The sequence below is a fragment of the Tinamus guttatus genome, unplaced genomic scaffold, assembly GCF_059628265.1.
Source record: "Tinamus guttatus ecotype Peru unplaced genomic scaffold, ASM5962826v1 Tinamus_guttatus_pri_ptg000175l, whole genome shotgun sequence".
Lineage (NCBI taxonomy): Eukaryota > Metazoa > Chordata > Aves > Tinamiformes > Tinamidae > Tinamus > Tinamus guttatus.
In genome coordinates, this window is record NW_028288709.1 from 1,034,500 (window position 1) to 1,104,852 (window position 70,353).

Here is a 70,353-nt window from a genome sequence, read left to right on the forward strand (position 1 = left end):
CCACGCAGAACAGATCCGACAGCTATGGGTGGAGAAGTTTGCTCTAAATCAAGAGCTTCTCCTTTGAGCTGCTCTTCAGCTCAGCTACAACAAGGTGTGGAAACATAATCAGGAATGATATTCTTTTCTCGAGAAGATGGAGCACAAAAGCACTGTTGGGGTTCCTTCCATTGCAGCTGGTACCTTCTCACTGGCCTTGATGAGAGAGCAGTAAGGCCATCCCCATGGGCTGCCCAGAGCTCCCCTCTGCAGGGATGGGCTCAGCCGATTCCCTGTGGAACAAAGCTGTTTTTCTCCATTCTAGGTCTTTCTAGAAATACTCCAGAAATATTCCCCCTGCTCTCATCACTCCGTCAGTTACTCAGCAGGGTTACGGCTGTGGTTAGCAGTCTGGCAGGATTCAATGGAGTGAAGGTTTGCAGGGCCCCTATCTTCCCTTTGCTCTTTTTCAGCACTCATTGAACACAGAGGAGCAAAAGGAGGAAGGCTGAGCAGGGTCTTGGCATATGCAAGTCTTTCAGCTCAGAGGCTAATAAAATCCATTCCCCAGTTTGGTGTAATGGCATGTGTCCAAGGGAAGCAGGTAGAGAGTGCACTGTCGTTGTGCTGCCCATGGGAGTGAGAGCTTTAGGTGGGGAAGGGCAGAATGGTGCCTCTCTTGGTGCCGTCTCCGTGCTGTGCTGGAGGCAGCTTTCCTGCTCTCAGCAGAGAAGCGGGTGGTGGCAGGGGGCCGAGGAAGAGGCGACCCGACCTGCGCAACTTGGCTTCCTGCAATAAAGCTCCGAGGCTGCCCAATAGACAGGCCTCTCATTTACGTCGTTTCAGCGCTTTAGAGCTCTCGTTTGGATGGTATTCCCCGTGCCCTGACTCATGAGCCCTTTTTGGGCTCTATGAGCCCTTTTTGGGACTGGAATTGACAGCCCCTCTTCTCACATCAGCTTGAGTAATCCTGCCTATACACAAGCATCATTGCACAGTGTTCTTTTCGTCCAGCAAAGCTGTCATTTCAAAATTCTAACTTCCATTTTTAAAATCAATGTAATTCTGATTAATTTAATCCTTACATTTAGAAATCAATTCTAATATTACAATTCAACCTCTTCTCCTAAGACTACATTTTTGTACTCGTCAGAGTTGGAGAGGGACTAGCGCTGAATGAAGATCCATTAAATCTAGCTGCTTCACTAGTAACTAGTATTTTGTGTAATGCCTTTCACGTCATTATCTTCTCTTTCATGCTCTCATATCCTTCACTGTAACCCTCAAAGTCCTTTGGGCATAGTGTAAAGAGCGCCATAATTATTCAATTGGAATATCATTCTTGTAGGTGTGTTAAGACATCCCTGTATCCTCCTGCTCCTTGCCCCAGGGGCTTGCTTAGGAGCAGTTTTTACGTAGCCGATAGCCAAGAAGGAACACACACGAGAGTGTAACTTAAGAACAACACCAGTCATTTTATTTAGAAAACATAACGGACTACTTAGAAACGGAGGGGAAAAAAAAAAAAAAAAAAAAAAAAAAAAAAAGAAACAAGTGTTTTCTGGAGGTGGCTGAGGCAGCAGTTCTGGGGAAGGGCAGGCTGGGTGCAGGTGTTCACAGGCTGGCACGTTGCAAGAGGGTGTGAGGTCGCCGTAGCAGAGGGAAAGCCTTGCTCCCTACTGGCAGCAGGAGCGATAGCGCTTCTTCGGCGGGAGCTGTTCAAGACACCTTTCCTCTTGAGACTGCGCCGTAGGTGTGGGAGGGGAGGATGGGGAAGCGAGGCTCCTCTTGCGATTGCCTTTTGGCTTCTGCTTCTGGCTGCTGCCTGATGCTGCTCCCAGCTCAGGAGGAGGGTGCTCGGTGTCTCTGTTGGCCACGCTCGATAGCACATTGTCTGGCAGAGCAGGACTATTGGGTGTGCTGCAGCCGCTGTCTTGAGTGTGTGGTGAGGGAGAAAATGTCCCGTGAAAGGCCTGTGCCTTAGACGTGTCAGCAGCTCCCATTGCATCCGTGGCCTCAAGCAGACGGCAGTGCTTTGGTGGGAGTGGAGTGCTATTTTTCACCTGTGCGGCCCTTTCTTTGTCAAGACGCACCTCGATATACATCTTCCTGTTGGGGGGTAACAGCCTTGGTCTGTTCTTGGTGGAGATTGCAAGCAGCAAGTCAGTAATGCAGATTGGACAAACTCGTCATTTTCCAAGAGCTCTTTGAATTCTTCAGAATTTTCCTGGAAATCCTCATTGCAGTAGCAAGGGAAGTTCAGTGGCTTGTTTTCTGTGGGAAAAGGGTCGGTCTCGTGAGCCGATGTGCCATGTGCGTGCTTGGGAGAGGCCTGTGCTTCTGAAAGAGCTGGGGGTGTCAGATCCCCAGACTCTTCTAATTCTTCTTGGGAGATTGCCTCCAAATCCTCAATGCAGTAGAAGGCGATGTTGGTGGGGACATTGCCTGTGGGATGGGGATGCGTTTTGGGAGGCAATGTGCCATGTGTGTCCTTGGGAGAGCCCGGAGCTTCTGGCAAAGATGTGGGTGTCAGATGGCAGGGCTCTTGTGGAGCTGGCGCCTGGAGGCAGTGGTCAGCCCCTGTGGTGGAGCTGCAGCTGGGCTGCTGCCCCTCATGGGCAGCACAGAGAGGTGCAGACGCGGGTGCTGGCTGCAGCTCTTGCATGGAGGTGCCGCTGGCGGGCGGGCTGTCCGTCAGCGGAGGAGCAGAGGAGCTCTCGCTTGGCTCCTGCTCCTGCTCTGCAGGGCAGGCACACATGCTGTCGCCTGCTGCACCTCGGCCGCTGCGCTGCGTTTGCTCAGCCCTTGCTTTAGCCAGGCCGCTTGTCTCTTGGAAGGCTCTTGCTGGCTTGGGATAGGAAGAGAAAGAAGTAGTTATCCTTTAAAGAAGGAAGGGCAAAGTAGCGATGCTCCAGCTTACGGAGGAAACGGTGTCGAAGCACAAGCGCTGTCCAGGGAGACTGCGGGTTCCAGAGCAAATATTCCGCCAGAGCCGCTGGCAACCAGCTGCGGGGGCCAAGCAGCCCTTTGAGCCTTGAAAGTCACAAACACAGAGCCATGGGTGTGACGCCTTTGCGCCGTGCCATCCCTGAGCAACGGCCTCTCCAGTAGGATGGAGGTTGCTCCCAGCCACAGCAAGTGCTTTGCCTGCAAAGGCACCTCTGTCACACAAAAGGCATTGCCAGAGCAATATTGTCTCAAAGTAGCTTTTCCCACACAGAGCAGATCAGACAGCTATGGGTGGAGAAGTTTGCTCTAAATCAAGAGCGTCTCCTTTGAGCTGCTCTTCAGCTCAGCTACAAGAAGGTGTTGAAACATAATCAGTAATTATTTTCTTGAGAAGATGGAGCACAAAAGCACTGTTGGGGTTCCTTCCAGTGCAGCTGGTACCTTCTCACTGACCTTCATGAGAGAGCAGTAAGGCCATCCCCATGAGCTGCCCAGAGCTCCCCTCTGCCGGGATGGGCTCAGCCGATTCCCTGTGGAACAAGGCTGTTCTTCTCCATTCTAGGCCTTTCTAGAAATGCTTCAGAAAACAATCCCCTTGCTCTCATCAAGGGAGTGAAGGTTTGCAGGGCCACCTGTCTTCCCTTTACTCTTTTTCACCACTCATTCAACACAGAGGAGCAAAAGGAGGAAGGCTGAGCAGGATCTTGGCACAAGCAAGTCTTTCAGCTCAGAGGCTAATAAAATCCATTCCCCCCGTCTGATGTAATGGCACATGTCCAGTGTGTCAGTGTGTCCTTCTGGTCGAGCTCTGCGTAAGGGAGCTGGGACATTGGCTCACCAGGCAACAGGGTCCTCCAGCCTTCTGGAATGGCCAGCAATTGGGTTACAAAGGGCTCCTGAAATATTCAGGGAGGTAATCTTTGGAGCTGCGTAACCTAGTTCTTTGTTTTCTTCTTTCAATACTGAGTGATGTGTTTGCCTCCCTTGGGCTAGTGCTGGGGAAAAGAGCCTTCCAGACCATCTAGCTCCCCTTCAAATGCTTGGAGGAACTGGGCAGAAGCTTGATCATATTGGAGCGGAGAGAGCACTGCAATCTGCTCTCAGTAGTCTCAGGGGCATCTCAAGGGAGGATGCTTTTTGTCACTGTGAGGCAGCATGACGTATGGCAGGAACAGCATTGCTACTGTCTATTAATAGTGTGATAATCAAAGGCAAAGAAAACAAGACACACGCACACAAAAAAGGAAAGAAAACGGGGCAGCACTGGCTCCCATCACCCTCAACTACCACCAAACAGGAGTGTTGCGCGTCTATGCACAGTGTCATGGCTCTGATTAGAGAATGGCAGTGATTGTAGGGAAGTTCAGGCAAGCTCGTACTTCCAAAAATCACTGGCTTCTCATTGCATGTGTTCAACTTGAAGGGGGTTCTGCGTGAGAGCAAACTGCATGGCTGCTCATAGCTGCAGTGGGGAGTGAATTTGTCTTGTCTTGGATGCCATGGCATATGGAAACCTCTCTGGTAAAGGAAGGGCTGAGCTGGGCACTGAACGCGAGTCTCCAGCCACGTGGTCCATGGTGCAGTTTCCTCCAAGGGCTGCAGGTGAAATCTGGAAATGTCCCATCTTTGCTGGTGCTCCCTTTCCCTTCCTTTGAGAAGATAGGAGCAAAGCGTCCACGGTTTCTAGGTGCACTTGAAAAGCCAAAGGAATGCAGTGCTTAGTCTCTGCCGAGAATTCAGGTTAGAGGGGCTGAGACAGCTGAGCTTTCAACCAAATAAAGGGGGAGCGGGAATAGCTGCAGGGAATGAGTGTAGCCTCTCTCATCTTTGTAGAAATCCAGAAATCCAGGTGACACGGAGGACTCCATTTGTGTCATGGGTTCAGAGCCTTGAAGAGCCTCCAGCCCGTCGTGACCTGCTTTGGCAGAGGCTCTTTGGCAAAGCGTAGGAAGGGGAGAAACCTCTGCCACTGACTGTGGCAGCCATGCTGCATGGGCAAAATCACTTGGTGTGCCTCTCCTGCTGGCCATAACCTTGAGCTGTCTGCAAAGCCTTTGTCCAAAGCAGAGCAGAGCCAAGGGAAGCAGGTAGAGAGCGCGCTGTGATTGTGCTGCCCATGGGAGTGAGAGCTTTAGGTGGGGGAGGGCCGAATGGTGCCTCTCTTGGTGCCTTGGTGCTCTGAGGCTCCCCAATAGAGAGGCCTCTCATTTACGTCGTTTCAGCATTTTAGAGCTCTCATTTGGATGGTATTCCTGGTGCCTTGACTCATGGTAGCTCTATGAGCCCTTTTTGGGACTGGAATTGACGGACCCTCTTCTCACATGAGGTTGAGAAATCCTGCCTATACCCAAGCATCATTGCACAGTGTTCTTTTCGTCCAGCAAAGCTGTCATTTCCAAATTCTAACTTCCATTTTTAAAATTAATGTAATTCTAATTAATTTAATCCTGACATTTAGAAATCAATTCTAATATTACAATGCTTCCTCTTCTCCTCTTCTCCTAAGAGTACATTTTTGTACTCGTCAGAGTTGGAGAGGGACTAGCGCTGAATGAAGATCCATTAAATCTAGCTGCTTCACTAGTAACTAGTATTTTGTGTAATGCCTTTCACGTCATTCTCTTCTCTTTCATGCTCTCATATTATTCACTGTAACCCTCAAAGTCCTTTGGGCATAGTGTAAAGAGCGCCGTAATTATTCAAGTGGAATATCGTTCTTGTAGGTGTGTTAAGACATCCCTGTATCCTCCTGCTCCTTGCCCCAGGGGCTTGCTTAGGAGCAGTTTTTACGTAGCCGATAGCCAAGAAGGAACACACACGAGAGTGTAACTTAAGAACAACACCAGTCATTTTATTTAGAAAACATAAGGGACTACTTAGGAGCGGATGGGGGGGGGGAAAAAAAAAAAAAAAAAAGAAGAAACAAGAGTTTTCAGGAGATTGGTGAGGCAGGAGTTCTGGGGAAGGGCAGGTTGGGTGCAGATGTTCAGAGGCTGGCATGTTGCAAGAGGGTGTGAGGTCGCCGTAGCAGAGGGAAAGCCTTGCTCCCTACTGGCCGCAGGAGCGATAGCGCTTCTTCGGCGGGAGCTGTTCAAGACACCTTTCCTCTTGAGACTGCGCCGTAGGTGTGGGAGGGGAGGAGGGGGAAGCGAGGCTCCTCTTGCGATTGCCTTTTGGCTTCTGCTTCTGGCTGCTGCCTGATGCTGCTCCCAGCTCAGGAGGAGGGTGCTCGGTGTCTCTGTTGGCCACGCTCGATAGCACATTGTCTGGCAGAGCAGGACTATTGGGTGTGCTGCAGCCGCTATCTTGAGTGTGTGCTGAGGGAGAAAAAGTCCCGTGAAAGGCCTGTGCCTTAGACGTGTCAGCAGCTCCCATTGCCTCCGTGGCCTCAAGCAGACAGCAGTGCTTTGGTGGGAGTGGAGTGCTATTTTTCACCTGTGCGGCCCTTTCTTTGTCACGACGCACCTCGATATACATCTTCCTGTTGGGGGGTAACAGCCTTGGTCTCTTGTTGGTGGAGATTGCAAGCAGCAAGTCAGTAATGCAGATTGGACAAACTCGTCATTTTCCAAGAGCTCTACGCATTCTTCAGAATTTTCCTGCAAATCCTCATTGCAGTAGCAAGGGAAGTTCAGTGGCTTGTTTTCTGTGGGAAAAGGGTCGGTCTCGTGAGCCGATGTGCCATGTGCATGCTTGGGAGAGGCCTGTGCTTCTGAAAGAGCTGGGGGTGTCAGATCCCCAGACTCTTCTAATTCTTTTTGGGAGATTTCCTCCAAATCCTCAATGCAGTAGAAGGCGATGTTGGTGGGGGCATTGCCTGTGTGATCGGGATGCATTTTGGGAGGCAATGTGCCATGTGTGTCCTTGGGAGGGCCCGGTACTTCTGGCAAAGATGTGGGTGTCAGATGGCAGGGCTCTTGTGGAGCTGGCGCCTGGAGGCAGTGGTCAGCCCCTGTGGTGGAGCTGCAGCTGGGCTGCTGCCCCTCATGGGCAGCACAGAGAGGTGCAGGCGCGGGTGCTGGCTGCAGCTCTTGCATGGAGGTGCCGCTGGCGGGCGGGCTGTCCGTCAGCGGAGGAGCAGAGGAGCTCTCGCTTGGCTCCTGCTCCTGCTCTGCAGGGCAGGCACACATGCTGTCGCCTGCTGCACCTCGGCCGCTGCGCTGCGTTTGCTCAGCCCTTGCTTTAGCCAGGCCGCTTGTCTCTTGGAAGGCTCTTGCTGACTTGAGATAGGAAGAGAAAGAAGTAGTTATCCTTTAAAGAAGGAAGGGCAAAGTAGCAATGCTCCAGCTTACGGAGGAAACGGTGTCGAAGCACAAGCGCTGTCCAGGGAGACTGCAGGTTCCAGAGCAAACATTCCGCCAGAGCCGCTGGCAACCAGCTGCGGGGGCCAAGCAGCCCTTTGAGCCTTGAAAGTCACAAACACAGAGCCACGGGTGTGACGCCTTTGCGCCATGCCATCCCTGAGCAACGACCTCTGCAGTAGGATGGAGGCTGCTCCCAGCCACAGCAAGTGCTTTGCCTCCGAAGGCACCTCTGTCAGTTCTGCAACAAGAGCTCTCTGCTGTGTTTTGTTTCTAAAGGCCAGTCCAGCTCCCTTCTGCAGGACTGAAAGTTACACCTGAGCGTGTCTAAGGGATTTGTCTAAGGGCAGCTTAACCTTTAGCTTCAGTGCTTCCATATTTCATTGACTGAACACAATTCTATAAGAAACCTATCTAGCTTCCAGCGAGAGAGAACACGGCCTAGATATGCAATGCGCTGGAAGGAAAACAAGGGACTGCGTCTTCTTTGAAGCCACCCTCGCCCCTCAGTGTGTCCAGTGGAAAGAGAGGAGGATTGAAGCACACGAAAGCACATGCCCTTTCGCTGTGCTCTCCCTAACACAGGACTGAAGAGGCAGGAGGATGCTGTTGAATTACCCTTGGGCCTTTCTAGAAATGCTCCAGAAATATTCCCGCTGCTTTCATATCTCTGTCAGTTACTCACCAGGATTATGGCTGTGGTTAGCAGCCTGGCAGGATTCAATGGAGTGAAGGTTTGCAGTGCCACCTATCTTCCCTTTGCTCTTTTTCAGCACTCATTGAACACAGAGGAGCAAAAGGAGGAAGGCTGAGCAGGATCTTGGCACATGCAAGTCTTTCAGCTCAGAAGCTAATAAAATCCATTCCCCCAGTTTGGTGTAATGGCACGTGTCCAGTGTGTCAGTGTGTCCTTCGGATTGAGCTCTGGGTAAGGGAGCTGATACATTGGCTCACCAGGCAACAGGGTCCTCCAGGCTTCTTGAATGGCCAACAACTGGGCTACAAAGCACTCCTGAAATATTCAGGGAGGTAGTGTTTGGACCTGCGTAACCTAATTCTTTGTTTTCTTCTTTCAATACTGAGTGACGTGTTTACCTCTCTTGGGCTAGTGCTGGGGAAAAGAGCCTTGCAGACCATCTAGCTCCCCTTCAAATGCTTGGAGGAACTGGGCAGAAGCTTGATCATATTGGAGCGGAGAGAGCACTGCAATCTGCTCTCAGTAGTCTCAGGGGCATCTCAAGGGAGGATGCTTTTTGTCACTGTGAGGCAGCATGACGTATGGCAGGAACAGCATTGATACTGTCTATTAATAGTGTGATAATCAAAGGCAAAGAAAACAAGACACACGCACACAAAAAAGGAAAGAAAACGGGGCAGCACTGGCTCCCATCACCCTCAACTACCACCAAACAGGAGTGTTGCGCGTCTATGCACAGTGTCATGGCTCTGATTAGAGAATGGCAATGAATGTAGGGAAGTTCAGGCAAGCTCATACTTCCAAAAATCACTCGCTTCTCATTGCATGTGTCCAACCTGAAGGGGGTTCTGCGTGAGAGCAAACTGCATGGCTGCTCATAGCTGCAGTTGGAAGTGAATTTGTCTTGTCTTGGATGCCATGGCATATGGAAACCTCTCTGGTAAAGGAAGGGCTGAGCTGGGCACTGAACGCGAATCTCCAGCCACGTGCTCCATGGTGCAGTTTCCTCCAAGGGCTGCAGGTGAAATCTGGAAATGTCCCATCTTTGCTGGTGCTCCCTTCCACTTCCTTTGAGAAGGTAGGAGCAAAGGGCCCGCGGCTTCTAGGTGCACTTGAAAAGCCAAAGGAATGCAGTGCTTAGTCGCTTAGAGCTTAGACGCAATGCTTAAGCAATGATACAGGAATATATATTTAAACAACAACAAAAATAACAATATAATAAACAATAACAAGAAAAATAACAACAAGATAGTAAACAATAACAACAATAAAACCAACAACAATATTAACAACAATAAATGCTAATATAAAAGTGTACAGAGAAAAATCCAAAGAAGAAGTTAGTGCTGGTGTCTCTGTGCCGAGAACTTGCCGGCAGCAGCCAAGGTGAAGGGGAGCTTGGCCTGCAAGGGAAAAGGAGGCGTGAGCAGGGCCGAGGAGCATCTCGGGTGCTCCCGTGGAGCAGAGGCTCTTTGGCGGCTGCGCGGGCTCTTTGGCAGCAGCGCTGCCGTCATTGGTGCCCTGGCAGAGGCTTGGCGTGGCCAACGCAGCCCAGAGGCCGGCAGAGGGGCTGAGGCAGCAGGTGCCCAGGCCTTGGGCGCTCCTGCGCCCTGTGCAGCTCTGCCCCGGCGCTGTAGCCCGCCAGAGCGCCCGCACACCTGGGCCAGGCTCCCGCGCGGCTGCTCCCCAAAGGCAGCGCGGAGCAGCGCCAAGGGGCCGGGCACAGCCCCAGCTCTGCCCGTGCAGCCGGCAGCAGGGCCCATACCTGGGGGATTCAGCTGGAGCTCTCCCAATCCATGGGCTCCTCCTGGCTGTAGCTGCCCAGGCCACTGCTCCCCATCATCTGGAAGAGAGCAGGAGACATTGATGGGAACAGTGCATGTGGAAGAGGAAGGATAAGAGCGTCCAGCAGCTGCGGGGGTTGTACCTGGCTGCTGCCGTAGCTCAGCCATTCCATGGGCTCTGGCGCATTCTCTGAAAGCCCCCCTTTCATGACAGGAGTCTGCAAGAGAAAGGGAGGTGTATGCAGGACAGTTCTCACATCCGAAGGACTCTGGCCCCAGGACCTCTCTTCCTGCATTGGAAAACAGGAGACCAGGAAGGGGCCAGGCCCAGCCCCAGCTCCCCTCATGCAGCCGGAAGCAGCGGCAATACCTGTAGGGCACAGCTGGAGATCTCCCACTCAATAGGCTCCTCTTTGTCCAAGATAACCAGGCCTTGAATGCCGGGATTTTTCAGGATGCCCTGAGGCCTTCCCAAATCTCGTACACAGAATTGCTAGCATCATACGTGAGGGAAGCACTACTTGTACCTGGTAAATTCTGGGACATTTCTTCGTGAATGTTGAGGGGGTTCTCATCCTTGCAAGGAGTTTCCTTAGTGCAGGGTGCCCGGTTAAGGGGAGGCGAGGGATTCTCACGGTCCAGCCATAAGTGTTGGTCAGGTGTCATTCCCGATCCCTGCTCCACTTATCAGTGCTAAGCCCTGTCATTTATACAATTAGGTGGAAGAAGACACAGCCGTGACACGGTCATCCTCATAAGGTGATCCTTCCAGAATCTGCAGGCAAGTTGCGTAAGGTTCTCTGCTCCTTGCAACATGAGTGAGTGGAGTTGTGCACTGCCAGTGGGTACCTCTGCAAGACTTTGCAGATCCTTATTTGAGCAGTCCTTGAAAAGTGCATGCAAACTCCAGCATATGTTCTTGCTGCATCAGTGTCCGTGTGTGCCTTTTTGCTTGCCCATTCCATATGTATTGTTGTGGGGAGGAAGTTGAGTAGGGCAGGTGGATTACTCTAGGCCTGAGGAGAAAAGTATATTGTTGACGGAGATTTTATGTGGAATGTGTGGGTGTTGGGGACAGCTTTTTAGTAGGAAAATGCTGCTAAGGGAAATGCAGCCGTGGTGCCTGTGCTGGGGAGAGATAAAAGGAAGAAGAGACAATATTTGGGGGCTTTGCTAGGCATGCAGTGGCTAATGTTTTCAGCTGTGAGATTTGTATTTTGTGGGAGGCGAACTCTCTCAGCATGGGCTCTTTCCCTTGGGGCAGGTGGTGTGAGGAGCCAGGTGCAAATGCTTGCTGAGCAGGAGGTGTGTGAGCACAGAGGTGTGCTCAGCAAGCTGCACCAAGAGGCCGGCAGGAGCCTGCTCGCACTGTGCGTCAGGCCTGCTTGGTGCCGGGTGCGAGCGCGGTGCCCGTTGTGGTCCGTTCAGGGCTGCAGTGGCCTTGCTTGGGAAGATGCAGCCCTGCTGGCTTGCTGCATATGGCAAAGGGGCCAAAGGAGGCCCTTGCTCCTTGCAGCTGTGGAAGATCAGCATATGGATGGGTGCCTTTTCTTGTGCCTGGGGTGCCTGGGAGAGGGCCTTTTGGGCCAAAGCTGCTCACCTCCTTTCCCCTGGCCTCAGTGGTCCTGCAGGGCAGGTGCTGCGGGTGCTTTGCTATTAAGGCCCAGTGTATCTGTGTGTTCAGCCTGCTGGAAGGAGTGGACATCATGCCCCGCTCTGGACACTCATGGTTCCTTGAGGATCTGAGGCTGCCCTCTTGGCCTTTCTACCGAAGCAAGAGCCATGCAGAGATGCAGCAGAAGCAGGGCATCTTCTTAGGGAGAAGCTGAGGAGAGGGCTAAAGCAGTGAAGCAGGACTGGGGCGAACATGTGCGTGAGGGCTGGTCGCTGCAGGTGGTCATTGGCCGCGATGAGCCAGGCTGTTCGGCGCACTCAGCTGCTTCCCGTTTTGTCAGGCACCATACACTTATTCCCTACAGGAGCAATAAATTCCACAGCCTGGCATTGGAATGGATACACATTGCTGGAAAAGAAGCGTTGTTCCTTTGCAGGCCTGGCCTTGGAGCTCCCTTCCTTTCCAGAGAACAATGCCTGCTCTCCTGAGGATGAGCTTGTCCTCTCCTGGCACTGCTTGAGTGCAGGCATTTAGAAGGGGAGCACCTGAGTGTGGAGCAGAGCTGCGGTCCCTGCTGCCTGTGGGGAATGCTCTTTGGCTCCGTGATGTCCTACGATCCTTTTCTCCCAGTTTTCTCCCCCACAAAAAAAACCACTGTGGAAAAACTGTGGAAAAAAGCCGCAGTTTTCTCCCATAGATACACATTAGAGGAAATATGGGGAAAAAGAAAGAAGGGGAAAAGAAAAAGAATAAATAAAAGGAAAGAAAAGGAAAAGAAAGAAAAAAGGAAAGAAAGAGAGAAAGAAAGAGACAAAAAAAAAGGACCAGAAAGAGGAAAAAAGGAAAAAAAAGAAAGGAAAAGAAATAGTAAAAGAGAAGAAAAAGAAGGAAAATAAAAAAGGAGAAGGAAAAAGAAAAGGAAAAGAGCAAAAGATGGAAAAAGAAAAAGGAAAAGATGGAAAAGGGACTGTGGCACCCCTAGGGCCACGTGTGAAGCGAAGTCCAAAGGGACCTTTTGGTAACCCTCACTTGGCCCTAGTGTTTGGAATATTGGGCCTACACACAGACACCTGCAGTGGGGATGATTTTAGTGCCTGAGATCACTTGGATAAAATACGCAACACTAAAACAGTGATACAGGAATATATATTTAAACAACAATAAAAACAGAACAATATAAGAAACAATAACAGCAACAATAATAAAAACAATATCAATAAAACTAACAACAAGAATATCAACACTATCAACAAAAACAAATACTACTATAAAAGATTCTTCAGGGACTGCCGAGGCCCACCATCGCGAGACGGAATTATCGACACTTCAATGTGAAGCAGGTTTGATTCTCTTTACTATTGTCTGCTATGTAGCTTTATACAATTCCAACACCCCTAAATGCAGACACGCGCTAAGCAACAGCACTCCCATTGGTTAGGCTATAGTGTCCATGCGTAGCTAGCTTGCAGCTGACTGGTGTTCTTCTTGATGCTCTGTTGCTGGGCCTCCCGGACGCTTATCTGGCTATGGCTGGCTTAATTCATTAAAAGTTGCTAACAGGCGTTATCTTCGCCTCCGGTTGACCTTGGTTCCCATCACTTCAGTTCCTTGGTTCCCATCACTTCAGCTCCTCTTATTCTTGCAAAATCGCCAAGGCCCCAACATTTCCCCCTCTTTTTTCAAAAACAGAATTAGTGATATTATGCATCAAGCGTTGCAAGCATTGGCAAAAGCAAGGCAACATAGTCACAAGCACGAGTATAACCATCCCGATCACACACAAGTGGTACTAAATTCCTGTAATCCACGGTCCTAAGCCTAGCGATCTGAGCCAATCTTCTAATACCCAACTTTCTTCCTTTAACTTACGCAGCCCTTCCCTCAAGAGCACAATCTTTTTATGGATGGACTCTGAATGATCGGACAAGTTTAAACAACACTTACCCTCAAAATCCTCACACCCATGCCCATGTGCTAATAACAGAAAATCTATTGCGGGCTCTGTTCTGCAGAACTGCATGATTAACGCTAGCCACATCTTGCGATAGCTCGTCTAAAATGTCTGATGTTAAATTTAACTCATTCTTTGTCCAGCATGCTAACTGCTTTAAGGAAGTCATTGTTTGGGCGGCGATGCCCCCTGGGAGAAGCAGGGACACAAAGACAGTTTTTTACCCTTGACCAAAACTTTGGATCTCCGACTTCTGTACAATCTAACTCATGTACCGATCCTTTTTTCCTTTTGGATACAAAGGTCATCACTTGGTATATATTAGGATGAAATAAGCTCAGTTTCCCCAGGTAACATGGACCTCCTTGTGGACCGGATGGTATTCCGTTCCACGCCCGATCTCCGCATATTAAAAACACTCCTGGTGGTAGCTGTTTTGCAGAGAAGCTTGTTAAATTACATTGGGTATATGTGTGAAGATAAACATCATTAATTTTCAGCCCCGAGTTAACCGTCGCCCATTGCGATGTACTTTCTTCAAGTGTGCCTTCGCTATGCAGTTCAAAACTAGCCCATCCACCATTTCGGGTGGTATTTGTGGCATTTAAACTTCCCAACAAGTCTAATTCCTCCGGCGGGGAAGTCAGAGTGCCATTCAGACTTTTGATGATTTCACACTGCCAGCACCCGGCTAACTGTTCTGCCGTTCGCCCTAATTGGTAAGGGCACACAGTGGTATTTAATAGAGTATCATTAAGCACAGCAAAATTAGCTACATACCCATTGAATTCCTGAGGTTGCCAAGCAGGGACACCTATCAAGCAAGTGCAGAAAGGGTCTCCTGGACATTGCAAGCTGAGACAGAAGGCATTTTGGCCTGTCTGATTAGCTATGGTGACCCAAATGTTCTCCCTCTGCTGAATTTCTGTCTGCCATTTCCCCTGCACTATCCCTGTCACCGTTATCAAGATGCTCACCAAGCAGCTGAGCCTGGTCCATTCTGACATCCTGGTCCATCAACTCTTTCTGTTTCTTCCGCAACCACGGCCGTACCCACTTGGCCGGTACCCAGGTCGCTCCGTCTCCTGCAAGTACACAAGCATAAACCCGTCCCCATGTAACTAACTCAACTGGACCTTCCCTGATCTGTTTCTGCGGCCAGAAAACTTCTACCTACACCTTTTTTCCTGAAAGATCAGCTGAGTTTTTAGAAAAATGGGTGAAAATAGGTATGTTATCATCATTTCGAGGGTTAAGCCAATTTAAGACATAGCATGCTTTGCTGATTAATTCGTAGGGACCCTTCTCCCCCTCTTTTTTCAAAGCAAACAATAATTGTTTTAAATTTCGATGGTGACGCTCGATAATGGCCTGACCACCGGAATTAGAAGGGATACCCGTTTGATGGGTTATTCCCCATTGCTGGAAAAAGGTTTTACAGGTGTTACTCTTATACACGGGTGCGTTATCTGTCCTTCTGATGTCAGCCTTTCCTAGGATGGCAATTGCCTGAGCCCAATGTTTGCAGGCCGACTTGGCGTTTGTGGAAGTGGCAGGGATCGCCCAGAGAGCCTTCGAGCAGGTATCCACAGTAACATGTAAATACTTCAGTCGCCCAAAGGATGCAAATTCTGTAACATCCGACTGCCATATCTGCCTTGGTTGTAACCCTCTCGGGTTGGTACCCATTTCCTGTAAAGGGGTCAATCTTGCACAATCAGGACAGGCAGCAATAATAGCGCGAGTTGCTGCTCGGGAGATTTTAAATTCGCGTTGTAACGCTCGAGCAGACTGATGGAAAAATGAGCGAGAAGTTGATGCCTGCTGTTCCGCCGAACAGGGAATACCTGCTGCCGACACGGCACTATCTATGACTGCATTACCTTCTGTTAAAGGGCCAGGGAGTGCAGTATGGCTACGGATATGTGACACCCAAAAAGCATGCTTCCTTTGTTGGATGATGTTCCAAAGCTGAACAAACAAGGCTTGGAGACTATGGTTGTTTACATGCCCTATAATTGCCCTATGGATTCGTTGAACAATGCCTACCACATACAGGGAATCGATGACTATATTCATGGGTCGATCGTGAAAGGTTAGAAACGCCCAAACTACGGCTTTTAGTTCTAGGACCTGCACAGATGCGGTCTCCCTCCAGATTTGAGTATTCCAAAGATCTAACTCCGGGAAAGCGTACCCATATTTTCCAGTTCTGCTACTAGCATCCGTGAACACAGTAATCGCATTTGACAATGGTCTTGAGCTCTGGATTTCTCATTCTTCCAGCTCCAAAGAGGTGTGGAAGAGGGGATGCTTAGGATAGTGATTGTCCACTCTAATTCCCTGAATGGCTAAGGCAAATTCTACGCTTTTCAAGTACCATTCTTCAGCTAGCTCCAGAGCCTTTAGAGGCAGTATAATACTGTCAGGCTCTCTGCCGGCAATTGTTCGTAAACGTTGCCGGGCTTTCAAAATTCCCAACCCAATTGCCTCATGCCTCTGAGTTAAGGTGCGTCGTAGGTGACTCGGGAGAAAAACCCATTCGAGTACAAACAGGATCCCCTTCTCGTTTATCTGGGCGATGATTATCACCACCTCCCTTTCTCGGCTGTAGACCACCAGGGATATTGGTAATCTTTCCTGGAATCTGTAGGCAGCTGTTTCGGCTATCTTTTCCTCAATCTGTTCGAGGACTGAGGCAGCCTTTGTAGTTAAGCTCCGCTTTTCCACAGGCTCTTTAGCTCCCCTGAGCAGTTGAAACAACGGCTCCATTTCCTCATTCATAATACCGCAAAAATTCCTGATCCATTGTATGTCTCCCACTAATTTTTGCACACAGTTAACAGTGTCAATTTCTGTCCGCAATTTAAGCTTCTGGGGTCTAATTCTGGCCTCCGTGATAACCACGCCCAAATAATTCCAAGGAGCTTCCCTTTGAACCTTCTCAGGGGCAACGGCCAAGCCAAATCCCTTTAAACAGTTAATTAATTCCTCTTCCTGCTCGGCTGGTAAAACTTCAGGGCTTGCTACTAGGATATCGTCCATATAGTGGTACGTAATCAAATCTGGGTGATTTTCCCTCCACGGTTTCAGGGCCAAATTCACAAACCAATGGCAGATGGTTGGCGAATTTTTCATTCCCTGGGGAAGAACTACCCACTGGTATCGCTCTGATGGGCCTTCCCTGTTGATTGTAGGAACCGTGAAGGCAAATTTTTCACTGTCCTCCGGGTCGAGGGGTATTGTAAAGAAACAATCTTTTAGATCAATTATTAGCAAACTCCATGCCTGTGGGAGCATACCAGGTGAGGGCAAGCCTGGTTGTAGGGCTCCCATGTTTTCCAGGCATGCGTTAACAGCTCAGAGATCATGCAACAACCTCCACTTTCCTGATTTTTTCCTAACGGTGAAAATGGGGGTGTTCCAAGGACTCGCGGATGGCTTAATGTGACCTTGGTCTAACTGTTCTTTGACTAGTTCCTTTAGGTGACGTAGCTTTTCCTCTGGCAGCGGCCATTGGTCCACCACACAGGGTCCTTTGTGATCCATGTTAACTTTAAGGTAGGGCGGAAGCTGCCCCCAATGGCCGCTAGGGAAAAGGTGTCTGCAAGATGACTCCCCACTGGGCCAGAACATCCCTTCCCAGCAGCCACAACGATGTGCACATCACATAAGGCTTTATCATGGCTCTATTTCCCTCTTCATCCATAACTGTTACAAAACATCGATTAACCTGCGTAGGAGATTGCCCTCCGATACCTGTCACAGGAGCATCAACCTCTTGCAGATCCCACTGTGGTGGCCATGCAAACTTGGGAACGATAGTGATATCTGAACCTGTAACAATCATCATGGCAACATCAGTAAGACGGACATCGTCCGGTCCCATCATACTCACGAGTCTCGTCGGACGCTGAGTAGTTATCTTTTCACAAAAGGTGACTCGGGGGGGTCCAGAAGATCCAAAGCCCTTGTTTCCATGCTGGGCCTGTCCAGGATTAGGAACTATGGCTCGAAAAGGTATCAGTTGGGCTATCCTGCTCAATGCTGGAATAGTAATAGGAAGGTTGAAGATTTTTATCATTATACCAATATTTCCAGAGTAATCAGCATCAATACACCCTGGTAGAACAAAAACACCCATTTTTGAAGCTGAGGAATGGCCAATCACCAAAGCGGATAGGCCCCTCCCAGGGGACCAGTGCACGTAGACTCTAATATGTGCACATCAGAATCTCTAATTATTGTGGATTTTGCCACGGCCAGATCGACTCCTGCACTTCCGCGAGTTGTGGAGGAGAGTTCACAGAGGCAGCCATCGTTTGGGGATATTTGTTCGCCGCGTCCCTCATAACGCGGTGGCTCTCGTTTCCCTGCAACGGTGTACCGTCCTTACAAAATTGGGACCGACACTCCGCTGCCTTATGCCCAAACTTTTGGCATTTTGCACAGTTCCCATTAAATCCTTTTGGGCCCGTGCCTTCAATCCTAAATTTGTTAGGACACTTCTTTTTCACATGTCCTAGTTGGCCACACTGAAAACACGCTCTCTTTCCAAGGATACAAGTCAGAGTACGGCTCCCAGTCCTCCACCGGTGACATGGGGGGTGGGTGGGGGGAACGCCGTAGTCTGAGTTACTCCTGGCTTTCCCGCTTTCGAATTCTGCACTTTCTTGTTGTGCTTATTCAGCCCTCTCTGCTGATATATATTACACAATAAAGATCTAAAGACCACAGACACAAACAGCACAAACACAATTTCCATCCAGTGGCACGACCTCACGTAGCTGTGCACTCCACTACTGAGTTCCACTGGTTGTAGGCAGGACACTGAGACTGAACATTCTCTCAAGTTGGCAGATTAGAGGGTTGCCAATAGGCTCCTAACTCGGCGGGCGTCCCCGCAGAGACAACGTAGGCCTCAGTGTTAGGAGTCTCACCCCCTCTCTCTCTGCACTGTCTGTTTAAGCCCGGTGCATCCTGCCACGTAGGGCCGTACGTGCCAGCAGGTATCATTGTGATCGGCCCCATCACGGTGGATATCAGGGTGGTTAACCACGGCAAACCGGTGAACCAATTTTCGTACCAGCTGCATTTGGAAGAGGGTTCAATGGGTGCTAGTTGGCAAGGCGTGGCACTGAAAATTGGTGACCCTGTAGTTATTTTTGTACTAATTACTCAAGATTGTTCGATCTGTTCAAGTACCCATTTAAAGGTCTGACGTGACTCTACTTGTCCTATAGTGACAAGCTCCAAAATTAAGATCACGCAAAGGCATCGCGGCCCCCTCTTGCGGAGGCTGTTTTGTTGTTTTCCGGATTCGGTCGGCGTGGAACTCACAGGCTCGGTCGGGACTCTTGTTACCGGGACATACGGGTTACGGGGACGTCCGATGGTCCGGTCCTGTGAACAGAAACTCACAATTTTCATTAGTTTTATTTTGAAGGTCTGGTTTAATAGACTTAAGCGGGCACCACTTGACTCTGCCATCTTTCCTGACAGTGACCTTTGGGTCGATCTTGGCGTGGGGGGAGCGCTGCCAGCGAGTCCCCCAGCCAAGGGCAGTTTGCTGCAACATGGCCTGCCTGGCCACATTTAGAACATGCCATTACGTTGGCTATTGCGGTGTGAACAGCCACCTGAATTGGGGTCAGATGCTCTTCCTTTGCAACATGCTTAATCATGTCTGCGATACTTGACCCCACCGGCAATAATCGCAGGATTTCTTTGGTTGCCGAATTGCATTGTTGGCGTAAACATTCCGCTACAATCGGGCCTTTTGTCTCCATGGGCAGGGCCGAAGAGTCGACCACTGCTTGGAGACAATCTACAAATTGTGTAAAGCTCTCACTTTCACTTTGCTTTATTGTGGACCATGGCGGTGGTTTGGCAACAGCTCTAGAGGCCGTGCGAATGGCTTCCCTGGCCGCACGAGTAGTTGTCCTAACTTCATGGGCTCGCAGGCCCTGGGCCTGCGCCTGGGGTGTGATCATTGTTGGATCTGCACCCATTAACCGCTGCAGGCTGGAGCCGTGTAATGGGTGATCTGCCCCAGTTACTAGGGCTAAATACCTCGCACAGTTGTCTTCCCATTCTTGTTTGAAAACAATCATCCCTGCTGCATCAAAGATCAGCCTACAAGTTTGTTTGATATCAAACGGGAGCATATCGTCCCCCCCGAAGATACCATCTATGAGGGTTGAGACCATGGCAGAATTAATCCCTTTATCTGCAATTGCTTTAACAATCACTTCTACATCCTTAGATTTTATCGGCGAGTGGACCCTCTGTCCCCCCTCTGTCACCCGGACCGGGAACGCTAGCGCGGCTGATGGGGCCCAGTCGGCACATGCGATCTTTATTTCCTTCCAGTCCGTGAGAGGGGTTTCTCCCCTTCGCGGTTTTTCTTTAATTCAGACGGGAATATTTTGGCCCTTAGTTCTGTTTACCTTCTTTTTCTCCTTCCTTAAGTTTGAATCAGTTGTGAGCCACTCGTCCTGACTAGTGTCTGATCTGGAACCAGAACTCGACTGACTGGTCACTTCCGGGCTCCGGTACTTTTTCGTTGGGCTCCGGCCCCGCCTACTTCCGTCCCGCCCACTTCCGTTCTGGGCGGGCTGTTCCCCCCCCCTTGGCTCGCCCCGCCTTCTACTCGCGGAGGCGCCTTTTGTGAAATGGCCGCTCTGGTTCCCAGCGCCTCCCTGGGGCCTCCCTCACCGGTCCGGTCAGGGTCATTGGTTCTCAGCGCCTCCCTGGGGCCTCCCTCACCGGTCCGGTCAGGGTCATTGGTTCTCAGCGCCTCCCTGGGGCCTCCCTCACCGGTCCGGTCAGGGTCATTGGTTCTCAGCGCCTCCCTGGGGCCTCCCTCACCGGTCCGGTCAGGCTCATCGGTTCTCAGCGCCTCACTCGCGCTTGTTAGTTCTAACGGTTCCTCCCTGTTCCCGCCGGGGGCACCCTTGCCTGGCCCTTCCCCTTGCGCCTCGGCGCCATTTTGGGGGGCACAGGGTGGTGGCCTGGCCCAGACGTCCCCAAGCTCTGACTTCTTTTCAATGTTCCTAGCTTCCTCGGCTAGCTCGCCCCAAACAGATTTCGGCTGTTTCTGCTCCTCTGTAAGCGGGACGGGGTTCGGGGATGGAGGGGATGTATCGCCCTCTTGCAGATCTTTAGCCTCAGCAGAATCGCCATCATCTGGGGGGTGCAAAGTCTGTGCGGTTGCCCCGACTCCCATTTTCGGGGTGGCCAACAAACAGTCCTTTACCACCATCCAGGTCTCCTGCTCTTTTATAGCTTTCTGCAAGGCTTGTACAGCTTTTCCCCAAGCCTTAAGGTTTTTCCCACAACCCGAAGACATCGTCTCCTCGGCTAACGCCTTAGTACATTTGTCCCACACTTTAGGGACACACTTCAGGGACTTCATCTGCGCGCCCCAGGCATGCAGGGGTGATGGGAGCAATGCTGCCCAAAGCAGGGTGCGCAATGGGAGCAGTGAGGTGAGGCTCCTGGAGCGATAGCTTGGGGAAGCCTGTGCTCACATTGGGTTGCTTTGTGAGCACAAGCTGCAGAACCTGCTCCTCATGGGAGCTCTGGGTGTGTGTGGTGCTTTTGCAGTGTGCTGCCACCAGCAGTGGGGAGTTATGCACAGAGAGCAGGAGAATTTGTCAAGGAGACATCTCCTGAGGCCACACTCCCTGCTTGGACAGGCACAAGAGAGACCTGGTAGGTGGCAGGGATTTAAGTAATGCTGGTGTCAGCCTGCCGAGTAGAGAAGCAAATCTGTACAGCCAGGGAGGCCTCAGAGACTCCTTCAGATGTATTCATTCCCTTAGCTATTTTGGCCACAGTCTTTTGTCTTGAGAATGACTCCATGTGTTTGTGCCCTTGGCGTTCCTGCTTGCCTGCCCATGACCACGAGGGAGGGACAGAAGCGATGTTTGTGAAGGGAGCGGTGTTGCCTCTGACCTCCTGTGGAGTCGTTCCTGGAGGAAAATGGCCGCCTGATGAACCAGCCATAAGAGACGTTGGAGCAAGCACATGGCACAGAACAAAAGCTTCCTTGGAACCTGCGACCTAAGGGAAGATCGATGGAACCTGACAACAACCAATCAGGAGAAAGACTCTAGCCAATCAGATGAGATGGGAGCGCGCGTGGGAGCGGGAAAGGAACTGGTATATAAGGGATGGCTTTTTTTCAAAAAACTGTTTTTTTTTTCTCATGTTGATTCACATTGGATCGTTCTGAGCCCACGGTTTTTCTCTCCTCACCTCCTGCCATCTGAAAAGGCTCCTGTCTGCTTGTCTGGCGCAATAGCTGCAACCTGAAGCAGAGCAGCAGCAGCCACAGCACTGTGGTGCCTTCCAGCAGGGCCACAAGAGGAAGGAAACTGGAGCACGTCCTGCAGGAGCGGTGGTTTCTCCTGGCCTTCCATCTATATCAGAGAAGAAAGCGTCGCCAGGCCCAGAGATGCCACGGCAGGAGTAAGTGTGTGGCGTGTCCCAGCACGGCCTGGCGTTGCTGAGCGCCCAGGAGCAGCATGGGGTGCGCGAAGGCTCCTGCTGCCCGGGGAGGATGTGCCAGGCGCCGCTTTGCCCGGCTCCAGGGTGGCCGGGCTTAGCCCCAGGGAGCGCGTGGGGCTGGTGCTGACTGCAGGGGCTGGCGGGTGGCAGCGGGAGCGCGAGTGCAGGGGCTGCGGGCGCGCAAGGGCAGGCTGGGCGGCAGCCAGTGTGCATTTCCTCCCTGCCCTTGCAGCGTGCTGCCAGCGCGAGCCCTCCGGGGTCTGTAGCGGGCACAGCCCTGTGAAGCCTGCCGGGAGGAGTCGAGCTGGCTGCAGGCCCAAGGGCTGTGGAGAATGGGCCAGCAGCCCTTCCTCTGGTAAATGCGTGCCAATGCGGGCGCCTCTCTCCTGCGGGGCTGCTTCGCTTGTCCTGCTGGTGGTGCTGGAGGAAATGCTGCACTTGGCTGTGGGCGCTGTGGCCTGCGGAGCGGTGGCTGCAGAGATGGGCGAGCTCTGCAGGGGCTCTGCGCCCTGCTGCTGCCGGCACCAACGACTGAGCGGCTTCATCTTTCCCCCGTAGTGTCGGGAAGAAGACGGAGACCCGGGAGAATGGAGCAAAGCGCGAGGCCTTCCTGCCCTAAGGGTGCCCAGAGCGGGCGCGAGGGGAGGAGAGGAGGCGCTGACATGCGTGAGGGGGAGCGGAGGGGGAGCGAGTGCCCTGAGCGGCGAAGGGCGGACACGGGAGCGGCCGGCGGTGGCCACGAAGGGCAGCTCTGGTTCGGCCGGGCAGGGCAAGGGCAGGGCCTGCGGGTGCCTGGAGGGGAGCTGGAGCCAGGTGAAGGCAGCTGGGGATAATAGAGCAGAGCTGAGGCCTTGGCACCCTCCCCACAGCTGCTGCAGTGATGCAACCCTCCGCTTTTCCTTCCAGGTTTCTTCACTCGTGCAGGTCCCCGGAGCGGATCTGTGCGTGAGGAGGATGGCGGGAGTGTGGCTGGGTCTGTCCCTGTGGCCATCACTACCTTTGCTGCCATGGTGATTTTTCTATTGGACGGTCTGCAAGATGCCACTGTGAGTTCGGACTGTCCCATGGGGCTGGAGGGTTGCCCACAGTGCCCCAGCTTCACTGATGCCATGGAAGTCCTGGCTCCATGGCACCTCTGCCCTCCTGCCATGTCTCACTGCAAACGCTGATCCTGCCATGGTGTTGGGCAGTCGCTCCCACGTACCCTTCTTTCGTGGTGGTGGTGCCGGACTTGGGGCTTGGGTTTGCGTCAGGAAATCCCAGCACAGGAGTCTCGGCCGCTCCTAACAGCTGTGCTGAGCGGTGCCGACAGTTTGACCACAGCCTCATCATCCCGGAGCTGCTGTAGGGCTGCATGTCCCACCGCACAGTGTGTGATGTGTCAGGGCGGCCGAGAAGAGACCTACCGCCAGCTGGAGAGCATCTTGTGCGGCTCTCAGAGCTGTCTGCAGAGCTCTGTTGTAGACAGAGTAATAGCAACGGTGTCTGCAGACCTGCAAGCAGCCCAGGTGAGTTTGTTCTCTCTTAGGGAGACTCCGGATGCTGGTGCCCATCTCTGGCTACGGAGAATCTTCTGGACGTGTCCTTGTTTGTGGGGCTTAGGGAGGTACCTGGAGCTGTGCAGAGAGGGGGTCATGGGCTGTTTGTGAGAAAGGGGCAATGGGAATCACATCACGGGATCTATGTGGTGCCTGGAGGCTGAGCGTGGGGGACAGCCGGTCGTGCTCCCACCATGCAGGAACTGTTGTGTTCCAGGGTGTGACGCCCGCTGTGAGGACGGCAGCGAGCGACGTCCCGGTGGCCCTGGCCCGCTCCCACCGGCGCGAGGTGGTGTCAGCACTGCAAGGCCACCTGAGGAGCCTGCAGGAGGTGTCGGCGGAGGTGGTGCTCGTCATCCTGCGCAATGTGGCTGCCCGCTACGGTCGAGTTCCCAGCCTGATGCTCCGCAATTCTGTGGGTGCCCAGTGGGAGACAGGGCCTGGGGTCGGAGTCTGGTGGCAGCTGCAGGGCAAGGGCTGCTCCCTCATTGTCTCGGCCTGGCCAGAGGGGCTGCAGCTCTGTGAAGGCCGTCAAACCCAAGCGTTTGGTGTGGGTTGTGACTGCAGCCTCTCCACCAGGTAAGAGCAGCCGTCCTGCATTTCACCGGGGAGCTGCTGCACTCCAGCGCCCCGGGCTGCTCGGCATGGGGACGTGGTGGGGCACATCTTCACTGAGTTCAGCCGCTCCTCACGCAAACTGGTAAGGGCAGAGGGTGGCGCTGGTCTGTGTCCCGTGCCGCAGCGGTGCCATGGGCATCCTTAGCATTGGGTGTTCTGCCTGGTGAGTGGGAGCAATGACGCTGGTGCCGCAGTGGGAGCAGCCTCCCATCACTGTGCACTGAAAGGGCTGGGAATGGGCATCCACGGGTGTTTCCCACCTTTGTCTCGCAGACATCAGGAACTCTTTCTGAGATGGAAGTCCAGGAAGAAAAGGCCATTCAGCGCCTGTGCAGGCACATCCTGGGCACGATGGATGTCTCCACCAGAGCAGTGGCCAAAGTGAGTTGTCTGCTGCTGGACGCTGTTGCTTTCTGTCTTTCCCCGGTGTGTTGACACTGCCCATCTTAGCCCCTAAAGCAGCCAAGAAGAGCTAGGGCTGCCCTTGCTCGTTCAGTGCATGCTGTGGCTGAAAGGAGCACAGCTGGGCATGTCTTGGCTGCCTTCTGTAAATGAGACATAGGAACTGGGGGGACCATAGGGCATCCCCTTGCAGCAGGGAGGCGAGCTGTCCCCGGGGGTGAGTTGTGGCGGCTGCTCTCAGCAAGCAGGCAGCCAAAGTGAGGGAAAAGGTGCACAAAGCCAGGTGGGCGAGAGGGAGAGAAGGTGGAGGAGGAAGCCAGAGTGAGGCTGAGGGAAGGAGTGAGGCCCAGGGGCTGGGCTGGTGCCGCAGAAGCATCAATAACAGGAGGCCTGGGAGGGAGAGGTGGAAATAGCGGCGTGCCCAGTGGCCCGGTTCTTGCCTGCAGCTCCTGTGGCCCAAACTGCTGCAGTACGTGGTGCCGGCCCAGTACACGGGCATGCTGGTCCCGCTCTGCCGCTGCCTGTGTGCACTGACCAGGAGGCGGGAGACAGCAGAGTGCCATGAAGAGGAGGCAGCACACGAGCTCCTGGAGTCTGAGGAGCAAGGTGGGAAGCGAAGGCGCAGGCAGCGCAGCTGGGGTCCCCTTCAGCTGTGCATGGGGCTGCAGGACATGGTGTGGGCAGGGCCTGGTGGGGCTGGGCGTCTCACGTGGCTTTTCTTTGTGCCCACAGCTGCTCTGCCAGCGCCCCAGGCCCTGCTGGTTTGCCTGTTGGTGAGTAACAAGGCCCCAGGAAAGAGCTTTCATGGCTGCAGAGAGGGGAGACGCAGAAGAGATGGTGCCACGGCCGGTGCAGGGCACCCTGGGAGGAGGCAGGAGGATGTCAGAGGGTGCCTGGGCAGCCCCTGCCCGTCGGGAGCTCCTGCTCCTCCCAGGGATGGCAGCGCTCAGGCAAGTCTGTCAGCTGCCTCCTGGCGTCCAGGGCAATGCCAGCCTCCCTGCTCGCCTGCCTGCGGGGTGGCCACGGCTCCTGCGGCTTGCACGAGGCCATCCGTCTTCTGCCCTAGGTGGTGGCCGCGGTGACTCCCCACGCAGGCACTGGCTGTGGCACTGCAGGCCTGTAGCTGCTGCAGGCGCTTCCCAGCATGATCCACGGGAGCGTGGGGGCAAGCTGGGCTGCAGAGATCCCCGTGCTGCTGCAGCACCTGGCAGGTAAAGTGTCCACAGAGGGAGAGGCTGCATGCGGAGAGGGCAGCACTGAGTCTGGTGGAGAGGGTGCAGTCATGTTTGCCAGAACTTATCAGGCCAATGGCCTGAGGCTTTGGGACAGGAGACACGATGCTGGAATAGCAGCAAGAGCTTCTGATTTCTCTGGCTTTGCAGGAAGAACTGCGAGAAACCTGGACATGGTGGAATGGGAGAGCCTTCTGCTGCAGGTACAGCATCCCTGTGGGGGCACACATGGATGGGGTAAGCAGGCCCAGGAAAAGGGCAAGGAGGAACCCTGGAACTCCCTGTTGAGGCACTGAGTGGCACAAGCAGGTCCCAAGACCCCAGTGCCTTCCTTGGCCATGCAGGCTGCCTGCTTGGAAGAGCTGCTCTCAGCACGTGCAGAATGACTGGGCATAAAGGCAGCTGAAGGCCAGGGCAGAAGCCTCCTCCTCGGGGGCCTGTGCCGTGGCACTGCCTGCTCCTGACATGTGCAGCGCCCAAGGGCTTGAGTGGCTCCTGAGGGGAAGAGCGAGAGGCAGTTACAGGAGGGGCCGGTGGGCAGAGGGGCAGTCGCGAGAGGGTGCTCTGCCCCGGCCATCTCCAGGGTCCCTGGGGTATGCAAAAGGTCCTGGCCAGGAACAGGGGGGCATTTACTTCATCTCCCGCTTCACCCTAGTTCTTGCGAACCTCACTGGACGTTGTTGTGAACGATGTCTGTATTATTGACCTTAGCAGGGAAATGAGCCATCAGCTGGGCTGCTCTCCGCGCCTGTCCTGGGAAAAGGTTTGTTCCCTGTGCAGTGTTGCTGCTGTTCACGTACCCCGACGGCTGCGGTGACAAAACCCTGGGGGGCGCCGGACAGGACTCGGGTCGGCGATGCTGCTCTGCTCCGTGCCTGGTTTTGCCCCTGCCCTCTCTCTTTGCCCAGGAAGGGGCTTGTGCCCCCTCCATTCTAAGCTGGTCCTGAGGCCAGTCTGGCCAGCGGCTGCTGTTGGTGCTGCGGGTGCCTTGGCGTGTGCTGGCACCGTGGGGCTGCCATGGGCTGGCCCTGTCCTGCAGGCTGGGCTGTCACTGCAGCTGGGGCCTGGCCTCTTCTCTTGCAGAGGTTCCTGTACAAGGCGCTCGGCACAGCCCTGGCAGCTTGCGGGAGTCCCCGCTTCGTACAAGAGCAGACCCTGGGGCACCTGCAAAGTGCAAACTTCCTGGAGCTGTGAGAGGCGCAGGTGAGGGTTCCTCGTGTTGTGCTGCGTGTCCTGGGGCTCAGGGGCTCTGTGTGCCCTGCTCTGGCCCTGCTGCATTTCTGTTCACTACCATTACCTCAGGAAAGCTGCCTGGCCAGTGGAGCTGGCCAGGGCTGGTCACTGTGGTGAGAGTGACTCCCCATTTTTGCTGCGTTGTAGGGAATGGTTTCAGTTGTGCCCCGCTGTGCTGAGAGGCACTTTCAGCTGGCCTTGTCATCTGTTGAGCGGTTCCTGGGCACCTGCAAAGAGAGGCGCAAGCAGAGGGTGAGCGGGGACCCTGTGCCAGGAGCTCTGCATGGGCAGGCGGCGGGTTCTGGGTATCCCAGGGCTGTGGGTGGCCCCTTGTTCCTGCCCGGCTTTGCCAAGGCTCGAGGCCCTGCAGTCGGGAGAGGGCCAGCGGCCGTGGCGATGCCGGTGACCTTGTGCCTGTGTCTTGCTCCTGCCGCGAGGCGGCGTCTTCCAAGACTTTGGCTCCTTGGTGGGACTGCTGGGGCCTCTGGCGTGCGAGGAGTCAGCCGCAGCCCATCGGCGGGCAGTGACCTGCCTCTGCCGCCTTCTCCAGAGAGCTGGTGAGAGGAATAGGCAGGGCTGCCCCTGCTGCTGCCTGGAGGAAGGAGCCCAGCACCAGGCCCTGTCCCCCTGTGCCGTAGCACCTTGTCCAGCTTGCAAAGATACTGTGTTGCCTTGGGGGACCCTGGCTTTGTGTGGCCTTTGCTGGCCTCCCTCATGTCCTCGCTCAGCACCCAGGGATCCGTAGGTTGCCTCCCCATGAACGTCACTCCCCTTTCTGATAGTTCCAGCCAAAAACATGGACATGGCGCCATGGACCCAGGTCACATGTCTGTCCAAGAGGCTCAGCACTGTCACCTCTGGGTCTCTGCTGGCAACCTCCACCAACATTGCCAAGGTACCTGGCCCTCGGCAAGCAGGACAGGGACCATGATATGTTTGTGTGCACGTGTGTGTGGGAGTGCTGCTCTCAGGACACATGTTTTGCATCTGAGCAACTCCTGTGGTGCACTCACTTGTGTTTCTGATTTCTCCCCAGCTTGTGTGCAAACATTTCCCACAAGGCCAGGCCACAGGCTTCATGAACAGCATTGTGGAGAACCTGCTGTGCGACAGGCCCATGTGCATGTGGGCTGTGAGTCCATGGACACTCGCCTTCCTGGGGGATTGTGTTGAGAAGATATTCCAGGAGGAGGTGAGAGAGACATTTTTTAGGTTTGCCTTTGGCTGTTCTCTGAGGTAGTGTGTTGGCCCCGAGGCACCACGGTGAAAGGACGCACCGAGCCTTTCTTTCTCGCCCATCTCCTTTCAGGTGCTTGAGCGCATGTCTATCCCTTGCACGTGCCTGTGGAGCACCCAGCAGAGCACTCCCCAGTGCGTGGTACTGCGAACGATGGTCCTGCTGTGCCGCTCTCACCAAGAGCCGGTGCTGGGCAGCCTCCTGCAGACACTGCTGCCCATGGACAGGTCTGTGCAGCCGCCCTTCCCGCTGCCGTCAGAGCCAGCTGCGGGGCTCGTCTGCGTGGGCGGCCCTCTCGGCAGCCAGTGCTTTTGCCCCGCGCAAGGCTGAGCGCTGCAGCTCGTGTCCCTGTCGGGACCTGGGCACTGGCAGTCCCCGTGCGCACAAGGAGGGTGTATGGCTTCTCCGGAGGTACCTTGGGTAGCCAGGGATGCCGGCTCACGTGCTGGCGTGTGTTCCTTTGCAGCAACACAGCAGAGGTGTGGAGGAGCCTGGGGAGAAGCGCCGTGGGCTGCCCAATCCTGGTGCACTTAACACAGAAGTTGGGGGCAGCTGGAAAGAGCCGTGGGAGCAACTGCTGCTTTGGGGAGCTGGGCAGCAGCCAGGCTGCCCTGGAGCCTCGCATGGTATGGTCAGCAGCCCTGGCGGCCGTGCTGCTTTGCGTGTGCTTTCGAAGCAGTGCTTGAGTGTGATGCTTGAGGGTTTCCTGCCCTTTGTGAGGGCCCGTGGAGCCTTGTGGGGTGCTGAGCTGGTGTGGTAGCAGCGTGGGGAGCTGGGACAGCTTGTGGCTGCCAGGCTGAAAGGCTCTTCCTGCAGTGAGAGTTGGAGTGAGTAAAAGCCCCTGACCGTCAGGGGGATGTGGTCTGTGGGCAATGGCCTTGTTTTACCAGGCGGTTCTTGGTTGAATTTCTCTGTAGATCACTCGCGCCCTCTGTGAGGTGGTGTCAGCGCTGAGAAGCGACACCCTGGTTCGGCGCCTGCTTCCTCAGCTGCTTCCAAACCTCCTGGAGCAGCTCAGTGTGACGCTGGGGGAGGAAATGGAAGTGTCCCTTGGAGAACTGATGAGGAGTGACCCACCGGGCAGGTGAGGAGCGGCAGGGGCAGAATCTGTGTGTGCAGCCCATGGCCTTGCAGGAGCACCTGCCTATTGCCCTGGAGCTGGGCTGCCTCCGTGGTAGGTGGGACTGGGCTCTGTAGGGCAGCGCACTGGGCGTTGGACCATTTCTGCACCTCAGCCGAGTGTTGCGGCTGGATCCATCATGGGGCTGTGCTGAAGAGCAGCTTCCCACAAATTATTGTACCTGGAGCTTTCCTTGGTCTCTCTCCCTGCAGCCTGTTTGTGGAGGCGCTGGAGCTGGTGCCGGCCAACAGCCTGGAGCACCGGTGGCTGCGGCTGCTGCGGGAGCAGGGAGCGTGGGCGTCATTGACAGCATCCCAGGCCAGCGTGTGTCTCCTGGCGAGGTGTGAGCCCCTGGCGGGGGCTGTGCTGGAGGAAGGGCTGCAGGGATCTGGGGCCTGCCCCGAACTCTGCTCCAGTGCGAGCGGTGTCTGCACCGGGGTGGGCGCAGCTGGGAGCGGTGCCGCGGGGCTGTGCTGTGTGAGCACGTGCTACAAGGCTGTTGGTGCTCTGTGCGCAGTGTGCTGCTGCGCAGGGAGCAGGTCCCGCAGCGCCTGGTGCAGCGGTTCTTCCGCTGGCCGCGTTCCCGCTCGGCGAACCTGCGGCTCACAGCCACCGCGTTCTGTGCCGAGGTGAGGCATCCGCGGGGCGAGGGGGCTCGCAGGGCTTCCTGCGTCTCACCCAGGGTGAGGGGTGCTCCATGCCAGCACTCACGTGTCTTGATTGCAGCTCATGAAGGACCAGCTAGTGAGGGAGAGGAAGATCGTGACGCCCCTCCTAGAGACGCTGGCAGAGCGATCGCGCGACCCTGTCAGCAGCGTGAGTCGAATGGCCGTGAGGGACCTGGGCAACGTGGCCACAGGAGCTCCCACCAAGGTGAGGCAGCCTCTGATGGGCTTTGAGCGCAAGCTGAGTTGGGAAGGAGCGCGGAGGTGCTCGAGGAGCCGAGGCAGGTGCAGGGCTGTGCTGAGGCAATGCCCTGGCACCAGGGCTCTCCCCTGGGCTTGCTCTAGAAAGCGCTGCCACTGGCGCCACAGCGAAGAGTAGCGCTGAGAGACAAGAGCTCATGTGCGTGTCGCTCTGCAGCTGCAGAGACACTGGGCCACCGCGGTGAGAGCGCTGCTCAGGGGCCTGGAGGATGTGGGCAGCCCGGAGGTGGCTACGGAGAGCCTGGTGGCACTGACCAAGGTGCTGGGATGGCTGGAGGCGAGGGCCGTGGGCTCTGCCTTTGGAGAGGTGGCCAGGAGCTGCCGGGCACTCTGGGGGGTGGTAAGTGGAGCCGCTGGCTCTCTGTGGGCAGGCGGGAGCCCACACGGGTTGCCGTCCCGTGCGGGCTGCTGTTGGCAGGGGGCAGCCGCCGCCAGCCCTGTGGGCAGCACCGCGCGGGTGCCGAGCACTGTGTGCTAGCAGCCTGCCCAACAGTCTTTCTCATCACAGGAGGAAGAGGAGCTGCGCTGCTTGGCCTTCGGCCTCTACAGCGCCGTGGCCTCCTCTGCTTCGGGGAGGAGGTTGTTTTTCGGCAGGGAGGTGGAGGAGGCCTTTCCCAGCCTAGTGCTGCATCTTCGGGACCCATCCCCAGCTGTGTGCAATGTAAGAGCCCCAGGCACCCCACAGAAAGCCCCGTGGAGCTGGCTGAGCCATGGGGGCACTCACTCTCTTCTGCATGGGGCTGCAGGAGTCTCCATGGGCCCTGGGTGATGCTGCCCTGCTGGCAAGGTTCCTTCCTCAGTGCCCGGGCAGGTGCAGAGCATCCCCATGACAGGTCCCGGGGCTCTTTTGTAGGTGTGCAAGGTGGCCCTGCATCTGTGCGCCCCGTTTCTGGAGTCGAAGAGGCTGCAGAGGCGTCTCAACATGAGCATTGGGCTGAGCGCAGAGGAGATGCAGGACGAGGTCTGCAGACACCTGGTGAGTGAGCTGTGTGCTGGGGCTGTGTCCCTGTGCTGGCCGCCCACCCCGTGACTCCCACATCATGGGGTCGTCCCGGTACTGGCCATGGGTGGGCAGGCGATTGGGCAGAGGGGAGCAAAGGGGGCTGTTGGAGATGGGGATGAGCTCCCGCTGCCTGCACTGTGTGTTGTTGCAGGCCCAAGACTGCCCCGTGCTGTTGGAGCAGCTCCTGAGCACATCTTGGAGCTGCTGCTTGGGAAGCCACCAGGCGCAACAGGCGGCAGCCGTCCACGCCCTGGGTGAGTAGCAGTGGGGGGCTGAGGCGCTGCTCCTGGCCAAGGCCCCAGGTTGGGTTCAAGGTTGGACTCTGGGACAGCTCGAGGCTATGGCCATACCCGTGCCCTGGTGGCCATGTCCCCCTGCCAGGCCTGCTCCAGGACACAGCGCCAGCCACGTGGCTACAGCAGTGGGGCCTCTCTAGCGAGGTACCCAGAGGTTCCATGGGTGCCAAAAGCCAGGGGGCTCGGGGATGGGGTCTTGTGTGGCCCTGGGTTTGTGTCAGGGAAGACACCCCATCTGGGCACCACGAGGCATCAGGGCCTTGTTCCCACGCTGCTCCCCTCAACGTCAGTGTCTTTGCAGCTCACTGGAGGCCGGAGCACGTGGAGGAGCCCCGTGCTCGACGGGAAGTAGCTGCAGAGCTCTGCGCTGGGGGAGGCCAGCAGCACAGAGCAGGAGGGAAATAAATCTCTGTCCCTGCGGGGAGGCACTGTCCATCCATGTGGGGCTATGTGCGGTGTGGCAACAACCCTGGTCCTGCCTCCCTGGGGATGTGGGCCCTGCGTGGTGCTGCCTGGGGACAGTGGAGAGCAGAGGGACTGGAGGGAAGGGGTTTGCAGGCACTGAGCTTAGTGGGTCACTGCCAGGTGCCTCGGGACACCAGGGTCACTGGGAGCACTGGGAAGAACCCAGTGTAGGATCCCAAAGCAAAGCCAGGTCCGCTCTCCGCCCACAAGTTCCCACAACCCACGGTGGGACTGGAAGGCCCAGCAGCAACTAGCTGTTGTCGCTCATGCGCCATTACACAGCAGTCAGAGGTGGCCTATTCACAGGCAGGCACATCACTGCAGAGCACAGGGTGAAATAAAACCCCCAGGCCACCAACAGGCACTTCCAAACGCCGCTTTCAAACCTGCATCAACAAGTCCCCTGCTTGGGAACGGGAGGCTACCACAAAAGCACTTCCAGAAGGAAACTGCTCAGCCGTTTCCTGTTTCTCGTTTGTGTTTTGGGGAAACAGGCATTGCCAGAGCAATATTGTCTCAAAGTAGCTTTTCCCATGCAGAGCAGATCAGACAGCTATGGGTGGAGAAATTTGCTCTAAATCAAGAGCTTCTGCTTTGAGCTGCTCTTCAGCTCAGCTACAAGAAGGTGTGGAAACATAATCAGGAATGATATTCTTTTCTCAAGAAGATGGAGCACAAAAGCACTGTTGGGGTTCCTTCCAGTGCAGCTGGTACCTTCTCACTGGCCTTGATGAGAGAGCAGTAAGGCCATCCCCATGGGCTGCCCAGAGCTCCCCTCTGCAGGGATGCGCTCAGCCAATTCCCTGTGGAACAAGGCTGTTCTTCTCCATTCTAGGCCTTTCTAGAAATACTCCAGAAATATTCCCGCTGCTCTCATCACTCTGTCAGTTACTCACCACGGTTATGGCTGTAGTTAGCAGTGTGGCAGGATTGAATGGAGTGAAGGTTTGCAGGGCCACCTATCTTCCCTTTGCTCTTTTTCAGCACTCATTGAACACAGAGGAGCAAAAGGAGGAAGGCTGAGGAGGGTCTTGGCATATGCAAGTCTTTCAGTTCAGAGGCTAATAAAATCCATTCCCCCAGTTTGGTGTAATGGCATGTGTCCAAGGGAAGCAGGTAGAGAGCGCGCTGTGATTGTGCTGCCCATGGGTGCGAGAGCTTTAGGTGGGGAAGGGCCGAATGGTGCCTCTCTTGGTGCCGTTTCCGTGCTGTGCTGGAGTCAGATTTCCTGCTCTCAGCAGAGAAGTGGGTGGTGGCAGGGGGCCGAGGAAGAGGCGACCCGACCTGCGCAACTTGGCTTCCTGCAATAAAGCTCCAAGGCTGCCCAATAGACAGGCCTCTCATTTACGTCGTTTCAGCGCTTTAGAGCTCTCGTTTGGATGGTATTCCTGGTGCCTTGACTCATGGTAGCTCTATGAGCCCTTTTTGGGACTGGAATTGACGGACCCTCTTCTTACATGAGGTTGAGATATCCTGCCTATACCCAAGCATCATTGCACAGTGTTCTTTTTGTCCAGCAAAGCTGTCATTTCCAAATTCTAACCTTCATTTTTTAAATTAATGTAATTCTAATTAATTTAATCCTGATATTTAGAAATCAATTCTAATATTACAATTCTTCCTCTTCTCCTCTTCTCCTAAGACTACATTTTTGTACTCGTCAGAGTTGGAGAGGGACTAGCGCTGAATGAAGATCCATTAAATCTAGCTGCTTCACTAGTAACTAGTATTTTGTGTAATGCCTTTCACGTCGTTCTCTTCTCTTTCATGCTCTCATATCATTCACTGTAACCCTCAAAGTCCTTTGGGCATAGTGTAAAGAGCGCCGTAATTATTCAATTGAAATATCATTCTTGTAGGTGTGGTAAGACGTCCCTGTACCCTCCTGCTCCTTGCCCCAGGGGCTTGCTTAGGAGCAGTTTTTACGTAGCCGATAGCCAAGAAGAAACACACACGAGAGTGTAACTTAAGAACAACACCAGTCATTTTATTTAGAAAACATAAGGGACTACTTAGAAACGGAGGGAAAAAAAAAAGAAGAAAAAAAAAAAAAAACAGAAGAAATGAGTTTTCTGGAGGTGGTTGAGGCAGCAGTTCTGGGAAAGGGCAGGTTGGGTGCAGGTGTTCAGAGGCTGGCACGTTGCAAGAGGGTGTGAGGTCGCCGTAGCAGAGGGAAAGCCTTGCTCCCTACTGGCAGCAGGAGCGATAGCGCTTCTTCGGCGGGAGCTGTTCAAGACACCTTTCCTCTTGAGACTGCGCCGTAGGTGTGGGAGGGGAGGAGGGGGAAGCGAGGCTCCTCTTGCGATTGCCTTTTGGCTTCTGCTTCTGGCTGCTGCCTGATGCTGCTCCCAGCTCAGGTTGAGGGTGCTCGGTGTCTCTGTTGGCCACGCTCGATAGCACATTGTCTGGCAGAGCAGGACTATTGGGTGTGCTGCAGCCACTGTCTTGAGTGTGTGGTGAGGGAGAAAATATCCCGTGAAAGGCCTGTGCCTTAGACGTGCCAGCAGCTCCCATTGCATCCGTGGCCTCAAGCAGACGGCAGTGCTCTGGTGGGAGTGGAGTGCTATTTTTCACCTGTGCGGCCCTTTCTTTGTCACAACGCACCTCGATATACATCTTCCTGTTGGGAGGTAGCAGCCTTGGTCTGTTCTTGGTGGAGATTGCAAGCAGCAAGTCAGTAATGCAGATTTGGACAAACTCATCATTTTCCAAGAGCTCTATGCATTCTTCAGAATTTTCCTGGAAATCCTCATTGCAGTAGCAAGGGAAGTTCAGTGGCTTGTTTTCTGTGGGAAAAGGGTCGGTCTTGTGAGCCGATGTGCCATGTGCATGCTTGGGAGAGGCCTGTGCTTCTGAAAGAGCTGGGGGTGTCAGATCCCCAGACTCTTCTAATTCTTCTTGGGAGATTTCCTCCAAATCCTCAATGCAGCCGAAGGCGATGTTGGTGGGGGCATTGCCTGTGTGATCGGGATGCGTTTTGGGAGGCAATGTGCCATGTGTGTCCTTGGGAGGGCCCGGTACTTCTGGCAAAGATGTGGGTGTCAGATGGCAGGGCTCTTGTGGAGCTGGCGCCTGGAGGCAGTGGTCAGCCCCTGTGGTGGAGCCGCAGCTGGGCTGCTGCCCCTCATGGGCAGCACAGAGAGGTGCAGGCGCGGGTGCTGGCTGCAGCTCTTGCATGGAGGTACCGCTGGCGGGCGGGCTGTCCGTCAGCGGAGGAGCAGAGGAGCTCTCGCTTGGCTCCTGCTCCTGCTCTGCAGGGCAGGCACACATGCTGTCGCCTGCTGCACCTCGGCCGCTGCGCTGCGTTTGCTCAGCCCTTGCTTTAGCCAGGCCGCTTGTCTCTTGGAAGGCTCTTGTTGACTTGAGATAGGAAGAGAAAGAAGTAGTTATCCTTTAAAGAAGGAAGGGCAAAGTAGCCATGCTCCAGCTTACGGAGGAAACGGTGTCGAAGCACAAGCGCTGTCCAGGGAGACTGCAGGTTCCAGAGCAAACATTCCGCCAGAGCCGCTGGCAACCAGCTGCGGGGGCCAAGCAGCCCTTTGAGCCTTGAAAGTCGCAAACACAGAGCCATCGGTGTGGTGCCTTTGCGCCGTGCCATCCCTGAGCAACGACCTCTGCAGTAGGATGGAGGCTGCTCCCAGCCACAGCAAGTGCTTTGCCTCCGAAGGCACCTCTGTCAGTTCTGCAACAAGAGCTCTCTGCTGTGTTTTGTTTCTAAAGGCCAGTCCAGCTCCCTACTGCAGGACTGAAAGTTACACCTGAGCGTGTCTAAGGGATTTGTCTAAGGGCAGCTTAACCTTTAGCTTCAGTGCTTCCATATTTCATTGACTGAACACAGTTCTATAAGAAACCTATCTAGCTTCCAGCGAGAGAGAACACGGCCTAGATATGCAGTGCGCTGGAAGGAAAAAAAGGGACTGCGTCTTCTTTGAAGCCACCCTCGCCCCTCAGTGTGTCCAGTGGAAAGAGAGGAGGATTGAAGCACACGAAAGCACATGCCCTTTCGCTGTGCTCTCCCTAACACAGGACCCGAGAGGCAGGAGGATGCTGTTGAATTACCCTTAGGCCTTTCTAGAAATGCTCCAGAAATATTCCCGCTGCTCTCATCACTCCGTCAGTTACTCACCACGGTTATGGCTGTGGTTAGCAGTGTGGCAGGATTGAATGGAGTGAAGGTTTGCAGGGCCACCTCTCTTCCCTTTGCTCTTTTTCAGCACTCATTGAACACAGAGGAGCAAAAGGAGGAAGGCTGAGCAGGGTCTTGGCATATGCAAGTCTTTCAGCTCAGAGGCTAATAAAATCCATTCCCCCAGTTTGGTGTAATGGCACGTGTCCAGTGTGTCAGTGTGTCCTTCTGGTTGAGCTCTGGGTAAGGGAGCTGGGACATTGGCTCACCAGGCAACAGGGTCCTCCAGCCTTCTTGAATGGCCAGCAATTGGGCTACAAAGCACTCCTGAAATATTCAGGGAGGTAGTCTTTGGACCTGCGTAACCTAATTCTTTGTTTTCTTCTTTCAATACTGAGTGATATGTTTGCCTCCCTTGGGCTAGTGCTGGGGAAAAAGAGCCTTCCAGACCATCTAGCTCCCCTTCAAATGCTTGGAGGAACTGGGCAGAAGCTTGATTGTATTGGAGCGGAGAGAGCACTGCAATCTGCTCTCAGTAGTCTCAGGGGCATCTCAAGGGAGGATGCTTTTTGTCACTGTGAGGCAGCATGACGTATGGCAGGAACAGCATTGCTACTGTCTATTAATAGTGTGATAATCAAAGGCAAAGAAAACAAGACACACGCACACAAAAAAAGGAAAGAAAGCGGGGCAGCACTGGCTCCCATCACCCTCAACTACCACCAAACAGGAGTGTTGCGCGTCTATGCACAGTGTCATGGCTCTGATTAGAGAATGGCAGTGATTGTAGGGAAGTTCAGGCAAGCTCGTACTTCCAAAAATCACTGGCTTCCATTGCATGTGTCCAACTTGAAGGGGGTTCTGCGTGAGAGCAAACTGCATGGCTGCTCATAGCTGCAGTGGGAAGTGAATTTGTCTTGTCTTGGATGCCATGGCATATGCAAACCTCTCTGGTAAAGGAAGGGCTGAGCTGGGCACTGAACGCGAGTCTCCAGCCACGTGCTCCATGGTGCAGTTTCCTCCAGGGGCTGCAGGTAAAATCTGGAAATGTCCCATCTTTGCTGGTGCTTCCCTTCCCTTCCTTTGAGAGGATAGGGGCAAAGCACCCGCGGTTTCTAGGTGCACTTGAAAAGCCAAAGGAATGCAGTGCTTAGTCTCTGCTGAGAATTCAGGTTAGAGGGGCTGAGACAGCTGAGCTTGCAAGCAAATAAAGGGGGAGAGGAAATAGCTGCAGGTAATGAGTGTAGCCTCTCTCATCTTTGCAGAAATCAAGAAATCCAAGCGACACGGAGGGCTCCAGTTGTGTCGTGGGTTCAGAGCCTTGAAGAGCCTCCAGGCCATAGTGACCTATTTTGGCAGAGGCTCTTTGGCAAAGCGTAGGAAGGGGAGAAACCTCTGCCACTGACTGTGGCAACCATGCTGCATGGGCAAAAGCACTTGGTGTGCCTCTCCTGCTGACCATAACCTTGAGCTGTCTGCAAAGCCTTTGTCCAAAGCAGAGCAGAGCCAAGGGAAGCAGGTAGAGAGCGCGCTGTGATTGTGCTGCCCATGGGAGGGAGAGCTTTAGGTGGGAGAGGGCAGAATGGTGCCTCTCTTGGTGCCGTCTCCGTGCTGTGCTGGAGGCAGCTTTCCTGCTCTCAGCAGAGAAGTGGGTGGTGGCAGGGGGCCGAGGAAGAGGCGACCCGACCTGCGCAACTTGGCTTCCTGCAATAACGCTCCAAGGCTGCCCAATAGACAGGCCTCTCATTTACGTCGTTTCAGCATTTTAGAGCTCTCGTTTGGATGGTATTCCTGGTGCCTTGACTCATGGTAGCTCTATGAGCCCTTTTTGGGACTGGAATTGACGGACCCTCTTCTCACATGAGGTTGAGATATCCTGCCTATACCCAAGCATCATTGCACAGTGTTCTTTTTGTCCAGCAAAGCTGTCATTTCCAAATTCTAACCTTCATTTTTTAAATTAATGTAATTCTAATTAATTTAATCCTGATATTTAGAAATCAATTCTAATATTACAATTCTTCCTCTTCTCCTCTTCTCCTAAGAGTACATTTTTGCACTCGTCAGAGTTGGAGAGGGACTAGCGCTGAATGAAGATCCATTAAATCTAGCTGCTTCACTATTAACTAGTATTTTGTGTAATGCCTTTCACGTCATTCTCTTCTCTTTCATGCTCTCATATCCTTCACTGTAACCCTCAAAGTCCTTTGGGCATAGTGTAAAGAGCGCCATAATTATTCATTTGGAATATCATTCTTGTAGGTGTGTTAAGACATCCCTGTATCCTCCTGCTCCTTGCCCCAGGGGCTTGCTTAGGAGCAGTTTTTACGTAGCCGATAGCCAAGAAGGAACACACACGAGAGTGTAACTTAAGAACAACACCAGTCATTTTATTTAGAAAACATAAGGGACTACTTAGAAACGGATGGGGGAAAAAAATAAAGCAAACCAAAACAGAAGAAAAAAAGAGTTTTCTGGAGGTGGTTGAGGCAGCAGTTCTGGGAAAGGGCAGGTTGGGTGCAGGTGTTCAGAGGCTGGCACGTTGCAAGAGGGTGTGAGGTCGCCGTAGCAGAGGGAAAGCCTTGCTCCCTACTGGCAGCAGGAGCGATAGCGCTTCTTCGGCGGGAGCTGTTCAAGACACCTTTCCTCTTGAGACTGCGCCGTAGGTGTGGGAGGGGAGGAGGGGGAAGCGAGGCTCCTCTTGCGATTGCCTTTTGGCTTCTGCTTCTGGCTGCTGCCTGATGCTGCTCCCAGCTCAGGAGGAGGGTGCTCGGTGTCTCTGTTGGCCACGCTCGATAGCACATTGTCCGGCAGAGCAGGACTATTGGGTGTGCTGCAGCCACTGTCTTGAGTGTGTGGTGAGGGAGAAAATGTCTCGTGAAAGGCCTGTGCCTTAGACGTGCCAGCAGCTCCCATTGCATCCGTGGCCTCAAGCAGACGGCAGTGCTCTGGTGGGAGTGGAGTGCTATTTTTCACCTGTGCGGCCCTTTCTTTGTCAAGACGCACCTCGATATACATCTTCCTGTTGGGGGGTAACAGCCTTGGTCTGTTCTTGGTGGAGATTGCAAGCAGCAAGTCAGTAATGCAGATTTGGACAAACTCGTCATTTTCCAAGAGCTCTTTGAATTCTTCAGAATTTTCCTGGAAATCCTCATTGCAGTAGCAAGGGAAGTTCAGTGGCTTGTCTTCTGTGGGAAAAGGGTCGGTCTCGTGAGCCGATGTGCCATGTGCATGCTTGGGAGAGGCCTGTGCTTCTGAAAGAGCTGGGGGTGTCAGATCCCCAGACTCTTCTAATTCTTCTTGGGAGATTTCCTCCAAATCCTCAATGCAGTCGAAGGCGATGTTGGTGGGGGCATTGCCTGTGGGGTGGGGATGCGTTTTGGGAGGCAATGTGCCATGTGTGTCCTTGGGAGAGCCCGGAGCTTCTGGCAAAGATGTGGGTGTCAGATGGCAGGGCTCTTGTGGAGCTGGCGCCTGGAGGCAGTGGTCAGCCCCTGTGGTGGAGCTGCAGCTGGGCTGCTGCCCCTCATGGGCAGCACAGAGAGGTGCAGGCGCGGGTGCTGGCTGCAGCTCTTGCATGCAGGTGCCGCTGGCGGGCGGGCTGTCCATCAGCGGAGGAGCAGAGGAGCTCTCGCTTGGCTCCTGCTCCTGCTCTGCAGGGCAGGCACACATGCTGTCGCCTGCTGCACCTCGGCCGCTGCGCTGCGTTTGCTCAGCCCTTGCTTTAGCCAGGCCGCTTGTCTCTTGGAAGGCTCTTGTTGACTTGAGATAGGAAGAGAAAGAAGTAGTTATCCTTTAAAGAAGGAAGGGCAAAGTAGCGATGCTCCAGCTTACGGAGGAAACGGTCTCGAAGCACAAGCGCTGTCCAGGGAGACTGCAGGTTCCAGAGCAAACATTCCACCAGAGCCGCTGGCAACCAGCTGCGGGGACCAAGCAGCCCTTTGAGCCTTGAAAGTCACAAACACAGAGCCATGGGTGTGGTGCCTTTGCGCCGTGCCATCCCTGAGCAACGGCCTCTCCAGTAGGATGGAGGCTGCTCCCAGCCACAGCAAGTGCTTTGCCTCCGAAGGCACCTCTGTCAGTTCTGCAACAAGAGCTCTCTGCTGTGTTTTGCTTCTAAAGGCCAGTCCATCTCCCTACTGCAGGACTGAAAGTTACACCTGAGCGTGTCTAAGGGATTTGTCTAAGGGCAGCTTAACCTTTAGCTTCAGTGCTTCCATATTTCATTGACTGAACACAGTTCTATAAGAAACCTATCTAGCTTCCAGCGAGAGAGAACATGGCCTAGATATGCAATGCGCTGGAAGGAAAAAAAGGGACTGCGTCTTCTTTGAAGCCACCCTCGCCCCTCAGTGTGTCCAGTGGAAAGAGAGGAGGATTGAAGCACACGAAAGCACATGCCCTTTCGCTGTGCTCTCCCTAACACAGGACTCGAGAGGCAGGAGGATGCTGCTGAATTACCCTTAGGCCTTTCTAGAAATGCTCCAGAAATATTCCCGCTGCTCTCATCACTCCGTCAGTTACTCACCACGGTTATGGCTGTGGTTAGCAGTGTGGCAGGATTGAATGGAGTGAAGGTTTGCAGGGCCACCTCTCTTCCCTTTGCTCTTTTTCAGCACTCATTGAACACAGAGGAGCAAAAGGAGGAAGGCTGAGCAGGGTCTTGGCATATGCAAGTCTTTCAGCTCAGAGGCTAATAAAATCCATTCCCCCAGTTTGGTGTAATGGCACGTGTTCAGTGTGTCAGTGTGTCCTTCTGGTTGAGCTCTGGGTAAGGGAGCTGGGACATTGGCTCACCAGGCAACAGGGTCCTCCAGCCTTCTTGAATGGCCAGCAATTGGGCTACAAAGCACTCCTGAAATATTCAGGGAGGTAGTCTTTGGACCTGCGTAACCTAATTCTTTGTTTTCTTCTTTCAATACTGAGTGATGTGTTTGCCTCCGTTGGGATAGTGCTGGGGAAAAAGAGCCTTCCAGACCATCTAGCTCCCCTTCAAATGCTTGGAGGAACTGGGCAGAAGCTTGATCGTATTGGAGCGGAGAGAGCACTGCAATCTGCTCTCAGTAGTCTCAGGGGCATCTCAAGGGAGGATGCTTTTTGTCACTGTGAGGCAGCATGACGTACGGCAGGAACAGCATTGCTACTGTCTATTAATAGTGTGATAATCAAAGGCAAAGAAAACAAGACACACGCACACAAAAAAAGGAAAGAAAGCGGGGCAGCACTGGCTCCCATCACCCTCAACTACCACCAAACAGGAGTGTTGCGCGTCTATGCACAGTGTCATGGCTCTGATTAGAGAATGGCAGTGATTGTAGGGAAGTTCAGGCAAGCTCGTACTTCCAAAAATCACTGGCTTCCATTGCATGTGTCCAACTTGAAGGGGGTTCTGCGTGAGAGCAAACTGCATGGCTGCTCATAGCTGCAGTGGGAAGTGAATTTGTCTTGTCTTGGATGCCATGGCATATGCAAACCTCTCTGGTAAAGGAAGGGCTGAGCTGGGCACTGAACGCGAGTCTCCAGCCACATGCTCCATGGTGCAGTTTCCTCCAGGGGCTGCAGGTAAAATCTGGAAATGTCCCATCTTTGCTGGTGCTTCTCTTCCCTTCCTTTGAGAGGATAGGGGCAAAGCACCCGCGGTTTCTAGGTGCACTTGAAAAGCCAAAGGAATGCAGTGCTTAGTCTCTGCTGAGAATTCAGGTTAGAGGGGCTGAGACAGCTGAGCTTGCAGCCAAATAAAGGGGGAGAGGGAATAGCTGCAGGTAATGAGTGTAGCCTCTCTCATCTTTGCAGAAATCAAGAAATCCAAGCGACACGGAGGGCTCCAGTTGTGTCGTGGGTTCAGAGCCTTGAAGAGCCTCCAGGCCATAGTGACCTATTTTGGCAGAGGCTCTTTGGCAAAGCGTAGGAAGGGGAGAAACCTCTGCCACTGACTGTGGCAACCATGCTGCATGGGCAAAAGCACTTGGTGTGCCTCTCCTGCTGGCCATAACCTTGAGCTGTCTGCAAAGCCTTTGTCCAAAGCAGAGCAGAGCCAAGGGAAGCAGGTAGAGAGCGCGCTGTGATTGTGCTGCCCATGGGAGCGAGAGCTTTAGGTGGGAGAGGGCAGAATGGTGCCTCTCTTGGTGCCGTCTCCGTGCTGTGCTGGAGGCAGCTTTCCTGCTCTCAGCAGAGAAGTGGGTGGTGGCAGGGGGCCGAGGAAGAGGCGACCCGACCTGCGCAACTTGGCTTCCTGCAATAACGCTCCAAGGCTGCCCAATAGAGAGGCCTCTCATTTACGTCGTTTCAGCATTTTAGAGCTCTCGTTTGGATGGTATTCCTGGTGCCTTGACTCATGGTAGCTCTATGAGCCCTTTTTGGGACTGGAATTGACGGACCCTCTTCTCACATGAGGTTGAGATATCCTGCCTATACCCAAGCATCATTGCACAGTGTTCTTTTTGTCCAGCAAAGCTGTCATTTCCAAATTCTAACCTTCATTTTTTAAATTAATGTAATTCTAATTAATTTAATCCTGATATTTAGAAATCAATTCTAATATTACAATTCTTCCTCTTCTCCTCTTCTCCTAAGAGTACATTTTTGCACTCGTCAGAGTTGGAGAGGGACTAGCGCTGAATGAAGATCCATTAAATCTAGCTGCTCCACTAGTAACTAGTATTTTGTGTAATGCCTTTCACGTCATTCTCTTCTCTTTCATGCTCTCATATCCTTCACTGTAACCCTCAAAGTCCTTTGGGCATAGTGTAAAGAGCGCCGTAATTATTCATTTGGAATATCATTCTTGTAGGTGTGTTAAGACATCCCTGTATCCTCCTGCTCCTTGCCCCAGGGGCTTGCTTAGGAGCAGTTTTTACGTAGCCGATAGCCAAGAAGGAACACACACGAGAGTGTAACTTAAGAACAACACCAGTCATTTTATTTAGAAAACATAAGGGACTACTTAGAAACGGATGGGGGAAAAAAATAAAGCAAACCAAAACAGAAGAAAAAAAGAGTTTTCTGGAGGTGGCTGAGGCAGCAGTTCTGGGAAAGGGCAGGTTGGGTGCAGGTGTTCAGAGGCTGGCACGTTGCAAGAGGGTGTGAGTTCGCCGTAGCAGGGGGAAAGCGTTGCTCCCTACTGGCAGCAGGAGCGATAGCGCTTCTTTGGCGGGAGCTGTTCAAGACACCTTTCCTCTTGAGACTGCGCCGTAGGTGTGGGAGGGGAGGAGGGGGAGGCGAGGCTCCTCTTGCGATTGCCTTTTGGCTTCTGCTTCTGGCTGCTGCCTGATGCTGCTCCCAGCTCAGGAGGAGGGTGCTCGGTGTCTCTGTTGGCCACGCTCAATAGCACATTGTCCGGCAGAGCAGGACTATTGGGTGTGCTGCAGCCACTGTCTTGAGTGTGTGGTGAGGGAGAAAATGTCTCGTGAAAGGCCTGTGCCTTAGACGTGCCAGCAGCTCCCATTGCCTCCGTGGCCTCAAGCAGACGGCAGTGCTCTGGTGGGAGTGGAGTGCTATTTTTCACCTGTGCGGCCCTTTCTTTGTCAAGACGCACCTCGATATACATCTTCCTGTTGGGGGGTAACAGCCTTGGTCTGTTCTTGGTGGAGATTGCAAGCAGCAAGTCAGTAATGCAGATTTGGACGAACTCGTCATTTTCCAAGAGCTCTTTGAATTCTTCAGAATTTTCCTGGAAATCCTCATTGCAGTAGCAAGGGAAGTACAGTGGCTTGTCTTCTGTGGGAAAAGGGTCGGTCTCGTGAGCCGATGTGCCATGTGCATGCTTGGGAGAGGCCTGTGCTTCTGAAAGAGCTGGGGGTGTCAGATCCCCAGACTCTTCTAATTCTTCTTGGGAGATTTCCTCCAAATCCTCAATGCAGTCGAAGGCGATGTTGGTGGGGGCATTGCCTGTGGGGTGGGGATGCGTTTTGGGAGGCAATGTGCCATGTGTGTCCTTGGGAGGGCCCGGTACTTCTGGCAAAGATGTGGGTGTCAGATGGCAGGGCTCTTGTGGAGCTGGCGCCTGGAGGCAGTGGTCAGCCCCTGTGGTGGAGCTGCAGCTGGGCTGCTGCCCCTCATGGGCAGCACAGAGAGGTGCAGGCGCGGGTGCTGGCTGCAGCTCTTGCATGCAGGTGCCGCTGGCGGGCGGGCTGTCCATCAGCGGAGGAGCAGAGGAGCTCTCGCTTGGCTCCTGCTCCTGCTCTGCAGGGCAGGCACACATGCTGTCGCCTGCTGCACCTCGGCCGCTGCGCTGCGTTTGCTCAGCCCTTGCTTTAGCCAGGCCGCTTGTCTCTTGGAAGGCTCTTGCTGACTTGAGATAGGAAGAGAAAGAAGTAGTTATCCTTTAAAGAAGGAAGGGCAAAGTAGCCATGCTCCAGCTTACGGAGGAAACGGTCTCGAAGCACAAGCGCTGTCCAGGGAGACTGCGGGTTCCAGAGCAAACATTCCGCCAGAGCCGCTGGCAACCAGCTGCGGGGGCCAAGCAGCCCTTTGAGCCTTGAAAGTCACAAACACAGAGCCACGGGTGTGGTGCCTTTGCGCCGTGCCATCCCTGAGCAACGGCCTCTCCAGTAGGATGGAGGTTGCTCCCAGCCACAGCAAGTGCTTTGCCTCCAAAGGCACCTCTGTCAGTTCTGCAACAAGAGCTCTCTGCTGTGTTTTGTTTCTAAAGGCCAGTCCAGCTCCCTACTGCAGGACTGAAAGTTACACCTGAGCGTGTCTAAGGGATTTGTCTAAGGGCAGCTTAACCTTTAGCTTCAGTGCTTCCATATTTCATTGACTGAACACAGTTCTATAAGAAACCTATCTAGCTTCCAGCGAGAGAGAACACGGCCTAGATATGCAGTGCGCTGGAAGGAAAAAAAAAGGGACTGCATCTTCTTTGAAGCCACCCTCGCCCCTAAGTGTGTCCAGTGGAAAGAGAGGAGGATTGAAGCACAGGAAAGCACATGCCCTTTCGCTGTGCTCTCCCTAACACAGGACTCGAGAGGCAGGAGGATGCTGCTGAATTACCCTTAGGCCTTTCTAGAAATGCTCCAGAAATATTCCCGCTGCTCTCATCACTCCGTCAGTTACTCACGACGGTTATGGCTGTGGTTAACAGTGTGGCAGGATTGAATGGAGTGAAGGTTTGCAGGGCCACCTCTCTTCCCTTTGCTCTTTTTCAGCACTCATTGAACACAGAGGAGCAAAAGGAGGAAGACTGAGCAGGGTCTTGGCATATGCAAGTCTTTCAGCTCAGAGCCGAAGAAAATCCATTCCCCCAGTTTGGTGTAATGGCACGTGTCCAGTGTGTCAGTGTGTCCTTCTGGTTGAGCTCTGGGTAAGGGAGCTGGGACATTGGCTCACCAGGCAACAGGGTCCTCCAGCCTTCTTGAATGGCCAGCAATTGGGCTACAAAGCACTCCTGAAATATTCAGGGAGGTAGTCTTTGGACCTGCGTAACCTAATTCTTTGTTTTCTTCTTTCAATACTGAGTGATGTGTTTGCCTCCGTTGGGATAGTGCTGGGGAAAAAGACCCTTGCAGACCATCTAGCTCCCCTTCAAATGCTTGGAGGAACTGGGCAGAAGCTTGATCGTATTGGAGCGGAGAGAGCACTGCAATCTGCTCTCAGTAGTCTCAGGGGCATCTCAAGGGAGGATGCTTTTTGTCACTGTGAGGCAGCATGACGTACGGCAGGAACAGCATTGCTACTGTCTATTAATAGTGTGATAATCAAAGGCAAAGAAAACAAGACACACGCACACAAAAAAAGGAAAGAAAGTGGGGCAGCACTGGCTCCCATCACCCTCACCTACCACCAAACAGGAGTGTTGCGCGTCTATGCACAGTGTCATGGCTCTGATTAGAGAATGGCAGTGATTGTAGGGAAGTTCAGGCAAGCTCGTACTTCCAAAAATCACTGGCTTCCATTGCATGTGTCCAACTTGAAGGGGGTTCTGCGTGAGAGCAAACTGCATGGCTGCTCATAGCTGCAGTGGGAAGTGAATTTGCCTTGTCTTGGATGCCATGGCATATGCAAACCTCTCTGGTAAAGGAAGGGCTGAGCTGGGCACTGAACGCGAGTCTCCAGCCACGTGCTCCATGGTGCAGTTTCCTCCAGGGGCTGCAGGTAAAATCTGGAAATGTCCCATCTTTGCTGGTGCTTCCCTTCCCTTCCTTTGAGAGGATAGGGGCAAAGCACCCGCGGTTTCTAGGTGCACTTGAAAAGCCAAAGGAATGCAGTGCTTAGTCTCTGCTGAGAATTCAGGTTAGAGGGGCTGAGACAGCTGAGCTTGCAGCCAAATAAAGGGGGAGAGGGAATAGCTGCAGGTAATGAGTGTAGCCTCTCTCATCTTTGCAGAAATCAAGAAATCCAAGCGACACGGAGGGCTCCAGTTGTGTCGTGGGTTCAGAGCCTTGAAGAGCCTCCAGGCCATCGTGACCTATTTTGGCAGAGGCTCTTTGGCAAAGCGTAGGAAGGGGAGAAACCTCTGCCACTGACTGTGGCAGCCATGCTGCATGGGCAAAAGCACTTGGTGTGCCTCTCCTGCTGGCCATAACCTTGAGCTGTCTGCAAAGCCTTTGTCCAAAGCAGAGCAGAGCCAAGGGAAGCAGGTAGAGAGCGTGCTGTGATTGTGCTGCCCATGGGAGGGAGAGCTTTAGGTGGGAGAGGGCAGAATGGTGCCTCTCTTGGTGCCGTCTCCGTGCTGTGCTGGAGGCAGCTTTCCTGCTCTCAGCAGAGAAGTGGGTGGTGGCAGGGGGACGAGGAAGAGGCGACCCGACCTGCGCAACTTGGCTTCCTGCAATAACGCTCCAAGGCTGCCCAATAGAGAGGCCTCTCATTTACGTCGTTTCAGCATTTTAGAGCTCTCGTTTGGATGGTATTCCTGGTGCCTTGACTCATGGTAGCTCTATGAGCCCTTTTTGGGACTGGAATTGACGGACCCTCTTCTCACATGAGGTTGAGATATCCTGCCTATACCCAAGCATCATTGCACAGTGTTCTTTTTGTCCAGCAAAGCTGTCATTTCCAAATTCTAACCTTCATTTTTTAAATTAATGTAATTCTAATTAATTTAATCCTGATATTTAGAAATCAATTCTAATATTACAATTCTTCCTCTTCTCCTCTTCTCCTAAGAGTACATTTTTGCACTCGTCAGAGTTGGAGAGGGACTAGCGCTGAATGAAGATCCATTAAATCTAGCTGCTTCACTATTAACTAGTATTTTGTGTAATGCCTTTCACGTCATTGTCTTCTCTTTCATGCTCTCATATCCTTCACTGTAACCCTCAAAGTCCTTTGGGCATAGTGTAAAGAGCGCCGTAATTATTCATTTGGAATATCATTCTTGTAGGTGTGGTAAGACGTCCCTGTACCCTCCTGCTCCTTGCCCCAGGGGCTTGCTTAGGAGCAGTTTTTACGTAGCCGATAGCCAAGAAGGAACACACACGAGAGTGTAACTTAAGAACAACACCAGTCATTTTATTTAGAAAACATAAGGGACTGCTTAGAAACGGATGGGGGAAAAAAATAAAGCAAACCAAAACAGAAGAAAACAAGAGTTTTCTGGAGGTGGCTGAGGCAGCAGTTCTGGGGAAGGGCAGGTTGGGTGCAGGTGTTCAGAGGCTGGCACGTTGCAGGAGGGTGTGAGGTCGCCGTAGCAGAGGGAAAGCCTTGCTCCCTACTGGCAGCAGGAGCGATAGCGCTTCTTCGGCGGGAGCTGTTCAAGACACCTTTCCTCTTGAGACTGCGCCGTAGGTGTGGGAGGGGAGGAGGGGGAAGCGAGGCTCCTCTTGCGATTGCCTTTTGGCTTCTGCTTCTGGCTGCTGCCTGATGCTGCTCCCAGCTCAGGAGGAGGGTGCTCGGTGTCTCTGTTGGCCACGCTCGATAGCACATTGTCCGGCAGAGCAGGACTATTGGGTGTGCTGCAGCCACTGTCTTGAGTGTGTGGTGAGGGAGAAAATGTCTCGTGAAAGGCCTGTGCCTTAGACGTGCCAGCAGCTCCCATTGCATCCGTGGCCTCAAGCAGACGGCAGTGCTCTGGTGGGAGTGGAGTGCTATTTTTCACCTGTGCGGCCCTTTCTTTGTCAAGACGCACCTCGATATACATCTTCCTGTTGGGGGGTAATAGCCTTGGTCTGTTCTTGGTGGAGATTGCAAGCAGCAAGTCAGTAATGCAGATTTGGACAAACTCGTCATTTTCCAAGAGCTCTTTGAATTCTTCAGAATTTTCCTGCAAATCCTCATTGCAGTAGCAAGGGAAGTTCAGTGGCTTGTCTTCTGTGGGAAAAGCGTCGGTCTCGTGAGCCGATGTGCCATGTGCATGCTTGGGAGAGGCCTGTGCTTCTGAAAGAGCTGGGGGTGTCAGATCCCCAGACTCTTCTAATTCTTCTTGGGAGATTTCCTCCAAATCCTCAATGCAGTAGAAGGCGATGTTGGTGGGGGCATTGCCTGTGTGATCGGGATGCATTTTGGGAGGCAATGTGCCATGTGTGTCCTTGGGAGGGCCCGGTACTTCTGGCAAAGATGTGGGTGTCAGATGGCAGGGCTCTTGTGGAGCTGGGGCCTGGAGGCAGTGGTCAGCCCCTGTGGTGGAGCCGCAGCTGGGCTGCTGCCCCTCATGGGCAGCACAGAGAGGTGCAGGCGCGGGTGCTGGCTGCAGCTCTTGCATGGAGGTGCCGCTGGCGAGCGGGCTGTCCATCAGCGGAGGAGCAGAGGAGCTCTCGCTTGGCTCCTGCTCCTGCTCTGCAGGGCAGGCACACATGCTGTCGCCTGCTGCACCTCGGCCGCTGCGCTGCGTTTGCTCAGCCCTTGCTTTAGCCAGGCCGCTTGTCTCTTGGAAGGCTCTTGTTGACTTGAGATAGGAAGAGAAAGAAGTAGTTATCCTTTAAAGAAGGAAGGGCAAAGTAGCGATGCTCCAGCTTAGGGAGGAAATGGTGTCGAAGCACAAGCGCTGTCCAGGGAGACTGCGGGTTCCAGAGCAAACATTCTGCCAGAGCCGGTGGCAACCAGCTGCGGGGGCCAAGCAGCCCTTTGAGCCTTGAAAGTCACAAACACAGAGCCACGGGTGTGACGCCTTTGCGCCGTGCCATCCCTGAGCAACGGCCTCTCCAGTAGGATGGAGGCTGCTCCCAGCCACAGCAAGTGCTTTGCCTCCGAAGGCACCTCTGTCAGTTCTGCAACAAGAGCTCTCTGCTGTGTTTTGTTTCTAAAGGCCAGTCCAGCTCCCTACTGCAGGACTGAAAGTTACACCTGAGCGTGTCTAAGGGATTTGTCTAAGGGCAGCTTAACCTTTAGCTTCAGTGCTTCCATATTTCATTGACTGAACACAATTCTATAAGAAACCTATCTAGCTTCCAGCGAGAGAGAACACGGCCTAGATATGCAATGCGCTGGAAGGAAAACAAGGGACTGCGTCTTCTTTGAAGCCACCCTCGCCCCTCAGTGTGTCCAGTGGAAAGAGAGGAGGATTGAAGCACACGAAAGCACATGCCCTTTAGCTGTGCTCTCCCTAACACAGGACTGAAGAGGCAGGAGGATGCTGTTGAATTACCCTTGGGCCTTTCTAGAAATGCTCCAGAAATATTCCCGCTGCTTTCATATCTCTGTCAGTTACTCACCAGGATTATGGCTGTGGTTAGCAGCCTGGCAGGATTCAATGGAGTGAAGGTTTGCAGTGCCACCTATCTTCCCTTTGCTCTTTTTCAGCACTCATTGAACACAGAGGAGCAAAAGGAGGAAGGCTGAGCAGGATCTTGGCACATGCAAGTCTTTCAGCTCAGAAGCTAATAAAATCCATTCCCCCAGTTTGGTGTAATGGCACGTGTCCAGTGTGTCAGTGTGTCCTTCGGATTGAGCTCTGGGTAAGGGAGCTGATACATTGGCTCACCAGGCAACAGGGTCCTCCAGGCTTCTTGAATGGCCAACAACTGGGCTACAAAGGGCTCCTGAAATATTCAGGGAGGTAGTGTTTGGACCTGCGTAACCTAATTCTTTGTTTTCTTCTTTCAATACTGAGTGACGTGTTTACCTCTCTTGGGCTAGTGCTGGGGAAAAGAGCCTTGCAGACCATCTAGCTCCCCTTCAAATGCTTGGAGGAACTGGGCAGAAGCTTGATCATATTGGAGCGGAGAGAGCACTGCAATCTGCTCTCAGTAGTCTCAGGAGCATCTCAAGGGAGGATGCTTTTTGTCGCTGTGAGACAGCATGACGTATGGCAGGAACAGCATTGCTACTGTCTATTAACAGTGTGATAATCAAAGGCAAAGAAAACAAGACACACGCACACAAAAAAGGAGAGAAACCGGGGCAGCACTGGCTCCCATCACCCTCAACTACCACCAAACAGGAGTGTTGCGCGTCTATGCACAGTGTCATGGCTCTGATTAGAGAATGGCAATGAATGTAGGGAAGTTCAGGCAAGCTCATACTTCCAAAAATCACTCGCTTCTCATTGCATGTGTCCAACCTGAAGGGGGTTCTGCGTGAGAGCAAACTGCATGGCTGCTCATAGCTGCAGTTGGAAGTGAATTTGTCTTGTCTTGGATGCCATGGCATATGGAAACCTCTCTGGTAAAGGAAGGGCTGAGCTGGGCACTGAACGCGAATCTCCAGCCACGTGCTCCATGGTGCAGTTTCCTCCAAGGGCTGCAGGTGAAATCTGGAAATGTCCCATCTTTGCTGGTGCTCCCTTCCACTTCCTTTGAGAAGGTAGGAGCAAAGGGCCCGCGGCTTCTAGGTGCACTTGAAAAGCCAAAGGAATGCAGTGCTTAGTCGCTTAGAGCTTAGACGCAATGCTTAAGCAATGATACAGGAATATATATTTAAACAACAACAAAAATAACAATATAATAAACAATAACAAGAAAAATAACAACAAGATAGTAAACAATAACAACAATAAAACCAACAACAATATTAACAACAATAAATGCTAATATAAAAGTGTACAGAGAAAAATCCAAAGAAGAAGTTAGTGCTGGTGTCTCTGTGCCGAGAACTTGCCGGCAGCAGCCAAGGTGAAGGGGAGCTTGGCCTGCAAGGGAAAAGGAGGCGTGAGCAGGGCCGAGGAGCGGCTCGGGGGCTCCCGTGGAGCAGAGGCTCTTTGGCGGCTGCGCGGGCTCTTTGGCAGCAGCGCTGCCGTCATTGGTGCCCTGGCAGAGGCTTGGCGTGGCCAGCGCAGCCCAGAGGCCGGCAGAGGGGCTGAGGCAGCAGGTGCCCAGGCCTTGGGCGCTCCTGCGCCCTGTGCAGCTCTGCCCCGGCGCTGCAGCCCGCCAGAGCGCCCGCACACCTGGGCCAGGCTCCCGCGCGGCTGCTCCCCAAAGGCAGCGCGGAGCAGCGCCAAGGGGCCGGGCACAGCCCCAGCTCTGCCCGTGCAGCCGGCAGCAGGGGCCATACCTGGGGGATTCAGCTGGAGCTCTCCCAATCCATGGGCTCCTCCTGGCTGTAGCTGCCCAGGCCACTGCTCCCCATCATCTGGAAGAGAGCAGGAGACATTGATGGGAACAGTGCATGTGGAAGAGGAAGGATAAGAGCGTCCAGCAGCTGCGGGGGTTGTACCTGGCTGCTGCCGTAGCTCAGCCATTCCATGGGCTCTGGCGCATTCTCTGAAAGCCCCCTTTCATGACAGGAGTCTGCAAGAGAAAGGGAGGTGTATGCAGGACAGTTCTCACATCCGAAGGACTCTGGCCCCAGGACCTCTCTTCCTGCATTGGAAAACAGGAGACCAGGAAGGGGCCAGGCCCAGCCCCAGTTCTCCTCATGCAGCCGGAAGCAGCGGCAATACCTGTAGGGCACAGCTGGAGATCTCCCACTCAATAGGCTCCTCTTTGTCCAAGATAACCAGGCCTTGAATGCCGGGATTTTTCAGGATGCCCTGAGGCCTTCCCAAATCTCGTACACAGAATTGCTAGCATCATACGTGAGGGAAGCACTACTTGTACCTGGTAAATTCTGGGACATTTCTTCGTGAATGTTGAGGGGGTTCTCATCCTTGCAAGGAGTTTCCTTAGTGCAGGGTGCCCGGTTAAGGGGAGGCGAGGGATTCTCACGGTCCAGCCATAAGTGTTGGTCAGGTGTCATTCCCGATCCCTGCTCCACTTATCAGTGCTAAGCCCTGTCATTTATACAATTAGGTGGAAGAAGACACAGCCGTGACACGGTCATCCTCATAAGGTGATCCTTCCAGAATCTGCAGGCAAGTTGCGTAAGGTTCTCTGCTCCTTGCAACATGAGTGAGTGGAGTTGTGCACTGCCAGTGGGTACCTCTGCAAGACTTTGCAGATCCTTATTTGAGCAGTCCTTGAAAAGTGCATGCAAACTCCAGCATATGTTCTTGCTGCATCAGTGTCCGTGTGTGCCTTTTTGCTTGCCCATTCCATATGTATTGTTGTGGGGAGGAAGTTGAGTAGGGCAGGTGGATTACTCTAGGCCTGAGGAGAAAAGTATATTGTTGACGGAGATTTTATGTGGAATGTGTGGGTGTTGGGGACAGCTTTTTAGTAGGAAAATGCTGCTAAGGGAAATGCAGCCGTGGTGCCTGTGCTGGGGAGAGATAAAAGGAAGAAGAGACAATATTTGGGGGCTTTGCTAGGCATGCAGTGGCTAATGTTTTCAGCTGTGAGATTTGTATTTTGTGGGAGGCGAACTCTCTCAGCATGGGCTCTTTCCCTTGGGGCAGGTGGTGTGAGGAGCCAGGTGCAAATGCTTGCTGAGCAGGAGGTGTGTGAGCACAGAGGTGTGCTCAGCAAGCTGCACCAGGAGGCCGGCAGGAGCCTGCTCGCACTGTGCGTCAGGCCTGCTTGGTGCCGGGTGCGAGCGCGGTGCCCGTTGTGGTCTGTTCAGGGCTGCAGTGGCCTTGCTTGGGAAGATGCAGCCCTGCTGGCTTGCTGCATATGGCAAAGGGGTCAAAGGAGGCCCTTGCTCCTTGCAGCTGTGGAAGATCAGCATATGGATGGGTGTCTTTTCTTGTGCTTGGGGTTCCTGGGAGAGGTCAGTTTGGGCCAAAGCTGCTCTGCTCCTTTCCCCTGGCCTCAGTGGTCCTGCAGGGCAGTTGCTGCGGGTGCTTTGCTATTAAGGCCCAGTGTATCCGTGTGTTCCAGGCTGCTGGAAGGAGTGGACATCATGCCCCGCTCTGGACACTCATGGTTCCTTGAGGATCTGAGGCTGCCCTCTTGGCCTTTCTACCGAAGCAAGAGCCATGCAGAGATGCAGCAGAAGCAGGGCATCTTCTTAGGGAGAAGCTGAGGAGAGGGCTAAAGCAGTGAAGCAGGACTGGGGCGAACATGTGCGTGAGGGCTGGTCCCTGCAGGTGATCATTGGCCGCGATGAGCCAGGCTGTTGGGTGCACTCAGCTGCTCCCCGTTTTGTCAGGAACCATACACTTATTCCCTACAGGAGCAATAAATTCCACAGCCTGGCATTGGAATGGATACACATTGCTGGAAAAGAAGCGTTGTTCCTTTGCAGGCCTGGCCTTGGAGCTCCCTTCCTTTCCAGAGAACAATGCCTGCTCTCCTGAGGATGAGCTTGTCCTCTCCTGGCACTGCTTGAGTGCAGGCATTTAGAAGGGGAGCACCTGAGTGTGGAGCAGAGCTGCGGTCCCTGCTGCCTGTGGGGAATGCTCTTTGGCTCCGTGATGTCCTACGATCCTTTTCTCCCAGTTTTCTCCCCCACAAAAAAAACCACTGTGGAAAAACTGTGGAAAAAAGCCGCAGTTTTCTCCCATAGATACACTTTATAGGAAATATGGGGAAAAAGAAAGAAGGGGAAAAGAAAAAGAATAAATAAAAGGAAAGAAAAGGAAAAGAAAGAAAAAAGGAAAGAAAGAGAGAAAGAAAGAGACAAAAAAAAAAGGACCAGAAACAGGAAAAAAAGAAAAAAAAAAGGAAAAGAAATAGAAAAAGAGAAGATAAAGAAGGAAAATAAAAAAGGAGAAGGAAAAAGAAAAGGAAAAGAGCAGAAGATGGAAAAAGAAAAAGGAAAAGATGGAAAAGGGACTGTGGCATCCCTAGGGCCACGTGTGAAGCGAAGTCCAAAGGGACCTTTTGGTAACCCTCACTTGGCCCTAGTGTTTGGAATATTGGGCCTACACACAGACACCTGCAGTGGGGATGATTTTAGTGCCTGAGATCACTTGGATAAAATACGCAACACTAAAACAGTGATACAGGAATATATATTTAAACAACAATAAAAACAGAACAATATAAGAAACAATAACAGCAACAATAATAAAAACAATATCAATAAAACTAACAACAAGAATATCAACACTATCAACAAAAACAAATACTACTATAAAAGATTCTTCAGGGACTGCCGAGGCCCACCATCGCGAGACGGAATTAACGACACTTCAATGTGAAGCAGGTTTGATTCTCTTTTCTATTGTCTGCTATGTAGCTTTATACAATTCCAACACCCGTAAACGCAGACGCGCTAAGCAACAGCACTCCCATTGGTTAGGCTATAGTGTCCATGCATAGCTAGCTTGCAGCTGACTGGTGTTCTTCTCGATGCTCTGTTGCTGGGCCTCCCGGACGCTTATCTGGCTATGGCTGGCTTAATTCATTAAAAGTTGCTAACAGGCGTTATCTTCGCCTCCGGTTGACCTTGGTTCCCATCACTTCAGCTCCTCTTATTCTTGCAAAATCGCCAAGGCCCCAACATTTCCCCCTCTTTTTTCAAAAACAGAATTAGTGATATTATGCATCAAGCATTGCAAGCATTGGCAAAAGCAAGGCAACATAGTCACAAGCACGAGTATAACCATCCCGATCACACACAAGTGGTACTAAATTCCTGTAATCCATGGTCCTAAGCCTAGCGATCTGAGCCAATCTTCTAATACCCAACTTTCTTCCTTTAACTTATGCAGCCCTTCCCTCAAGAGCACAATCTTTTTATGGATGGACTCTGAATGATCGGACAAGTTTAAATAACACTTACCCTCAAAATCCTCACACCCATGCCCATGTGCTAATAACAGAAAATCTATTGAGGCTCTATTCTGCAGAACTGCATGATTAACGCTAGCTACATCTTGCGATAGCTGGTCTAAAACGTCTGATGTTAAATTTAACTCATTCTTTGTCCAGCATGCTAACTGCATTAAGGAAGTCATTGTTCGGACGGCGATGCCCCCTGGGAGAAGCAGGGACACAAAGACAGTTTTTTACCCTTGACCAAAACTTTGGATCTCCAACTTCTGTACAATCTAACTCATGTATCGATCCTTTTTTCCTTTTGGATACAAAGGTCATCACTTGGTACATATTAGGATGAAATAAGCTCAGTTTCCCCAGGTAACATGGACCTCCTTGTGGACCGGATGGTATTCCGTTCCACGCCCGATCTCCGCATATTAAAAACACTCCGGGTGGTAGCCGTTTTGCAGAGAAGCTTGTTAAATTACATTGGGTATATGTGTGAAGATAAACATCATTAATTTTCAGCCCCGAGTTAACCGTCGCCCATTGCGATGTACTTTCTTCAAGTGTGCCTTCGCTATGCAGTTCAAAACTAGCCCATCCACCATTTCGGGTGGTATTTGTGGCATTTAAACTTCCCAACAAGTCTAATTCCTCCGGCGGGGAAGTCAGAGTGCCATTCAGACTTTTCATGATTTCACACTGCCAGCACGCATCTAACTGTTCTGCCGTTCGCCCTAATTGGTAAGGGCACACAGTGGTATTTAATAGAGTATCATTAAGCAGAGCAAAATTAGCTACATACCCATTGAATTCCTGAGGTTGCCAAGCAGGGACACCTATCAAGCAAGTGCGGAAAGGGTCTCCTGGACATTGCAAGCTGAGACAGAAGGCATTTTGGCCTGTCTGATTAGCTATGGTGACCCAAATGTTCTCCCTCTGCTGAATTTCTGTCCGCCATTTCCCCTGCACTATCCCTGTCACCGTTACCAAGATGCTCACCAACCAGCTAAGCCTGGTCCATTCTGACATCCTGGTCCATCAACTCTTTCTGTTTCTTCCGCAACCACGGCCGTACCCACTTGGCCGGTACCCAGGTCGCTCCGTCTCCTGCAAGTACACAAGCATAACCCCGTCCCCACGTAACTAACTCAACAGGACCTTCCCAGATCTGTTTCTGCGGCCAGAAAACTTCTACCTACACCTTTTTTCCTGAAAGATCAGCTGAGTTTTTAGAAAAATGGGTGAAAACAGGTATGTTATCATCATTTCAAGGGTTAAGCCAATTTAAGACATAGCATGCTTTGCTGATTAATTCGTAGGGACCCTTCTCCCCCTCTTTTTTCAAAGCAAACAATAATTGTTTTAAATTTCGATGGTGACGCTCGATAATGGCCTGACCACCGGAATTATAAGGGATACCCGTTTGATGGGTTATTCCCCATTGCTGGAAAAAGGTTTTACAGGTGTTACTCTTATACACGGGTGCGTTATCTGTCCTTCTGATGTCAGCCTTTCCTAGGATGGCAATTGCCTGAGCCCAATGTTTGCAGGCCGACTTGGCGTTTGTGGAAGTGGCAGGGATCGCCCAGAGAGCCTTCGAGCAGGTATCCACAGTAACATGTAAATACTTCAGTCGCCCAAAGGATGCAAATTCTGTAACATCCGACTGCCATATCTGCCTTGGTTGTAACCCTCTCGGGTTGGTACCCATTTCCTGTAAAGGGGTCAATCTTGCACAATCAGGACAGGCAGCAATAATAGCGCGAGTTGCTGCTCGGGAGATTTTAAATTCGTGTTGTAACGCTCGAGCAGACTGATGGAAAAATGAGCGAGAAGTTGATGCCTGCTGTTCCGCCGAACAGGGAATACCTGCTGCCGACACGGCACTATCTATGACTGCATTACCTTCTGTTAAAGGGCCAGGGAGTGCAGTATGGCTACGGATATGTGACACCCAAAAAGCATGCTTCCTTTGTTGGATGATGTTCCAAAGCTGAACAAACAAGGCTTGGAGACTATGGTTGTTTACATGCCCTATAATTGCCCTATGGATTCGTTGAACAATGCCTACCACGTACAGAGAATCGATGACTATATTCATGGGTCGATCGTGAAAGGTTAGAAACGCCCAAACTACGGCTTTTAGTTCTAGGACCTGCACAGATGCGGTCTCCCTCCAGATTTGAGTTTTCCAAAGATCTAACTCCGGAAAAGCGTACCCATATTTTCCAGTTCTGCTACTAGCATCCGTGAACACAGTAATCGCATTTGACAATGGTCTTGAGCTCTGGATTTCTCATTCTTCCAGCTCCAAAGAGGTGTGGAAGAGGGGATGCTTAGGATAGTGATTGTCCACTCTAATTCCCTGAATGGCTAAGGCAAATTCTACACTTTTAAAGTACCATTCTTTAGCTAGCTCCAGAGCCTTTAGAGGCAGTATAATACTGTCAGGCTCTCTGCCGGCAATTGTTCGTAAACGTTGCCGGGCTTTCAAAATTCCCAACCCAATTGCCTCATGCCTCTGAGTTAAGGTGCGTCGTAGGTGACTCGGGAGAAAAACCCATTCGAGTACAAACAGGATCCCCTTCTCGTTTATCTGGGCGATGATTATCACCACCTCCCTTTCTCGGCTGTAGACCACCAGGGATATTGGTAATCTTTCCTGGAATCTGTAGGCAGCTGTTTCGGCTATCTTTTCCTCAATCTGTTCGAGGGCTGAGGCAGCCTTTGTAGTTAAGCTCCGCTTTTCCACAGGCTCTTTAGCTCCCCTGAGCCGTTGAAACAACGGCTCCATTTCCTCATTCGTAATACCGCAAAAATTCCTGATCCATTGTATGTCTCCCACTAATTTTTGCACACAGTTAACAGTGTCAATTTCTGTCCGCAATTTAAGCTTCTGGGGTCTAATTCTGGCCTCCGTGATAACCATGCCCAAATAATTCCAAGGAGCTTCCCTTTGAACCTTCTCAGGGGCAACGGCCAAGCCAAATCCCTTTAAACAGTTAATTAATTCCTCTTCCTGCTCGGCTGGTAAAACTTCAGGGCTTGCTACTAGGATATCGTCCATATAGTGGTACGTAATCAAATCTGGGTGATTTTCCCTCCACGGTTTCAGGGCCAAATTCACAAACCAATGGCAGATGGTTGGCGAATTTTTCATTCCCTGGGGAAGAACTACCCACTGGTATCGCTCTGATGGGCCTTCCCTGTTGATTGTAGGAACCGTGAAGGCAAATTTTTCACTGTCCTCCGGGTCGAGGGGTATTGTAAAGAAACAATCTTTTAGATCAATTATTAGCAAACTCCATGCCTGTGGGAGCATACCAGGTGAGCCAAGCCTGGTTGTAGGGCTCCCATGTTTTCCAGGCATGCGTTAACAGCTCGGAGATCATGCAACAACCTCCACTTTCCTGACTTTTTCCTAACGGTGAAAATAGGGGTGTTCCAAGGACTCGTGGATGGCTTAATGTGACCTTGGTCTAACTGTTCTTTGACTAGTTCCTTTAGGTGACGTAGCTTTTCCTCTGGCAGCGGCCATTGGTCCACCCACACAGGGTCCTTTGTGATCCATGTTAACTTTAAGGCAGGGCGGAAGCTGCCCCCAATGGCCGCTAGGGAAAAGGTGTCTGCAAGATGACTCCCCACTGGGCCAGAACATCCCTTCCCAGCAGCCACAACGATGTGCACATCACATAAGGCTTTATCATGGCTCTATTTCCCTCTTTATCCATAACTGTTACAAAACGTCGATTAACCTGCGTAGGAGATTGCCCTCCGATACCTGTCACAGGAGCATCAACCTCTTGCAGATCCCACTGTGGTGGCCATGCAAACTTGGGAACGACAGTGATATCTGAACCTGTATCAATCATCATGGCAACATCAGTAAAACGGACATCGTCCGGTCCCATCATACTCACGAGTCTTGTCGGACGCTGAGTAGTTATCTTTTCACAAAAGGTGACTCGGGGGGGTCCAGAAGATCCAAAGCCCTTGTTTCCATGCTGGGCCTGTCCAGGATTAGGAACTATGGCTCAAAAAGGTATCAGTTGGGCTATCCTGCTCAATGCTGGAATAGTAATAGGAAGGTTGAAGATTTTTATCATTATACCAATATTTCCAGAGTAATCAGCATCAATACACCCTGGTAGAACAAAAATGCCCATTTTTGAAGCTGAGGAATGGCCAATCACCAAAGCGGATAGGCCCCTCCCCAGGGGACCAGTGCACGTAGACTCTAATATGTGCACATCAGAATCTCTAATTATTGTGGATTTTGCCACGGCCAGATCGACTCCTGCACTTCTGCAAGTTGTGGAGGAGAGTTCGCAGAGGCAGCCATCGTTTGGGGATATTTGTTCGCCGCGTCCCTCATAACGCGGTGGCTCCCGTTTCCCTGCAACGGTGTACCGTCCTTACAAAATTGGGACCGACACTCCGCTGCCTTATGCCCAAACTTTTGGCATTTTGCACAGTTCCCATTAAATCCTTTTGGGCCCGTGCCTTCAATCCTAAATTTGTTAGGACACTTCTTTTTCACATGTCCTAGTTGGCCACACTGAAAACACGCTCTCTTTCCAAGGATACAAGTCAGAGTACGGCTCCCAGTCCTCCACCGGTGACATGGGTGGTGGGTGGGGGGAACGCCGTAGTCTGAGTTACTCCTGGCTTTCCCGCTTTCGAATTCTGCACTTTCTTGTTGTGCTTATTCAGCCCTCTCTGCTGATATATATTACACAATAAAGATCTAAAGACCACACACACAAACAGCACAAACACAATTTCCATCCAGTGGCACGACCTCACGTGGCTGTGCACTCCACTAGTGAGTTCCACTGGTTGTCGGCAGGACACTGAGACTGAACATTCTCTCGAGTTGGCAGATTAGAGGGTTGCCAATAGGCTCCTAACTCGGCGGGCGTCCCCGCAGAGACAACGTAGGCCTCAGTGTTAGGAGTCTCACCCCCTCTCTCTCTCTGCACTGTCTGTTTAAGCCCGGTGCATCCTGCCACGTAGGGCCGTACGTGCCAGCAGGTATCATTGTGATCGGCCCCATCAAGGTGGATATCAGGGTGGTTAACCACGGCAAACCGGTGAACCAATTTTCGTACCAGCTGCGTTTGGAACAGGGTTCAATGGGTGCTTGTTGGCAAGGCGTGGCACTGAAAATTGGTGACCCTGTAGTTCTTTTTGTACTAATTACTCAAGATTGTTCGATCTGTTCAAGTACCCATTTAAAGGTCTGACGTGACTCTACTTGTCCTATAGTGACAAGCTCCAAAATTAAGATCACGCAAAGGCATCGCGGCCCCCTCTTGCAGAGGCTGTTTTGTTGTTTTCTGGATTCGGTCGGCGTGGAACTCACAGGCTCGGTCGGGACGCTTGTCACCAGGGCATACGGGTTACGGGGGCGTCCGATGGTCCGGTCCCGTGAACAGAAACTCACAATTTTCATTAGTTTTATTTTGAAGGTCTGGTTTAATAGACTTTTGTCGGAGAGAGGGAGACTGCAGACACCCGTTGGTCATCTACAGAACTCGTTTATTGTCCCACAAGCAAGTATATTTATACAGTAGATAATTAGCCTCATACATATTGCAAAACTTGAGCTCATGATTGGTTGCTAACGGTATTTGATTGTTTATTCGACGGTATTTGGTTGTTTATTCGAAAGATAACTTCTGTCTGGCCAGCCCAGATTACGGTCGATAAGCAAGCAGCTTCTTCATTCTTCCTGCCTTATCCCCTCAGGGTTGTTTACGAAACTAGCCAAGGACAGAGTGTCCTTGCCTTACCAGCACGTCCTCAGCACTTCTCTCCTGAGGCCTAATCTCCCAGAAGCCCCTGCTTGCTCAGTTGCAGGCCTGAACCAAAGTCAGTAGAACCATACTCATGTCCACGCTCTCGTAGCCAATTCCCAACAATTCCCCCTTTTTCTTTTTGCGCGAGCAGGACATCCCCCATGCTCTTATTTATCATGCGTTTTACATAGGATAAGATACAGCTTAAACATAACAATACAATTATAGCTACTACTAAAAACATTAGCAAGCTCTGCAAAACATTGCGGAGCCATCCAGTAACTCCCGTTACAGCAAAGCAGGTCGTCAGGTGACAGATTACATGGACTACCTTTTTTCCCGCCTGGGGAGTTGCCCATATGAAGTGGCTGAATGTGTCAATAGTGACATGAAGGTACTTCAAGTGGCCAAACTCTGGAACATGGGTAACATCCATTTGTCAGAGCCCACAAGGGCCTTGACCATGCGGATTTACCCCAATGCCCAACCCCGGTCCGTGATGGCTACATTCGGGGCAGGCGCGCACGATTCCCCTGGCCTCTTTCATTGTTATATTAAACTGACTTTTAAGGCCTTTAGCATTCTGGTGGAACATGTGATGGGCTTCCCTAGCCTTAATGAAGTCATTGAGAGGTACAGCCGCGGCCACCAATTGATCAGCCCTGTGATTACCCTCGCCCAGACCCTGAGTCCACATGTGACTCCTGATGTGTATCACAGCATACGGGCACAACCGTTGTTGCAAAGCGGTTTGCAACCTGCGTAAGAGCTCATTCAACCGCGGATTTTTAACATCCCGGACCCTCGCCCCCTCTATGCGCGTAACAATTCCAGCAACATATAAAGAGTCCGTGACCAGATTGAGCCGCTCATTTTGCCATCTAAGTACCGCCCAAACCACCGCAGCCAGTTCCAGCGTTTGTAGTGAGTCCCCTGCTGCTGCTTCTAGCAGGTGGTGATGCCATTCCACTCCTTCCATCCAGGTGATAGCTGCTCGTCGTGATTTCTTCCCTGCATCCATGAAGGCGGTGACTGCGTCCGCTAATGGTACTTCACTTCTTTTATGTGGCATAATCCACTCATTTCGGCTCACCCATTGTAGTTTCGGTGACTTTATAGAGTCTACTTTGATATCAGCAGCCGTTGACAATAGACTCGTTTGTAATTCTCCAGAATGCTGCAGGTACCATTCAAGCAGATCTCTTTTTATAGGAATTCTAATTACACCTGGTTCCATTCCCGTGATCTGCACCACTCGTGTTTTCCCTTTCATAATCAGTTCCGCCAAGTTTTCTACTTTTTGTTGAATAGTTGTGTGTGGTTGCAGTGATGTATACAACCATTCGAGATGGCATTTCAGCGTTTGGTTCTTCATTCTTACTTCCTGTGCTGAAGTATTTCCCTAGTCTCTTTCCAGGGATACGAGTCAGAGTACAACTCCCAGTCCTCCACTGGTGGGGGTGGGGTGGAGTACACTGTAGTCTGAGTTACTCCTGGTTTTCCCGCTTTCAAATTCTGCACTTTCTTGTTGTACTTAGTCAGCCCTCTCTGCTGATATATATTATACAATAAAGATCTAAAGACTACACACACAAACAGCAAAAACATAGTTTCTATCTAGTGGCACGACCACGTAGCTGTGCACTTCACTAGTGAGTTCCACTGTCTCAATTGCCAAAGCCCATCCTTGTCGCCAATTAGGTGCGAATGGGCTTGGGATTTGGCAATAATCACCCAAAACAATGTGGCTACTGCGAGCCTCTATTCAGGTGAAAGCATCTTTAATAAGCAATGTATGAATAACTACTCTTGAGGTAATACTTGTCGGCAGGATACTGAGACTGAACATCTTCTCGAGTTGGCAGATTAGAGGGTTGCTGACAGGCTCCTAACTCGGCGGGCGTCCCCGCGGAGACAACGTGGATCTCAGTGCTAGGAGTCTCACCCCCCCTCTCTCTGCACTGTCTGTTTAAGCCCGGTGCATCCTGCCACGTAGGGCCAGTACGTGCCAGCAGGCAGTCCGGGGGGCGGACAAACTCCGCCTTCAGTCACATAACCTTCCCTCCTGGTCACGCAGGTGCGCATACCAGTAAGTGGTCCCAGCCGTCAGTCTAAGGGTCCTGCCTTTCTCATCTTCCTCTCGGGTGTTTGACCTTCAAACTAGTTTAGAGGATATTTGCAGTTCCCTGGCAGGCAAACATCTTCTTTCTCAAGATCCCATTATGACTCTACAGATCATACAAATTTCCTCCTTTCAACCATACCTCGCGTCAGCATCATTATACAAAGGACACAACACATAATACAGACGAACATAGCAAACAGAAATAATAGCCCTAATAACGGTTTCTGTCCTCGCTTAAAGCATTACAATTCTTCAACCCCCACTTTAAAAGACAGATCAAATTCCCCTGCACCTCCCCCCTGGCTGTTGTCAAGCCATCAGCAACGTAAGTTTCCTTGATCTCATTCGCCTTCTCTTCCCCGGCCCCCTTCTCTCTTTTTTTTTTTTTTTTTTTTTTTTTTTCAAGGCGATCTAACAAGTCCTGGACGTAGCCGGGCCGTTCTTCAGGTGCCACGGGGCGGGGTCCGGAAGCGGGGGCGCAGACGTTGTAGGCGCCGCAGGTGCTGGCACGGAGGCAGGCACGGACGGGGGGGTTAGCGATGGATCTCCAAACACCAGCCGTTGTCGGTGGCGTGGCGGTCCCGGTCCTGAAGTGCTCGCAAAGGCTGCCGTGACTCCGGCGGCCACTTTGCTTTTGGCTTTCACATCGGATTTGAATACTAGGTGGGGCTCGGCTTTGAACCCATTCTCTCTGCACCAGATCAAAAGCTTGCAGAGGGCCTGTTCATCAGTAGCTTGCTCCAGGGATTGCACGAGCCTATTCACCAAATTTCCGTAGGACTTCCACAATCCCGGCTTCACCATGAAGCAACCTTTTGCGTACCCCCATGCTAATAATCCTGGTAATTCTTTCTTTAAGTCAATTCCCTGTACGTTACATTGTTGTAAGGTACGGGTAAATAATTCATACGCCACTTGCCTATCCATTCTTTATCGCTAGCAGTTACTTTTTCTCCAGGCTTCGGTGGCGCGTACGGCCCCTTACTCACCGATGTGGCCAAGGGGGGTGTCGTTCCTCTCCGCTCCAATGGCGGCTTCGGCACCGTCCCGGCTGCGCTGCGGAACCCGACTCTCTAATACTTCTCTCCTTCGTGGTGCGTCCTTCTCCCGATTTCTTTTCTGTCCGAGAGAGGATTGCCCTTCGTTGGATCACGTCGGGGTCACCATTTGTCGGAGAGAGGGAGACTGCAGACACCCGTTGGTCATCTACAGAACTCGTTTATTGTCCCACAAGCAAGTATATTTATACAGTAGATAATTAGCCTCATACATATTGCAAAACTTGAGCTCATGATTGGTTGCTAACGGTATTTGATTGTTTATTCGACGGTATTTGGTTGTTTATTCGAAAGATAACTTCTGTCTGGCCAGCCCAGATTACGGTCGATAAGCAAGCAGCTTCTTCATTCTTCCTGCCTTATCCCCTCAGGGTTGTTTACGAAACTAGCCAAGGACAGAGTGTCCTTGCCTTACCAGCACGTCCTCAGCACTTCTCTCCTGAGGCCTAATCTCCCAGAAGCCCCTGCTTGCTCAGTTGCAGGCCTGAACCAAAGTCAGTAGAACCATACTCATGTCCACGCTCTCGTAGCCAATTCCCAACAGACTTAAGCGGGCACCACTTGACTCTGCCATCTTTCCTGACAGTGACCTTTGGGTCGATCTTGGCGTGGGGGGAGCGCTGCCAGCGAGTCCCCCAGCCAAGGGCAGTTTGCTGCAACATGGCCTGCCTGGCCACATTTAGAACACGCCATTACGGTGGCTATTGCGGTGTGAACAGCCACCTGAATTGGGGTCAGATGCTCTTCCTTTGCAACATGCTTAATCATGTCTGCGATACTTGACCCCACCGGCAATAATCGCAGGATTTCTTTGGTTGCCGAATTGCATTGTTGGCGTAAACATTCCGCTACAATCGGGCCTTTTGTCTCCGTGGGCAGGGCCGAAGAGTCGACCGCTGCTTGGAGATGATCTACAAATTGTGTAAAGCTCTCACTTTCACTTTGCTTTATTGTGGACCATGGCGGTGGTTTGGCAACAACTCTACAGGCCGTGCGAATGGCTTCCCTGGCCGCACGAGTAGTTGTCCTAACTTCATGGGCTCGCAGGCCCTGGGCCTGCGCCTGGGGTGTGATCATTGTTGGATCTGTACCCATTAACCGCTGCAGGCTGGAGCCGTGTAATGGGTGATCTGCCCCAGTTACTAGGGCTAAATACCTCGCACAGTTGTCTTCCCATTCTTGTTTGAAAACGATCATCCCTGCTGCATCAAAGATCAGCCTACAAGTTTGTTTGATATCAAACGGGAGCATATCGTCCCCCCCGAAGATACCATCTATGAGGGTTGAGACCATGGCAGAATTAATCCCTTTATCTGCAATTGCTTTAACAATCACTTGTACATCCTTAGATTTTATCGGCGAGTGGACCCTCTGTCCCCCCTCCGTCACCCGGACCGGGAACGCTAGCGCGGCTGATGGGGCCAGTCGGCACATGCGATCTTTATTTCCTTCCAGTCCGTGAGGGGGTTTCTCCCCTTCGCGGTTTTTCTTTAATTCAGACGGGAATATTTTGGCCCTTAGTTCTGTTTACCTTCTTTTTGTCCTTCCTTAAGTTTGAATCAGTTGTGAGCCACTCGTCCTGACTAGTGTCTGATCCGGAACCGGAACTCGACTGACTGGTCACTTCCGGGCTCCGGTACTTTTTCGTTGGGCTCCGGCCCCGCCTACTTCCGTCCCGCCCACTTCCGTTCTGGGCGGGCTGTTCCCCCCCTCTTGGCTCGCCCCGCCTTCTACCCGCGGAGGCGCCTTTTGTGAAATGGCCGCTCTGGTTCTCAGCGCCTCCCTGGGGCCTCCCTCACCGGTCCGGTCAGGGTCATTGGTTCTCAGCGCCTCCCTGGGGCCTCCCTCACCGGTCCGGTCAGGGTCATTGGTTCTCAGCGCCTCCCTGGGGCCTCCCTCACCGGTCCGGTCAGGGTCATTGGTTCTCAGCGCCTCCCTGGGGCCTCCCTCACCGGTCCGGTCAGGGTCATTGGTTCTCAGCGCCTCACTCGCGCTTGTTAGTTCTAACGGTTCCTCCCTGTTCCCGCCGGGGGCACCCTTGCCTGGCCCTTCCCCTTGCGGCTCGGCGCCATTTTGGGGGGCATAGGGTGGTGGCCTGGCCCAGACGTCCCCAAGCTCTGGCTTCTTTTCAATGTTCCTAGCTTCCTCGGCTAGCTCGCCCCAAACAGATTTCGGCTGTTTCTGCTCCTCTGTAAGCGGGACGGGGTTCGGGGATGGAGGGGATGTATCGCCCTCTTGCAGATCTTTAGCCTCAGCAGAATCGCCATCATCTGGGGGGTGCAAAGTCTGTGCGGTTGCCCCGACTCCCATTTTCGGGGTGGCCAACAAACAGTCCTTTACCACCATCCAGGTCTCCTGCTCTTTTATAGCTTTCTGCAAGGCTTGTACAGCTTTTCCCCAAGCCTTAAGGTTTTTCCCACAACCCGAAGACATCGTCTCCTCGGCTAACGCCTTAGTACATTTGTCCCACACTTTAGGGACACACTAAAGGGCAGCTCTGGTTCGGCCGGGCAGGGCAAGGGCAGGGCCTGCGGGTGCCTGGAGGGGAGCTGGAGCCAGGTGAAGGCAGCTGGGGGCAATGGAGCAGAGCTGAGGCCTCGGCACCCTCCCCACAGCTGCTGCAGTGATGCAACCCTCCGCTTTTCCTTCCAGGTTTCTTCACTCGTGCAGGTCCCCGGAGCAGATCTGTGTGCGAGGAGGATGGTGGCAGTGTGGCTGGGTCTGTCCCTGTGGCCATCACTATCTTTGCTGCCATGGTGATTTGTCTATTGGACCGTCTGCAAGATGCCACTGTGAGTTCGGACTGTCCCATGGGGCTGGAGGGTTCCCCACAGTGCCCCAGCTTACCTGAAGCCATGGAAGTCCTGGCTCCATGGCACCTCTGCCCTCCTGCCATGTCTCACTGCAAACGCTGATCCTGCCATGGTGTTGGGCAGTCGCTCCCACGTACCCTTCTTTCGTGGTGGTGGTGCCGGACTTGGGGCTTGGGTTTGCGTCAGGAAATCCCAGCACAGGAGTCTCGGCCGCTCCTAACAGCTGTGCTGAGCGGTGCCGACAGTTTGATCACAGCCTCATCATCCCGGAGCTGCTGTAGGGCTGCATGTCCCACCGCACAGTGTGTGATGTGTCAGGGCGGCCGAGAAGAGACCTACCGCCAGCTGGAGAGCATCTTGTGCGGCTCTCAGAGCTGTCTGCAGAGCTCTGTTGTAGACAGAGTAATAGCAACGGTGTCTGCAGAGCTGCAAGCAGCCCAGGTGAGTTTGTTCTCTCTTAGGGAGACTCCGGATGCTGGTGCCCATCTCTGGCTACGGAGAGTCTTCGGGATATGTCCTTGTTTGTGGGGCTTAGGGAGGTACCTGGAGCTGTGCAGAGAGGCGGTGATGGGCTGTTTGTGAGAAAGGGGCAGTGGGAATCACATCACGGGATCTATGTGGTGCCTGGAGGCTGAACGTGGGGGACAGCTGGTCGTGCTCCCACCATGCAGGAACTGTTGTGTTCCAGGGTGTGACGCCCGCTGTGAGGACGGCAGCGAGCGACGTCCCGGTGGCCCTGGCCCGCTCCCACCGGCGCGAGGTGGTGTCAGCACTGCAAGGCCACCTGAGGAGCCTGCAGGAGGTGTCGGCGGAGGTGGTGCTCGTCATCCTGCGCAATGTGGCTGCCCGCCACGGTCGAGTTCCCAGCCTGATGCTCCGCATTTCTGTGGGTGCCCAGTGGGAGACACAACTCCTGCCCCTGCCCAAAACGTCCAGGCTGGGCTGTAGGGAACCTGCTGAAGACCAAATGTGCCGGGCTTTGCCCTGTGCCGTGCCCAGAGCTTCCCTGCACCCCTCGAGAAAGGTGCCCCCACACAAGTGCTCTGGCAGGAACCTCCCCGTGCCATAGCCGCCCCCAGTGCAGCGACCGCTCTCCCACCCCCCTGCCCAGCATGGCCCCATGGCCTCCGTGCCCCACTGCACCAGTCCTGGTGCACAAAACAACCAGGGCACAGGGCCCAAGGGCTGTGGAGGTTCTGGCTGATAGGGACTGCCCACTCCTCAGCGCTGCAGTGTGTGCCCTTTGCGGGAGCAACACTGCTGACCTTGCACAGTGTGCTGAGTGAGGTGCGGAGCGGCCGGATGCTGCGCGCCGTCTGCGGTGGTGAGTGTCGGCATCACGGCAGGGCCCACGGAGAGGGGAAGGGGCCGGGGTGGCTCTGGGCGCCTTGCTGGGGTCTTGGGGTGGGCGTGGCAGGGAATGGGAAGTGCCATGAGAGGGACCGTTCGGGAAGAAAGGGGCAAGGGCCACAGCAGGCAGTGTCTGAGAGCAAGACTGTGCAGAGGAGAAGGTGCTGGTGTGGGAGAGGGGAGAAACAAGGCAGCATTTCAATCCAGATGTCTCAGACCATGGCACGTGATGCCCCTGGAACCTGGTCTCCCACACTGAGCTTTGGCATCCCCGGCCTGGGCACAAAGCAGGCTTGGGGACCACTGCAAGGTCTCCTGCCAGCCAGAGACTGTGACACGATGCTGTTTCCCTTCCTGTGTTGCAGTGCTGGAGCAGTGGTGCAGCAGGATAAACATGTACTTCCATGAGTGGGAGAAATGTGTCTTCCCTCGTGTGGAAGCTGCCCAGCTCTGCGCCCCCGTCCACCTCCTCTTCTGCTACGTGGGCAAGAACTGGCAGGGCAGCAGCGAGGGTGCCCGTTGCGGCTGGAGGGTCTGTGCAAGCAGCCAAAGGGAACAGACTGGCCACAAAAGTGCCCGAGAGGGGAGTCTGCAGGCCGTGCAGTGGGGCAGGTGGTGCCGGGCAGCAGGCAGGAGCGCGGCTGCCCGTGGTGGCCCTGAGGCATCAGCATGGAGGCTGGGGCTGACTGCTGGGAAGAGTCCAAATCCTGGGAGCATTTGGCAGGGTGGGCTAGGGGTGCGGGAGGAGATGCTCCCTGTGCTGGCGAGCAAGCCCTTCTCAGCAGAGGTGAATGGGAGGGGGAAAACTCCATGTGGGAAGGGTAGGCTGGTGTGTGAGAGACAAGCACTGGAGAGATGCTGAGCCCTCGATGTGGCGTGTCCCTGTCCCTTGTCAGGTCAAGCAGGCTGTGCTCCGGGCAGTTGGGGCCATGATGGGTGTCCTCCTGTGCCTGGAGAAGTACCATGAGCGCGCCTGGCAGAGGCTTCCCTGGCTGCTGCATCAGTACCGGGAAGTGCGGGACCCTGCTGGGGTGACCACGGTGAGGCACTGCGAGGGGCACAGCACTGCTGGGGCCGTGGGGATAGTGCAAGGCGTTGGAGAGCTGCAGGGTGCTGGAAGGAACAGGAGCTCTGTATGTTTGAATACCTTTGAGCAGGAAGAGGGATCTGTGGCTTTGCAGGGGCTTGCTAGAAGAAATGGCACGGCAGGAGGCCGGGATGGAGAGGATGGATCCTGGGAGGGGAGGCTGTGCCGCCTCTGTGTCAGGGGGCATAGGGAGCTCTGTCCTCACAGACAGGGCCATGTCCAGCCCCTGTGGTGGAGAGAGGTGTGAGGGGGACGGTGTGGTGGGAAAGGTCCTCCTGGCAGGGCTGCATGGAGGAGAGAGACCTCCTGGTCGAGCCAGCAGCCCCGTGCAGGCTGGGGTCTCCCTGGAAGTGGGTTCAGGCCGGGGCAGCTCCTAGTGGTGCCGGTTTCCTTTCCCCGTGGCTCATGGTGACAGCTGCCCTCTCCCTCCCGTGCTCCCTTGCAGACTCTGTGCTATTTCCTGGGGGCCGTGGCAGATGTTCAGAGCCACGTGCCTCGCGCCAGGCTTCTGGCCATCAATGCTGCCGTGCACGAACAGGTAAGGCCCGATGCTGCGTCGCTGGCCTGCGTGTGTGCGGGGCTTTGGGCTTTTGGCCGTGGGTCCATGGCCAGAACCGTTTGTGAGAGGATCACTGAGAGCACAGTTTAGTTCTGTCCCCCTCCACACTGCTCTTGCTTTCCCTAAAACACGCCTTGTCCCTACAGCTTTGCAATGAGATGGAGCCGCCCAGCCCAGAGCACTGAGCAGAGCTGTGCCACTGCATCGTGCTGCAGGGTAGGGAAGGAGAGCCGGCCCTGCGCCGCCGTGTCCCGGCTGCTGTCCTGCCAACGGGCAGGTGTGGGATGCTGGCCACTAACGCCAAGAATAATTTCTTCCCCGCAGCCCAAATCTGCCCAGAGGAGGTGATTGTGTTCCTCTACTACAAGCTGAGGAATGGGAGCAGGCAGATTTAGTGGCAGCCGTGCAAATGCTGCAGGCTCTGGTCTGTTTTAACAGTAAGTAACACGTGCTGGAGAAATGGAGTGCTTCTGGGATGCTGCCGCTCCTCTGAATTGGCGATATGGCCCCTCTTTTCTGCCCCATTTGTGCACAAAAAGCTGGGGAGCTGTGATAAATCCCTCTGAAAAATGGGGGCTCAGCCTCAGAACCCACCTTCCCTTGTATTTTGCAGTCCCCAATGTGAGGGACAACATGCCAGTGTTGGTGAAGCTGGCACAGTCCGTGTGCCACGAC